Source organism: Cottoperca gobio, unplaced genomic scaffold (genome assembly GCF_900634415.1).
Source record: "Cottoperca gobio unplaced genomic scaffold, fCotGob3.1 fCotGob3_30arrow_ctg1, whole genome shotgun sequence".
Taxonomy (NCBI): Eukaryota; Metazoa; Chordata; class Actinopteri; order Perciformes; family Bovichtidae; genus Cottoperca; species Cottoperca gobio.
In genome coordinates, this window is record NW_021166920.1 from 230,235 (window position 1) to 301,946 (window position 71,712).

General features: G+C 41.4%; 4 protein-coding genes across 8 annotated transcripts; 3 read left to right on the plus strand and 1 right to left on the minus strand.

The window, feature by feature from the left end:
* The first annotated feature begins 709 nt into the window (after window positions 1-709).
* LOC115005483 (arf-GAP with dual PH domain-containing protein 1-like) lies at window positions 710-16,103 on the plus strand. Of its 3 annotated transcripts, XM_029427323.1 has the most exons (12): window positions 710-890; window positions 1,061-1,646; window positions 2,946-3,076; window positions 3,564-3,655; window positions 7,196-7,278; window positions 7,372-7,484; window positions 8,848-8,994; window positions 9,274-9,357; window positions 9,447-9,509; window positions 11,766-11,837; window positions 13,525-13,756; window positions 14,726-14,754. In XM_029427323.1, the coding sequence occupies exons 2-12, from the start codon at window positions 1,559-1,561 to the stop codon at window positions 14,752-14,754; spliced, it is 1,134 nt and encodes a 377-aa protein (XP_029283183.1). In that variant the 5' UTR covers window positions 710-890; window positions 1,061-1,558. The 3 variants fall into 3 exon arrangements, with proteins under 3 accessions (XP_029283183.1, XP_029283182.1, XP_029283184.1); XM_029427322.1 differs by lacking the exon at window positions 710-890 and having other exon boundaries at window positions 1,559-1,646; window positions 14,726-16,103; XM_029427324.1 differs by lacking the exon at window positions 710-890 and having other exon boundaries at window positions 1,611-1,749; window positions 14,726-16,103.
* Window positions 16,104-17,145: 1,042 nt separating this feature from the next.
* Window positions 17,146-18,216, plus strand: LOC115005503 (urotensin-2 receptor-like). The gene has a single exon (XM_029427352.1). The coding sequence runs from the start codon at window positions 17,146-17,148 to the stop codon at window positions 18,214-18,216; it is 1,071 nt and encodes a 356-aa protein (XP_029283212.1).
* Window positions 18,217-19,553: 1,337 nt separating this feature from the next.
* On the minus strand, window positions 19,554-56,694 carry LOC115005492 (beta-galactoside-binding lectin-like). Of its 2 annotated transcripts, none has more exons than XM_029427341.1 (4): window positions 56,594-56,694; window positions 22,298-22,371; window positions 21,979-22,150; window positions 19,554-19,813 (listed from the first exon to the last, which is right to left on the minus strand). In XM_029427341.1, the coding sequence occupies exons 2-4, from the start codon at window positions 22,357-22,359 to the stop codon at window positions 19,667-19,669; spliced, it is 381 nt and encodes a 126-aa protein (XP_029283201.1). In that variant the 5' UTR covers window positions 22,360-22,371; window positions 56,594-56,694; the 3' UTR covers window positions 19,554-19,666. The 2 variants fall into 2 exon arrangements, with proteins under 2 accessions (XP_029283201.1, XP_029283200.1); XM_029427340.1 differs by lacking the exon at window positions 56,594-56,694 and adding an exon at window positions 23,844-23,983.
* LOC115005491 (GTP-binding protein 1-like) lies at window positions 24,858-34,580 on the plus strand. 2 transcript variants are annotated; one of them, XM_029427337.1, is made up of 15 exons: window positions 24,858-24,991; window positions 25,274-25,464; window positions 25,857-25,968; window positions 27,170-27,350; window positions 27,865-28,048; window positions 28,462-28,626; window positions 29,729-29,852; window positions 29,967-30,081; window positions 30,557-30,701; window positions 30,885-31,067; window positions 31,242-31,377; window positions 31,495-31,673; window positions 31,756-31,902; window positions 32,314-32,358; window positions 32,944-34,580. In XM_029427337.1, the coding sequence occupies exons 2-15, from the start codon at window positions 25,276-25,278 to the stop codon at window positions 33,055-33,057; spliced, it is 2,019 nt and encodes a 672-aa protein (XP_029283197.1). In that variant the 5' UTR covers window positions 24,858-24,991; window positions 25,274-25,275; the 3' UTR covers window positions 33,058-34,580. The 2 variants fall into 2 exon arrangements, with proteins under 2 accessions (XP_029283197.1, XP_029283199.1); XM_029427339.1 differs by lacking the exon at window positions 32,314-32,358.
* Window positions 56,695-71,712: the final 15,018 nt, after the last annotated feature.

The following is a 71,712-nucleotide window of genomic DNA, read 5'->3' on the forward strand; positions in this document are numbered from 1 at the left end:
ACACTCAGACTTTAACCTCAATCAATGAGGCGTCGCCATCACACGGCTCGACGGGTGCTAGCATCCAACTCCTCCATCGTCAGCGAGAGAAGAGGAAGATCCCGGGGTGGCGGCGGAGGGGGGGATAGATAAACAACTATCTGGGATTGGTGTTGACAAATGAGTTTGGTAACGGAGCATTAGTCTTCTGCTGTCAGAGGGGAAATCCAGCACTGCAAAGAATGACATCAAATCCTGGTTTGACTGTCAAATCAGCCGAAGTGCCATCTGTCTCTGAGACGATCAGTCTGAGGTAGTGATCATTCAAGCACAGGGGAACTTACTTCAAAGTGAGAATGTTTGTGTTAGATTTCCACAGAATATCGTTTTCTTTGACTGGGAAGACTGTTGAGTTGCTCATGAGTATTCGTAGTATTAGTGAGCCTGTGTATCTGACGCTCTCCGTGGTGCTGAAAGGAGGGCAGTGATGTTTGGTTAAAGGACACACTTACTGTATACAGAGGTGCAGCACTGAGCCACACCTGTATCACACAGAACTGCACTCAACAGTCCCAGCAGGCAGGACAGTGGGGAACTGTTGCCACCTGCTGGCCAACCATGGAGCTCCAAGCTGCAGCTGTCCGGGACTCACTACATTTCCTCAAGTACTGTACTTAAGTACACTTTTGAGGGACTTGTACTTTCCATGTCCTGCTCCTTCATACTTCACTTCACTACATCTCAGAGATAGTGCTTTCTTGACTTCCTTCATAGTGTGTCGTTATATTTATCCAAAAATAACTTTAATCTAAATGAGCCCAACAAACGTATTGCAGCATGTGAATCACAAACTTCGATGAGGACACGTGATGATTCATCTGTCAGTATCAAACTCTCACGTGTTCCTAAAGGTCAGCATGATAATGTGACATGATACCTTATCACTGCGCTCTTCTGTCTGAACGCTGCACTCTGCACAGTGAGCAACCTAACCACCAATTATGCGGAAAAGCAAGTTGGAACAACCTCTGATTTTCACTTCCTTGTTTAATGTTTCATTCCTGTCCATGCACACCTCCAGACTGCGCAGGCAGCCCGGGCGTGAGGCCGTGATCTGGTTCCAGAGACTTCTGCAGGACTCCGCCTCAGGCTACCTGAAGGGTGTCACCTGCAGGGTGTCAGCAGGGCTTTAAGGGACGCAGTGGAAGAGGACAGCTCATGGATATTTCCCTAAAAACTTTGTGAAGAGATTTTTTTCGTCAATCGGAGGCAGAACCTCGCCTGTGCGGAGGACGCATACCTGTGCGGACTTGCCCGCAGCACGTTGGGACTCACGTGGAAGAGTCGAGGCCGAGGAGACACTCCTTACCTGCCCCCACTCCACCCTTCCTCTCTCTGTCCCTCTCTCCCTCCCTTTCTCTCTCTCTCTCCCTCCCTTTCTCTCTCTCTCTCTCTCTGTCTCTGTCTCTCTCTCTCTCCCTCCCTTTCTCTCTCTCTCTCTCTCTCTCTCTCTCTCTCTCTCTCTGTCTCTCTCTCTGTCTCTCTCTCTCTCTGATAGCGGAGGAATCTGAAAGCTGAAATGTCGGCAAATGAGAGAGCAACGCGAGCACTGAAGGAGATCCTCCAAAACCCTGGAAATGACGCTTGCGCAGACTGCGGCGCCCCCGGTAAGAAGATAAAACCTCTGAATTAGTTGTAAAAATGTTCCGGACAGGGAAGTCAAACTGCGTCGCATGTCTTGAATTGCTGAGATTTGACAACACGGTTGAGGTGATCACTAAAACACACCATGTTCACGCACTTTTCTTTTTAAAAGTCAACCCTCGCAGGCCAAATGTCACGCTGCTTGACTTGTAACGTAACACTAGGGTCTATCTATCTCTCTATGCCTCTATCATCTATCTATCATCTCTCTATCATCTATCTAAATGTAGCAGATACTTCACTTTGTTATTCTGATTTTAAATGTGAGTCAGGAACTCGCAGGGAAGAGCTCTCCAGGAGCACCTGAAGGCACCACCACAGGTGAGCCTCTCAGGAGTCAGTAGAGCTCTGCAGGTCTGCACATGCAGAGAGGGCTCGTGCCCTCCCTCACTGAGCCTCACTATGGAGCATTGAGGGATCATTATTTCTATAAAGGATCATCTTGCATCATGTTGCTGCAGTTAAAGTGCAAAGTACCATCAGTGCCAGGCTTTATCTGTGTATCTCTAAAGTGTGTTTATCTAAGGCAGGTAGACGACACACACGTCTAATAATACTCCCTCTGCTCCCGCTTCCTGTCATTTCTCTCTGTTCCTCATGATTGGACACAAAAAGAGAGTTACTTTGGCCAGTTGGCATGTGAGGACTATATATATAAATGATTATATATCATTCTAATCTGCTGTGAGCGACTGGAACATTAAGGAATGTTCTCCCTGCTCAGCCATCGGGGATCTCTCGTGATAAGAGCACGGTGAACACGGGCGGATTATGAGACAATGGGCCTCTGGGCACAAACGTGCAAAGCCCCCCCCCCCCTCTTTATATAGAAGGAAGACCACAGCGTGCGTGCGTGTGTGTGATTGATCAGTTTATCGGCAGAAATGTAATCAACAACAATTCTAATAATTAATGAGTAATATTTTCTTAAGGCAGAAACAGGATTCGATGCCTCTCTCTCCAACATTTATTAAATATCTTTGACTTTTTGCCAAATAAGTCTGATATTATATTTATGCCTGGCTGGTCCTCGGGGTCGCAGAACTTGTTATATTTCACAATTGTTTGGCCATTTATAAGATTAAAAGTTGAATTAATAAAAATAGATTGATCAATAGAATCAATAACAAGAATAATATATGCATCCCTTGCTCTTGTCCCCTCCATCCTTCCTCCCCACCCACCACCACCACACCATCACTTCTCTTGTGCATCTCATACATGTCGTACTCCATGTGTTCGCTCCACCTTCCTCTCTGCAGATCCTGATTGGGGCTCCTGCTCCTTGGGGGTGTTCATCTGCCTGGCCTGCTCCGGGATCCACCGCAACCTCCCCGACGTCAGCAAGGTCAAGTCCCTGAGCCTGTCGCACTGGGAGGACCACGAGGTGCAGGTGAGGCGGACACCAGGCCGAGATGCTCGCAGTATGTTTAGTAGAGGTTGAGGTATAGCACACGTTCGTCACATACTGTTATTATATTTCCTCCCTCATCAAAGTTATTCATTTGCTCGGACATAATGCTAGAAAAGGCACCTTTTAGATTTTAGGAGCATGGTGAAAGAAAAACGTTTCTATTTTTCATGTTGATGCCTTTTATGGGGAAATAAAAATGAAGTGCACTTCAATCATTTCACATTATTACCCAGAACATTTCCCCGGTTGCATGACGTCGTGCATTATTATCCACACACACCAGATAATAAAGGATGTTGCTCCTTTGAGCATCTTTATCTAAATATTTCTAACATTCATCATCTCAGTTCTCTGATTGTTAGCTTATTGTAACGTTGCTAAATGTTATACCTGTTGAGCAGGTCAAAGTAAAAGTGCCACGATGTCATTCATCCTTAAATAATCTCTTATTTCACGTGTTTGTTAGTTCATGTCTGAGAACGGCAACGAGCTGATGAAGATTAAATATGAGGCTGCTGTTCCGTTCTACTACTACAAACCAACCTACAAAGACTGCCAGTGAGTAACCTTTGAAACACACACACACATACATTCTTCATCATGTGAATGCATGTGCATTGTGTGCATTACCACCTGATTTTAGTTCAAATAAACTTTAAATGCTTTACCAGCCCAAATCTCTAAATTACATTTAAGTGTGAAGAAGGTGAACTGGGAAAGACAACACAGTTTTTCCACAAGTGTTTCTATTTAGTTTTCCGCTGTGGATTGTTCCCCCTCAGTGAAGACGGGTTGCTCAGCTGATGCTGCAGCAGAACGTCCACACCATGCAGGGGACATGCAGCATTATACAGTATATCCTTATGTCACTCATGTATTCTGATCTTGAAGAAAGGTTTCCTCCACACCTTGATAGTAAGCTCACTTTCTAACGATGTCATGTCCTCATTCACTTCTGAAGATGTATTTGAAATAATACGTTCAAGGTTGCAGGGCCTAAAGTTCTGTCCTTCTCTCACTCTGAGCAAGTAGTTGGAGATACATAAAGTACCTTTTATAAAGCATTCAGCTCTATTGTACTGTACTTACCTTTGAAATGTTCCACCGCTGGGGCAGCTCTCTGCCGGTGCAGCTTTTGGCAGCGATTCACTGTCTCTATCTGTCTCCATCTGTCTTTATATGTCTCTATCTGTCTCTATATGTCTCTATATGTCTCTATCTGTCTCTATCTGTCTCCATCTGTCTTTATATGTCTCTATCTGTCTCTATCTGTCTGTATCTGTCTTTATATGTCTCTATCTGTCTCTATCTGTCTCTATCTGTCTGTATCTGTCTTTATATGTCTCTATCTGTCTCTATCTGTCTCTATCTGTCTCTATCTGTCTCTATCTGTCTCTATCTGTCTCTAGCTGTCTTTATATGTCTCTATCTGTCTCTATCTGTCTCTATCTGTCTCTATCTGTCTCCATCTGTCTCCATCTGTCTTTATCTGTCTTTATCTGTCTCTATCTGTCTCTATCTGTCCCTATCTGTCTTTATGTCTTTATATGTCTTTATATGTCTCTATCTGTCTCTATCTGTCTCTATCTGTCTCTATCTGTCTATATCTGTCCCTATCTGTCTTTATATGTCTTTATATGTCTTTATATGTCTCTATCTGTCTATATCTGTCTATATCTGTCTCTATCTGTCTATATCTGTCTATATCTGTCTCTATCTGTCTCTATCTGTCTCTATCTGTCTCCATCTGTCTCCATCTGTCTTTATCTGTCTCTATCTGTCTCTATCTGTCTCCATCTGTCTCCATCTGTCTCCATCTGTCTCCATCTGTCTTTATCTGTCTTTATCTGTCTTTATCTGTCTTTATCTGTCTTTATATGTCTCTATCTGTCTCTATCTGTCTCTATCTGTCTATATCTGTCTATATCTGTCTCTATCTGTCTCTATCTGTCTTTATCTGTCTTTATCTGTCTCCATCTGTCTTTATCTGTCTCTATCTGTCTCCATCTGTCTCTATATGTCTCTATCTGTCTTTATCTGTCTCTATCTGTCTTTATCTGTCTTTATATGTCTTTATCTGTCTCTATCTGTCTCTATCTGTCTCTATCTGTCTTTATCTGTCTTTATCTGTCTCTATCTGTCTTTATCTGTCTTTATCTGTCTCTATCTGTCTCTATCTGTCTTTATATGTCTCTATCTGTCTCTATCTGTCTCCATCTGTCTCTATCTGTCTCCATCTGTCTCCATCTGTCTCTATCTGTCTCCATCTGTCTCTATATGTCTTTATCTGTCTCTATCTGTCTTTATCTGTCTCTATCTGTCTCTATCTGTCTCCATCTGTCTCCATCTGTCTCCATCTGTCTTTATCTGTCTTTATCTGTCTTTATATGTCTTTATTAGTCTCTATCTGTCTCTATCTGTCTCTATCTGTCTCTATCTGTCTCTATCTGTCTCTATCTGTCTCTATCTGTCTCTATCTGTCTTTATCTGTCTCCATCTGTCTTTATCTGTCTTTATTAGTCTATATCTGTCTCTATCTGTCTCTATCTGTCTATATCTGTCTCTATCTGTCTCTATCTGTCTTTATCTGTCTTTATCTGTCTCTATCTGTCTCTATCTGTCTCTATCTGTCTATATCTGTCTCTATCTGTCTCTATCTGTCTCTATCTGTCTCTATCTGTCTTTATCTGTCTCCATCTGTCTTTATATGTCTTTATTAGTCTCTATCTGTCTCTATCTGTCTCTATCTGTCTCTATCTGTCTATATCTGTCTATATCTGTCTCTATCTGTCTCTATCTGTCTTTATCTGTCTTTATCTGTCTCCATCTGTCTCTATCTGTCTCTATCTGTCTCTATCTGTCTCTATCTGTCTCCATCTGTCTCCATCTGTCTCCATCTGTCTTTATCTGTCTTTATCTGTCTCTATCTGTCTCTATCTGTCTCTATCTGTCTCTATATGTCTTTATCTGTCTCTATCTGTCTCTATCTGTCTTTATCTGTCTCTATCTGTCTTTATATGTCTCTGTCTGTCTTTATCTGTCTTTATCTGTCTCCATCTGTCTCTATCTGTCTCTATCTGTCTCTATCTGTCTCTATCTGTCTTTATCTGTCTCTATCTGTCTCTATCTGTCTCTATCTGTCTTTATCTGTCTTTATCTGTCTCTATCTGTCTCTATCTGTCTTTATCTGTCTTTATCTGTCTCTATCTGTCTCTATCTGTCTTTATCTGTCTCCATCTGTCTTTATCTGTCTCTATCTGTCTCTATCTGTCTCTATCTGTCTCTATCTGTCTTTATCTGTCTCCATCTGTCTCCATCTGTCTTTATCTGTCTTTATCTGTCTTTATCTGTCTCTATCTGTCTCCATCTGTCTCCATCTGTCTCCATCTGTCTCCATCTGTCTTTATCTGTCTCTATCTGTCTTTATCTGTCTCTATCTGTCTCTATCTGTCTCTATCTGTCTCTATCTGTCTTTATCTGTCTCTATCTGTCTCTATCTGTCTCTATCTGTCTCTATCTGTCTCCATCTGTCTCCATCTGTCTCCATCTGTCTCCATCTGTCTCCATCTGTCTCCATCTGTCTCCATCTGTCTTTATCTGTCTTTATCTGTCTCCATCTGTCTCCATCTGTCTCCATCTGTCTCCATCTGTCTCCATCTGTCTCCATCTGTCTCTATCTGTCTCTATCTGTCTCCATCTGTCTCCATCTGTCTCCATCTGTCTCCATCTGTCTCCATCTGTCTTTATCTGTCTCTATCTGTCTCTATCTGTCTCTATCTGTCTCTATATGTCTTTATCTGTCTCTATCTGTCTCTATCTGTCTTTATCTGTCTCTATCTGTCTTTATCTGTCTCTATCTGTCTTTATCTGTCTTTATCTGTCTCCATCTGTCTCCATCTGTCTCCATCTGTCTCTATCTGTCTCTATCTGTCTCCATCTGTCTCCATCTGTCTCCATCTGTCTCTATCTGTCTCTATCTGTCCCTATCTGTCTATTTGTCCAGGGTCTCTATTTGTCCATGTACACAAGACGTTGTTCAGTCTGCTTTATGTCTTTTCTTTACAAGCTGCTTCTGTTCACATGTGTCTGTGTGTTCAGGACTTTGAAGGAGCAGTGGATTAGAGCAAAGTACGAGAGGAAGGAGTTCTCTGAGCCTTGGAAGAACTTTACATATGAGGAAGGTGAGTGTGTGTGCACACACACACACACACACACTCTCATGCATGCACACAACGCCTTCATGCTGCTAAATGAGCTTTGCTGGTTTCCTGCAGGAATTAAAGATGGCTTGTTGATGAAGATGGGGCGGGACAACGGGCAGTTCCTCAGCAGGCGATTCGTCCTCTCGGAGAGGGAGGGGACCCTGAAGTATTTCACCAAATATGACGTAAGCAGCGGTTTTTAATTCGACTTTAAGTAGCCACATTTCAGCACGTCAACCACAACACACATACCTTCATTAGGGAGCGCGATAAAGACACAAACGTAGACCACACCCCACATTATGTGCTGCAGTATTTTTACACGCACTTTATAATCACACCTACAAAAGCCTGCAAAAGGTATGTGTACGTGCTCCCTGTGCTGCGTGTGAGCGTGCTCAGACAAGCTGCTTCACTAAACTCTGCACCACCCAAAACATTTACAAATACTAGAAAATATACGGCTCATTTAGGAATTTGGCATAAAAATGTCTTTTTATTGTGAGTATTTCTTCTGCTGACCTCCAGTTCTCCTGCCGGCTCTGCTATAGCAAAACAACAAAGCCAAAAGCCTCCTCATAGAGTCACAGCGGGGATGAAGGGGAAAGTGTCGCTCAGGTGCTTCAGGTTTTGAGCCTGAGGTGTGTAAAATATATAAGTTAGAGTCTGCAGGCTTCTGTTTACAAAGATCTGTCAAACGTTCACTGACAGGAAAGTGTCAAATCTAATCATTTGCCAAATCTTAGTAAAATCTGTTTTCTGATAAGGTCAAGGTACACACGCACACACACGCACACACGCACACACAGATTATGTTCCCATTTCAATTCAAGTCATGACAGATTAAAGCACACCTTGCACAAACAGGTTTTGTGGGATTAGTGTCTCAGACGTGATGTTCTCAGCGATGCAGGCTGATGTGCAGACGATCGCTCCAGATGTTATTGTCATGGTTACAAACAGCTCAACATGTGGCCCCAGGCCTGACACCCTGCACACACCTCGACTCCGTGACTTCTTCTGGTCAAACTGTGGCAGCAAAAACTGAGTTTTTCATCAAAACGTTTTTTCATGATGACATGAAACAATTGCATTTCATTCATAATTCAGAAGAGCGCAGTTCTCCACCAAGGCCAGTGGTGCATTCAGGTGCTCCTCGGATGGAACCATTTCCTTAGTTGCGAAGTCGTTCTTCAGACTTTGGTGTTTCATGAGCTTTAAGTCGTGATGTGGAAACAACATGGACGCTAAAGAGAAAATGTAGTTTATTGCTCAGAACGTCTAAATGACTTGTTGATTCCTCCTCTCTTCTTCTCCTCCTCTCCTCCTCTCTCTCCTCCTCTCCTCCTCCCCGTCCTCCTCTGCTCTCCTCCTTCCTCTAATCCTCTCCTCCCATCTCATCCCTCTCCTCCTCCCATCTCATCCCTCTCCTCCTCTCCTCCCCTCCTCCTTTCCTCTCCTCCTTTCTTCTCCTCCTTCCTCTCCTCCTCTCCTTTCCCTTCCTTCTTCTCTCTTCTCCTCCTCCCCTCTCCTCCCTCTGTCCTGCAGGCTAAGGAGCCCAAAGCAGTAATCAAAGTGGACACCATCAACGCAACCTTCCAGCCTAAGAAGATAGGAAACCCCAACGGCCTGCAGATCACCTACCTCAAAGACTACAGCACCCGCAACATCTTTGTCTACCATGACAACTGCAAGGTGTGCTCTGCCTCTAACACAACCTAGAGAGAGTTAACTGTTTCCAGTGATGCCGTGTACGACTGTAAGTTACAGCATAAGTTGCCATTCGAATCCGATTTCTCATCCATCACATGGAGGGTAAAACACTCTGGAAACAAGGAAGTCGTGTTGTATGAAGATGTTTTACCTGGAAACAAACGCAAAGTGCTTGAAGATCTGGGAAAAACTTTGATTATCGATCATAATCCTAATAAACATAATCAGGAATAACTCTAATAACCTCTGTGTCGTCATCAGGAGATCGTAGACTGGTTTAATACGATCCGTGCAGTTCAGCTTCACTATTTAAAGGTGGCCTTCCCTGGCTCTACTGATGCTGAGGTGAGCACACACACACACACACACACACACACACACACACACACACACACACACACACACTTTATCTCTGCTTGCCTTGTTGTTTTCAGCTGGTGCACAAACTTACTCGGAACTTTCTGAAGGAAGGACAGATGGAAAAGACCGGCCCCAAGGCAAGTTACACACACACACACACACACACACACACACACACACACACACACACACAGAAACACACGTTCTGTTTCTCAAAGCCCTTTGCAGGTCGGATCCTGGACTGCTGAGGTGAAATGTCTGAACCTTTTACTTCCTCAAAGGAACATTTAATTCCAAGGGTTTGGAGGTCTTCATTAGCATTAACCAGAACACATCGCAGCATATTCCAGTCCATATAAAACCTGTTCACGTGGTCAAACACTGTTTTATGATGTGTAGTAATTATAGAGATCAGCAGTAATTACAGAAATGTCCACGCTGAAATAGAAATGGCCCTCCATGTTTAGTTAAGATATGATTGTTCTCCTGCACTGAGAACTTTCAACAATAATTCAGTTTTATAATGTGACCTTAACTTCTACAGTTGTGAAGGAGCCAGCAGTGATTTAATTATCCTGCACAAATGTGTTTCACAAAGAGACGAGGGGGGGGGACATCAAGAACCTTGTGAGGTCCCGGGATAATAACAGTCTTAGTGAGCAGGGCTGTGTGGACCTTTCTATTATGGACTGCTCTCTGGTTTAATATTATACAGCAAAGGTTCCCAATTGTTTTACAGCCAAGGACCCAACGACATTGGACTTTGAGAAACTGGGATGGACCTTTTGTTTGACTATTTTCTGACATTTTTAGACCAAAAGATGAATCAATTAATCTATAAAACATTATATGAATAATATATTAAACTACATCTCAACAAAGAATACACAAAACAATGCAACTCAGTGAGCTGCAAGTCGCACTGCACCTAACTAAATATCTGAGGCACATCAAGAGACACACGACATCTACTGCACATCTGTCCATCCTGGGAGAGGGATCCCTCCTCAGTCTCTCCCTGAGGTTTCTAACATTGTTCCCCCTTTAATTATGGGGTTTCTTTTAGGACGTTTTTTCTTGTGAGATGCGAGGGTCTAAGGTTAAGAGGGTCTGAGGACAGAGGGTGTAAGGACAGAGGGTGTAAGGACAGAGGGTCTGAGGACAGAGGGTCTGAGGACAGAGGGTCTGAGGACAGAGGGTCTGAGGACAGAGGGTCTAAGGACAGAGGGTCTAAGGACAGAGGGTCTAAGGACAGAGGGTCTGAGGACAGAGGGTCTAAGGACAGAGGATCTAAGGACAGAGGGTGTTGTATCCTGTACAGTCTTTAAACACTGAGACAAATGTATAATTTGTGATATTGGGCTGTATAAATACATTTGATTTGAAGAGAATGTCACTCTTACTGCAAACATGAACTGAATAAAATGTTTAGAATCATTTACAATTTGTTAAAAAATGTAAACTAGGCTTAATTCTGAATTGAGTTTCAGACACTCTGCTGCAGCTGAAGGGAGCTCGGCTGTACGACAGGCGGCCTCATCGTCCGTCTGTCTGAGAGCCAATAAAAGGCTTGAAGATAAACTTAATCTTAATTAGTGTCAATCACAGACGCACACAAAGAAGATGAAAGAACTTGCTGCTCGGGCCGATTTGCTAAACGGACGTCATCGTTCATTTTCGCCATGCACGTCTGAGACACGTGAAGGAGTCATTGAGAAGGACAAACGGTTGGTTGAAAACGAGACAGTGTGGCAGCAGACGGTGACATGAGCAGCCTCATTATCCAGAGCTTAAGTTTGAGCTTAAACTCTCAGAGGATGTTGTGTATCGATCATTGCTTTCAGCGTGGATCTGGATGTGACGTAAACTTTCAACCGCGTTCAACAAGTTTGACTTTTCAAATCCCGGATCTGGGTGATAGGGTTGTGTAACGGGGAATGCTTCACAGCATTCTTGACAAAGTGGTTGAATTGCACTGCAAAGAGATTCAGCATCAGTCCAGCAAAACATACATGAAACACCAGAAACACCCCCCCCCCCCCACCCCCCTGTTCTCAACGTCTCCATTCATTGTCTATGTTAGTATCACCAGTGATGCAAAATGGACTTTGACTTTTAGTGCTGAACCTATTTGTCTCCACCGACCAATGAATTGACAACAATTAACACGATTGATTTCATTGTTTTAAGAAGTTAGAGGTTAAATGATGAATGTATGATCATTAGTTGCAGCTCTACACACTTTAATAATCGACAGTCTTACATAAAGTATCAGGAAACTCCGATGCATGACTTGCTAATACAGTGTATGAATCACAGACTCCACCTTCAGTACGATGCTGCTTTGTGTGTCTCTCACTTCATGTCTGTCTCTGTAACTTCTGTCTTTACAGCACACAGAAGGCTTCAAGAAACGCTGGTTCACTCTCGACCAGAGGCGCCTCATGTACTTCAAAGATCCTCTGGTATGGCATCTTTACACACGCCTGCACACGTCACACAGACTTCAATAAATCATCAGTTTATCTTTAGTCTTTAGTACCTGAGGGACAATGGTTCCAACAATAATGCCTTGATGGTGGCAGTGGGTGTTTCAAAGTCAAAAAGCTCATTTCCAAGTAAAGTCCAAGTCGATTTGCAAATGTGTTTTTAATTTTGTCGAGTCTAAAGTCATCAAATGTATGACTTGAGTCCACACCTCTGCTTTACGGTATTCTTGAGCTCTAAAAAGATCTAAAGGAGCACCATGGCGAGTGGAAGGAGGAGGGTTTAATTAGTTTAAGTACTCAGTGGGGGGAGGCTGATATAAAGTACTGTCATCCATACTTAACGTTATTATACAGTCCTCACAGTATGGACGGGCTCAAAGTGAAGTGCAATGCTAACCTGCAGAGCAGCTTTACCCTGTGAGCTACGCTGGACCCTGCGTGTGTAAACCTTCATCTGATATCAGTGTTTGGAAGGTGGAGACGTTGTGAAAGTAAGATTCTGAATCATTGAATGATTAAGAGACTTGCTTTGAGAGGGGGCGGCTCAGGTTGCCCAAGACTTGGCTAAATACACATCAGATAGCCCGGCCAGATTAGCTCGGCAGTGCTGCTGATGTAATAGCTCAATGGAGAGGTGCAATGATTATAGGTGCAAGACAAGATAAACTAGTAGATGAAAGGAAGAGGAAGTCTAGTGAAGTTGAGTGTCGACTGGGAATATGTGGAGGAATGTCAGTGTCATTTGATCCTTTAGACTCAAATATGTATGTTAGGTGTTGGGTGCACAATGCGGTGGTGCACTGTGTAGGCTATTTGTTCAGACTAGTGGGAACAGAGAGTGAGATTTATTTCAGACAATTAAGTAGTGTCACCTGTATTAGCAGAACAGACTTGTTTGTTTTAAAGGATATCATGCAACAGTAACGCAGTAAGTGCTGAGGTTTTTGAGCAAAAAGAATGTGCACGAGTAAATATTTGTCAATGTCATTTTGACATTGAGACACCCTATAAACTCCCAGAAGGTATCAGAATGCGTGTTGTGAACACATGTGCTGGTAAGAAGTTGAGCATTAGCAGTGGAGCTAATGGATATGTCAGGTTTATGTTTAACTTCCTTACTTCCTTATAGTACTATTGTGTCTCTGTGTGAGGCTGTACTTACATGTAGCCACAGCTTTGACCTAAATGCTAATGTCAACATGCTAGCTTTCTCATAATGACAATGCTAACATGCTAATGTTTACCATCTTTGTTTAGCTTGTTAGCATGCTCACATTTGCTAATTAGTAGCTGAGGCTGAAGGAATGTCAGAGAATGGCAGATTTATCGTTTTGATAATAATTGTTAGTTGCTTCCCTAAATGTCTGTACTAAATGTCATGGCAATCCATCCAATAGCTGAAGAGACATTTCACAAAAAAAGTCAAATGTCACTACCATGGGGCTAGAGCAAACGTCAGGGGGTCACCACAGTCCATTGTTGCCATCAACGTGTGTTCACAATCTGATGGCAGTCCGGACCAAAGAGGTGGAACGACCAACTGTCCAACAGAAACCCAAGAGCCACGCAGCTAGCATGGCTAATGTTGTTTGTGAGCCGAGAGCATTAAACTTCAGAAATATTCCGTTGACTTATGTTCCTTTCATTCTCCATCTTTTTGAAGGACGCCTTTGCGAAAGGTGAAGTGTTCTTGGGAAACAAGGGCCACGGTTACAGCGCCTCCCCTGGCTTGCCTGCTGGCACCCACTGCAACGGCGCCTGGCAACACGGTATCACCATAGTAACACCTGAGCGTGGCTTCCTGTTTACCTGCGAGTCCGAGGCCGACCAGCAGGATTGGCTGAAACACTTCAATAATGTCATGAATGCTGTGATGTCCCCTCAGGAGTATACAAGTAAGAATTCATTAAATAGTCATTAATTATGTATTAGCTATTAGTATTTATAATGAGCTGCTGATTACGCCTTTTATTAGTGGCTGTAGCTGTTTGTTTTTTTAAAAGCTTCACATCAAATAGCTACTCCGCTCCACAGGGCGCCACTGAATAAGACATTCAAATAAAAATACTTCTTGGTCCTCAGTGGTTGTGGTGAAATAAATGTTCAGTAAAACAGTCAGCGGTTGCAATGCTAAATCGCTCCCATTGAAATTGTTAGCATGCTAAAGCGTAGCAGGTGATGTATGGCAGAAACGTATGCTTGCGCATATGAAAATTAGCATATACAACGTAAATGAACGTATACAGAGCCTATTGATAGCGAATTACGTACTTATACAAAACGTATCAGAGTGAATGGCCAACGTATTCGACAAATGTCCAACAGATACATAACGCATTTTTTAACATGCTCAAAAAATGTTTCACGTCTCAGCGTTCAACAACGTACACCAGCGTATTGCCGATTTCATATGCGCTAGCATACGTTTCTGCCATACGGACCTGTGTTACAGGGCCTTGAACACAAAGAACGACTGAGGTTGATGGGAGTTGTTGAGGCATTTCTCTCTGAAACAATAATATCAAACTTGTGGCGCTATGAGAAAAGTAATCACCAACAGCATTATGATACATCGTCTAGGAACCATGAGTTCTTTGTTAATTCATCCAATAGTGTTCAAGATATGTCACTATCAACCCTAGAGCTGTGCCACTAGCTTAAATTTCGCTGTAAATGAATCCAATGATGGATCATTTTAGTGTGAACCAATATATTTCTCATGTACTGCAGTGAAGAACTACACGTGTTTCTATATAAGAATAGGAAGAATGAACGGTACACCAGGACATACAACATACAACATGATTAGTCTGTTTGGGTAAAAGAGCATTTTTTCTAACTTTGGACTTTGATTTGTATTCAAGTGGAAGCGTTGTTCAAGCACAAACATTGATGGACCAGAGGCCCGTGGGACCGTCTCCTCGCACCCATCACCGATCTGACACAGGACACGCATCACTTCTGCCTCTGAGCATGTATCACTATATGTCCCAATGCTGCTCTTTGGGGTTAGAATACAAACAAGAGGACCAAGGCAATATTCTTTGGTAAATTAAAAACATTATCTGACAAAAGAAATAGTAATACTGAACCGAAAAAGTTGGTTCCGATCAGATACCAAGTAATTCAGGGCCAGAATGTTAATTTCCAGGCAAATTTAAAGGCAAATATCAAATACAATATTATTTTATTATTGTAAATGGAATGTGCAAACATGAGAAAACGTTTTTCTTTTTGAATAAACAAAATGCAAACGTTTATTTGTCGAGAACAATGAATATTTCAAACTTCTTTTAGTGCAAATAACTAAACAAAAGCACAAACTGCCCCTGACCATCGTTCACAGCTGGGACACGATGCTCCTCTTTCGTTCAGCCATCATGTGCTGGTAGGAGTAACTGGTCAGGGTGTGCGCTGCGGCAAAGAGAGGAGTCAGGCACTATTTTCTTGCCCATTCTTACTAATTCTAGGAATGTAAAACTATTTCTGTGCCAGTGGATTTATTTTTAATATAGTAAAATATTGTCTTTGGATTTTCTAGGTTTATTAAATATTCAAAGTAAGATTAAAGAAAAGGGCATTGAAGGTGAGAAGTGCCTTGGTCCTCTTGTATTAAGTGTTGTGATTATTGGGTAATACTAATAAGATACAGGGAGGGAAAGTTTCATCTGTGGAGGATTCACACTTCCTTTTGATAAAATCCTTTTTATAAAAATACAATTGTAGTCGTTGGTTGTTTTATGTAAACGTTGTAACTACTGTCATGACTTTGAGCATTTATATTCAGCAAAAGTATTGCAGTCCAGTTGATGGGCTGCTTATTGTGCTGGTTCAGTATCTTTGGACACACTACCTGTACAGTTTGCATCACGAATTAAACATTTATGATTGTGTATTTTATTTTAAGTCTACTGTTGATTTTGAGACATGCGAGTGTGTCTGTTTGTAAAGGCAGTGTGAGCCATTACATGGTGTCACAGCGCCTCCCTGTGGCAGACGGTTCATATAAGTCTTTGTTCAAACAATCAACAATTCCAGTTAAAGGTTCTTTCTTTCTTCTTTTTTTAAATTGATATGTTTTATTGTCATTTTATGTTTTCCTTTCCTGTTCTTTGGTTAAAGAGGTACTCTCATTACGTATTGACTTGGTGTCTTTTTTTTCTTCTTTAAAGGCATTTCTATGCTTGAGCATGGCTGACTGACATACCACTTCTAAATATGGATGATCTCAAATAAAAAATATTTCATCTGGAAGTTGTCAAGGAATCTCTTTATAGATTTTTGAGCAAATTCAGTTGTATTAAATCAAAGATAATGGATCCAAAGGTAGGTTCCATTCAGATCTCATCTTATTCCTCTAAAACGTTATTCTGTAATTATAATATCAGATTTCCTGCACCATATAGATTTAAAGTAGAAAGTTGGATTCTTTAACACTCCTTATATAAACAGAGAGAGCAGGTGTATTCAGTTTTAAGTCGTGAAGATAAGGTTTTCAGCAAAACAAAACAAAAAGACAAGTAATCCCTCCTTAGAAAACGAGCTAAATACACTCCTCTTATGTCTTTATATGTAGGATGTGTTTGGCTGTTGTACATAGATATGTGTGTGTGGTTGTGGACAATTTCCCCTGCCAGTGATTTCTGGGTGTTTAAAACTACAGAGGCCCGAGAGGAATACCTCATAAATCTATAGGTCTATGCTAGTTTTTCACCCTGGTGAGAAAGAGGGAGGAAAGAGGACAGAAGAGGAGGGAGAGTGACCACGAAAACCCTAAAGAACACAGACCCAACAGTCTTCTGTCAAACCAGGGAGTCTCATGGAGCCGAGGCTCATCTGCCAAGCATCAAGTGGTTAATGGAGGGAAAGAGGACCAGTGAGCCGTTAAAATGGATCTTTTGGAGGAAGCAAAGGATCTCTACCACATAGGTGGAAATCTGGAAAAATTAAGAGATGGATTTTGACTGAGGATTCGACCCTACTCCAATCAAGACAAAAACAGCTCCTACTGTGGAGACAAATCTGCTTCATGTATTGGAAGTGACATTATAATCCCCACGAGGAGACTCTCTGGAAATGTGAGCAACTGAAGTCTTGTTCAAGTACACCTTGGCGCTGCAGGAGTTTGCCATCAGAGATTTTGAACACAGTTTGAAAGGTGATATCTTGTTTACGCTGATCCTGGTTTTGGAGAAATATGGTACTATGGCTGTGTGGAGGACCTTCTTTCTGGGTATAGTACGCCACGGGAAAACTCCTCTGACCTGGGATCTGTGAACCTGCAATGAACTGCACTCCTAATGCCACCATCACGCCACACCTGGGACTTGTCCTGAGCCCGGGGGCTGGAGATGGAGGGACCCAGGAGAGTGGTGGTGGTGGAGGCAGTGGAGGCCTTTGGGTGACATCTGTACTCGGTGCCACACTGATGATCATGTGTGCTATGGGTGTGGCGGGCAACACGTACACACTCATCATCACGCGTTCAGCCGCTTTGCGCCGGACAGGTTCCATGTACGTTTACATCGTCAATCTGGCTCTGGCAGACCTGCTGTATCTCTCCACCATCCCCTTCGTGGTCTGCACCTACTTCGCCCATGACTGGCTGTTTGGTGAGGCTGGCTGTCGCATCCTGCTGAGTCTCGACCTCCTCACCATGCATGCCAGCGTCTTCATTTTGGTTGCCATGAGCCTGGAACGCTACCGTGCCGTGGCAAGGCCCTTCAGCGCACACAGGTCCTCGTCCCGTAAACGGAGGCTTGCGGCAGGGATTATCTGGGGGTTGGCTTTCGTGCTGACGCTTCCCATGATGGTGATGATCCGCCTCAGGGAGGGCAAACCAAACAATGCTGGTTTGGTCAAGAGGATCTGCTTCCCTACCTGGACCCATGAGGCCTTCAAAGCTTATATCACCGTCCTGTTTCTGACAAGTGTTTTAGTGCCTGGATTGGTTATCGTTGGGCTGTATGTGGGGCTAGCCAGCCGCTACTGGGCAGTGCAGGCTAGTTTGGGAGGAAGCAGCCGCTCTGCTCGGAAGCGAGGACTCAAACAAAAGGTGGTTTCGATGATCTTTAGCATCATAGTGGCCTACTGGGCTTGTTTCTTGCCTTTCTGGGGATGGCAGCTAGCCAAACTGTTCTCTCCAGAGTCCCTCAACGCTTTGTCTCCCGCTGCTCATAATTATGTGAATTTCTTTGTCACCTGTCTGACCTACGGGAACAGCTGCATCAATCCATTTCTTTACACTCTTCTGACCCGGAACTATAAAGATTACTTGGCCCAGAAAGGTCAGTCTGTGGGTTCAAGCAGGGCTGACCCCGGGTCAGCTGTGACTACACCACTGCAGGAACTTTAGTGGATGAATAAATGATCACTGAGCATAGACACTCAAGCAACACATTGTTTATGCCCAGTCATTCGCCTGAGGGAGGACATTTATGTTCTAGTGATTTTGTAAAAAACTGGAAAACGTCATATTTGTGAGACTTGTAATGTGATGTAGAACTTTCTACAAACTTTGTAAATGCTGCGAACACATATTTTTTCCCAGCTCTGTTGAGAAGTTTAAGCAGAGCTGTTAGGACAAATGACAGCATTTGATTTTGTGTTCTTTATTATAGAACCTAACATCCTCACATGTACAGATGATCGTCTACAAATCTGCCTTCTTGATTGATTGATTATTGATTATATCCTTCTGACAAATACACATTTGATAGAATCTCTAAGCTACTGACATTTGGGTTCAAATGTGAATTATTTCCCAAGTGAATTTTTTTTTAATTATCATTGTAAAAGTTACAAAATGGGAATTTCCAATAGTTTGGAAGAAATGCTGGAATTCATCACATCTCTTGGTTACTTTGCAATTGCTCTAGAATTTCTAATGGCTGGTCAATGGAGTGAAATGTAAAGATGTTTCCTTTACTCTCCTATTTGCCATCCACATGTAAAGGATATTTCATCTCCTTGCAGGGAATGTGGTTGCGTCGTGCCACATTCCTCAGCCCCGAGCCACGGCTTCTTTGAGTGCTCCTGCAAATTGTCTCTGTAAAAATGTCCATCTCACCTCCTTCGTATCTGCTCTGTCCCTTTGCATTATCCTGTTTAATTCTCTGTTACCTGCTTATAGTGCTGTATATTGGCCAACAAACTCTATGTTCTTGTTCACATTACATTCTTCAATGTGTTCGATGTCTAATACCATATTTAACATGTCACCCTTTTGTACAAACTGCAGAATAACACAATAATAAAATGGAGTTTATTAAGTCGTCACTTACGGACATCATGCAGCTTCAGTGGCTCTTATGTGGTTTTAATATCATTGAATGTATGTCCACATCTCTTTTTACTGGCTTTAAAACATGCACTGGTTTCATTTTCTCACGTACAATCTAAAACGTGACCTGAACTAGAAACAACTCTTCAAGTAAAATACAGATTTTAATTAGCTGATTCAGGTACAAGTGTAAAAAGTACCTTTAGATTCATGAGTTTGATGAATGTTGCATGTAGAGATAAAAGAACGTAAATCAATTGTCGATTAGGACTCATCGTTGGAGATCGCTGTGTTGTATTAGTGTGTCAGTGAGAGAAATATAGAGACACTTTTCTTTTTGTCCATCAGCATTTATTAACAAACCCAGTGACTGATGATTGTAAAGCAGACACGATGAGCTGTGTCTCCCTCTGTAGGCCGGTTTCTCTTATTACAACAGGAGGCCTGGGCCTGCCTTCACTGTTGGAGAACACACCATTAAAGCGACACATAAAAAGGTGGAGGGCTCAGAAGAGTTGAACTTCTACTTGAGCTTGATGCCGATGATCCTTGCTTCTCCGCTGACGTCGAAGTAGCTGTACTTAACGTCTCCCAGTCGGTTGGGGAAGTTCAGCATGGAGCCATCGGGGAGCTTGATGTAGAACTGCTCATTGTTGAAGTTGATGTGAAACTGAGGAGCGGAGGACAAAGAGATAAAACATGATTTATCTTTCAGCGTCAAGTTCATTTCATACAACAAAAAAGACGAGGACATGCAGGTATAAAGAATGACTCTCCCTCGCAGTGGATATTAAGTTTTATGAGCCTATAAAGTCCTTCATGATTGGACAGCTCAGTGTCTGTTGACTTAATGTTTCAGCGCAGATACAAAGCCCACTAATAACCTCCTTATGGCGAAAGACATCCTGACATTTGAGCTTGAGCTACAATAAATACAAAACATATTCCATCAGATACATCAGAGGTGTGTGTGTGTGAACGGTTTTCTATTAAAAAGAATACTTAAACTGATTAATCGATTATTTATATAGAACTATATACATAACTATATATATAACATATATATAACTATATATATAACATATATATAACTATATATATAACATATATATAACATATATAACTATATATATAACATATATATAACTATATATATAACATATAACATATATATAACTATATATATAACATATATATAACATATATATAACTATATATATATAACATATATATAACTATATATATAACATATATATAACTATATAACATATATATAACATATATATAACTATATATATAACATATATATATATAACATATATATGTATAGATATATTATATATATATATATATGTATATAACATATTTATATATATCTATATACATATATAGATATATATCTATATATATATATATATATATATATATATCTATATATATATAACATATTTATATATATATATATATATAGATATATATATATATATAGTTAGATATATATATAGATATATATCTATATATAACATATATATCTATATATATGTTATACATATAGTTATATATAGATAATTATATATAGTTAGATATAATATATAAATATATAACTATATCTATATATAACTATATATATATATAGATATATTATGTTTATATATATATATATCTATATATTATATATACACATATAGATAGATATATCTATATATCTATATATATATATATATATATATGTATAGATATATATAGTTACTATATATATTTATATATATATATATTTATATATAGTTTATATATATATATAACATATATAAATATATAGAATGAGAGATCTATAGAGAGAATCTATAAGAGATAGATCGAGATAAGAGATAAGAGATATAATATAGATTATATATATAAATATTATATAGATAATATATAGATAGATATATCTATATAAATATATATATGATATATATATAGTAGATAGATTATAATATAGAGAATAGATCTATAGTATAGAGAGATCGAGAAATAGAATATAGATATTATAAGATAATATAGATATAAGAGAGTATATAATATATAGTATATATATATATATATAATATATATATATATATATCTATATATATATATATATTAGATATATATATATATATTATATATATATATATATATATATATATTATATATATATATATAATATATAATAATACCTATATAGATATCTATCTATCTTTATATCTAAATAGATAGATAGTTGGTGATTAATTTAATAGTTGAAAACCAATCCATAAATACTCAGCTCTAATGTAAAATAATTAAAGTAATTAGGGTGAAACATTTGTAGGAATACTAAGAAATGATTGTGTGAACTTTGTTTTACTCTTGAATTCAACAGAAGAAGGTTAAAGTGAGAATGTGTAACTTCTGAGAGCAGTAAAACACACCCTGCACACACACACACTCGCGTTTTGCTGATTCAGCTTTTCTTCGTCAAAAATGTAAAAAGACATTAATGTACAACTGACTTTACTGAGTCAGGGATTATTCTCTTCATGTGCTGCTGCACCGAGTGTGAGCATTCAGCATCATATTGTAAGTGAGTGCACTGTGTGTGTGTGTGTGTGTGTGTGTGTGTGTGTGTGTGTGTGTGCGCGCTTACTTTCTCTGGTTTACATTTACACCTTCCAGTTTACACACAATTCAATCATGCTTCCTCAAATATTATCAGAATATAAATACTCGATCATATTTTATGTGCAGTGGAAATGAAGCTGACCATTGGCTCTGTACATCCTTATATCTCAATGTATAAACGTTTTCAGACACTCTTGTCCTCTCCCAGCTCACCTTGCATTCCTCCCCACGTACGAATGGGAAGTTTCCCTCGCGGTGCTCATCCCCCCAGCATCCCCCGGACAGGGAATTGAAGACGATGGTGTTGACGTCGCCGCAGTGGTCGAAGCGGGCGTTGAAGTGCATGGCGATGTTGTCCGAGTCATGGCCGATGTTGATGGCGAAGCTGGAACACAACGCAGGAACACAGAGGTCATAGAAGGTGCATTGAAAAGAGGAAGAAGTGGATGAAACAGATCTCACAGTACGCTGTGTGACTTCCACTTCATTCACTGGAACTGAATCTAATTGCTCTCTTATGAGGGGAACTCACGAGTTGCAGTCGTCCTTGGGTTTGATGCGGACCTTGAACTCTTTCCCCTCCTTGATTGACATTTCCTTTACTTTCTGTAAAGGGAAATGACAAAGAGGGATATGGATGGATGAATTAACTAAAATACATTTAAATTCAGAATAAAAGTGTTTCTATTGAGGAAACAAGAGAACGAACGTCTTTTACGTGAGAACATTTGTACAACTAGTCGCCTGTTTAATTGTAGAACAACTAAAGTTTGGATCAGACCACCAGTGTGAAGTACAGAAGAGATACTTCACAAGAACCAGGGCTCAATATGAACTGTTGACTGCTCTGTTCCTCATGTTCTTCCTACCACATAACATTTATTTCTATCTTCTCAGTGAAACTAAAGTGCGCAGACACACAGGAAATCAATTTCAGTCAGAAAATATTTCATTTTAGAAGAAGTCCATCCACAAGATTTAAAAAATGCTTTGGCATATCATTGACACCCTTTAGAGAGACAAAGGAACGACTGTGTGGCCGGTGTCCTGTGGGAGAATTCATGATAATGTGTTCTTGTTTCAGCTGTTGATGATCAACCAGATGAACGGTGTGCCCTCGGCTGTAAAAGCACCGAAACAGGAAGGCGCTTTATTTGTTCCTTGATATGTGGTCGTCATATACAGACAATAAAACCATATAAAAACTCTCACTACCACGGTGTATCTGCACACACACACACACACACACACACACACACACACACACACACACACACACGTGCAAAAAGCAAAAAATACAAAACTAGTAAACCTGAGTGAACACTTAAGATTGATTCTAGAAGGTTGCACATCATCATGGCACAGATTGTTCTTTAACGTCGGTGAACCTGTAATCAATACAGCACAAACATTCCACCTGTCCTTCCCGGCCCCTATACATGTACCTGCACCACACCCATAGATACCTCCGTCTACACCACCCACAACATCCCTTATCTCAGATCAATACTGATTTATCAGTGACTGCACAAGCAGGATGTTGGAGAAGAATTAAGGTAAATGACACTTTATTAATCCCTGTGAGGGTTTGTCGTTTACATCCCAGCACCTGTCGTCTGTTATCGTACCGTACAACATGTCTCACAGGGATGAAAACAGGCTCAAGACTGACACACTTAAGCACTTATTTAGATTTTGAGAAGTGACACTTAATCTACATGAGGAGAAGCACTTTCTTGGCAGAAATACATTTTAGATTTGTTGCTGAGCTTTGGTTTTGATCTACACAATCTGTATCACACTGTAAACGTGAGAAGTGACCCTGGAAAGAATGTTAATGATTGACAAGATACTAAAAACAATGATATCTATTTATAACCTTTGCTCTCCTTTCTGAGAATCAGAGTTAAAAATGCAAAGATTATTAACACAAACCTCTTTAAAATTGACCACAAAGAGAGTGTATTTAGAAATGTGATGTGGCACATAGGACCATAACTAAGACAAGGACTAACAAGATAATCAATGCAGACATTCGTCCATGTGGAGAATGAAGAAATATCCTTTGAACCACTTACCATCTTGGCTGTCTTCAGTGGGTTGTGCCTCCAGTGACAAAGTTCTGCAGGCAGGTGAGGGGTTTATATAACACTAGTGACGCTCACTGGGGGCAGCAAGCAACCAACGGGAAGAGGGTTGTAAATAAAATGGCCAATCGCACATGACTTCAACTTTCAATTGGTTTTACAGCCAGGAATATTACAATACATGGACGAACATACTGTAGACTTACTGCACAGTAAGGGGTCAGGAGTCACTGGTGTCTGACTTTCAATGACATCTAAAGCAATTCCAAGGCAGATAGAATTAATAGCTGAGTATGACCATATAACAATGTATAAATAAAGGCAAATAATAAATACTGACACGATATATGTCAATATTTACTCTATTATATTCTTTATAATTACAATTAAGTAGTATTGTACACATACCCTCACATAATGGTCCACTTCCATAAGGAAAGTCAAACTGTCCTCAGCATAAAGCACAATATGCTTATTTACTTATGACAAGTTTGTCAATGTTCTACATGTGTGGGTTACTGAGAATAATGCACTGCTTTTATATAATGCAATAGGTGTGTACTGATTTCTGGTGGCTGAACTCGAGCTAACTGCTAACTGAAGCTACGTCAATTAGCAATTAGCCTTTATTGCAGCAAAGAGCCATGGGTCGGATTTGAAACTGTGCTGCCGCCACCAAACTCAATCATACTTTTGATATTAAGATTTAGCAGATATATGAATGTAGAATTAGTGGGCATCATATTGACATTAATAAGCCTATGAGAGGGTTAATAATCAGAATGCAGAACATGAAGTGTTTGGCAGATTAGGCGTTTAATAAAAAAACTTGGTTTGAATAGTTTTTGTTGTCATAATTTCAAAGCATGACGGTTTTATACATGTATGTTGATATGATGCACATGTATGCTAATTGGTATTAGTGTTATTGTTGTCTAAGTGCGTGTGTGCTTGTGTCTGAAAGTAGGTCACGGTTTCACGGAGCAACCAAACATCATTCCTGTGGGCGTGGCTTTGAGTGCCGTAGCCAATCCCCTGTCTCCATTCTATGATGGGCGTGTCAGACGTTCTGTGCCCAGAAGTCGAAGCTAACTCGAGTAAACATCTAAGTTAGCTTGTCAGCTAGCTAGCAACTTCTGGTACGTCTTCATCTCTTAATTGTTATACTATCTAATTCAGCTTCTTTAACCATTCAGATGTCGAAAAGTTCGAACATGTAGTTTACAATTTACGGCTTTGGTGATTCATTATTATTATTATTTCCTATTTTAAGAGTGTTAAATATTATCACAGCAAGTTCGATGTTTGGTTAGCATTAGCTAGCTGTAATCAACCTAACTTTCGGTTAGCTCGTTAGCCAAGAAAAAGGGGGTATGTTTGTTTATTTATATTTGCTGTGTCTGCATGATTTCTCCCTCTAGAAATGGCGTCGTTAACGGCGACAGAACCAGCGACATGCCCGAGTGCAATACCAGCAGCAGAGTCCATAGTGCCCGCTTGTATGTTTGCACCGGACCGGGGGTGTGCCGACGATCCATCCGGCGAAGAGGGCTTTGAAGACGGCGACGATATAAACGGCGACGCCGCGGATCATTTAGACTTAAGCAGCAAGGTGGGCCTCGCTGTAAATGTATCTAGTAACGCTATGTTAAAACATGTTGCAGTCAAGCAGCTGTTTGTTTTGATTCGTTAAACGAGATGTGCAGTAACATTACGAAATGCATGTTGCATAAAAGCTGCATTAAGCGCATTTTGTTCTGGCTAAAACACCAAAAAGTGACACGTATGTTGCACTACGTGTGTACGGTGTGTCCACACGTTGCAGTCATTTGTATATTGGTATAAGGAGCAGCCTGGATGTACACAACCACACTTTATGGACTGTTTAGGAGAGCACATTGCATTAAAATATAAGCTATCATTGTGATGACTTGAAGACGCTCATAAAACACCTGTTTGCATTTGTTTGACCTTTCCATATCTCTGTTGTCTCTCACTTTTCAGCTGGTCCTAGTGAGTCCAACAGGGCAACAGTATGATTCATTACTACGACACATGAGGCAGCAGATTGATGAGGGCTGTGGAGAGACGATCTATGTGGTTGGGATGGGCTCAGGTAAGGGAACTAACCTTTAGAGCAACTTAAGGATGAAGTCTTCAATTGTGCATACACTTGGGTCCACCGGACATCATGTAATAGAATGTCAGCTCAGCTTTACACCTTGATCTATAGAGGGATATGATTTGTTATATATATATATATATATATATATATATGTGTGTGTGTGTGTGTGACAAATTAAACATATGTGCTGTGTGTCTGGAGCAATGACATATTCCTGCATGTAGTTGTATTTTGTCTTCCGTACAATAAGATAAGGGAAGTGCATGTGTTACGTGTAGGTTAAAGATAAAAGCTTCCGTTTGATGATTCAGAAGGTAAAGTAAAGTGTGTCGTCTTGGAGGGACCTCTTCCTCAGCCCTCAGCTCTTTGCTGACGCTGTACTGGCCTCTGTAGGCTTTCATGTACGTACACATTATCTGTGGGTGCTTCTACACAGATAATCAGATTCAATATTTAAAAATCTTATCAAGTTAATTAATTACATCAAATATGAATGTTGAAAGATAAATATGACCTAAATCTGATTTTAACTCGCATCCAAAGAGAGCACTATGAAAATGATCTGCCAGCACCCGGGGGAGGGAGAAGCCAAAGCCACCTGTGTGTAGCAGTAGAGCCGTTTGTTTGTTATTTAGTTTTCATTCTGAAAGCCTACACACACACACACACACACACACACAAAACCATGAGGTCTTTTGTTGGCTACCTCACTTATTTGTGTCTGTTACAGCAACATATGTGGCCTGTTGGTAGGTCAAAGTGCATGTGTGAAAGGGTGTCATTTACCCTTAGTCAGCACAGGGAGTGTCACTACTACACCGGTTCATGCCTGTCTGTCTGACTGCTTGGATGAACAGCTGTCTGTCTGGCCCTCTGACCTGCTGCTTGTTTCTGTTTCTCCGTCTGGTATAAACTGACTGCTCTGAGATCAGTGTGAAGGTTGGCAACTTATTCTGCAGACCTAACCCAGTCCGGATTAGTTAATGTTCAGAGTTTTGGATTGAACTGAGCTGAAAGCCCCTTTTCTCTAACTAATTCCTTTGGAAATATAGTCAACAGTCTCTGAGTGAAACTTTATATATGCAAACTTGTTGAGCTTCCAAACTAACTTTATGCATAATCTGAGCAAGGACACTGTTATACACTCGTTCTCCCTCCTCGTTAATCGTCCTGCTTTCTCCTCCCTGTTTAGATGGGGGTGACTACGGTTTGGATGAAAAGGACATGGATGCGTCGGTGGCCACGGTGCGGTCGCTGTGCGAGCAGATCGAGGCTGACCTGATCTTTCTGAGAGAGAGGATGGAAACGGGCGGAAAGATTCGTGACTACCTCATTCGCCGGCGTGTGGGCGAGGAGGATTTCCTGGAAGTCAGGTAACATGAAGAGAAAAGGTTCTCGCAAGGGGAATTAAAATAATGTTTACAGTTGAGTACCCCATGGCGCTATATAGTCCATGTTGACATGTGTGTGTTATGTGGGTTTCATTTATGTTGACGTGGATGTTTGAGAGTTTATAGTTCTGCTGAGGATGCATGTTCAGTTACATCCTCTTGAAATAAAATGGAACAGAAAGAGTCATTAGACCGACAGACGATAAACAAGGTTAATGCTTACTGCTCAATTAAAGCTTTTACAGGCAGACGGATGATGTGTACCCACAAGCACGATAGTGCTGCTTGGGTCAGACGCTTTATGCAACGTCCACCCTGCAAAAATGACTTTTTAGAAAAGTGCACCAGATTGACGCATCTAAAAGAATTCAGGCTGTAGTTTTTTCATATGTATCGCAGACAATGTGTCCGTTTTTCCCGACTTCACTAGCAACATATTTATCTCTGTACTGACTGTAGTTCTCACTCTTCATATTCTCCCTCATCTTGTCTGCAGAGTGGCGGTGGTAGGGAATGTGGACGCGGGGAAGAGCACTCTGCTCGGGGTTTTGACCCATGGTGAGCTGGACAATGGCAGAGGCTTTGCTCGCCAGAAGCTCTTTAGACACAAACATGAAATGGAGAGTGGCAGGACCAGCAGTGTGGGCAATGATATCCTGGGGTTTGACCAGGAGGGAGAGGTGAGCTTCTGCCAATGCTCAGGACTTACTGTATGAGCAATGGATGGCCATGGCAAGTGCACAATGTACAAATGCATAGCCCTTATCCTACGTGTTCCAGTTCTCTCCTTTAATGTAAAGATGTTTTGGACTAATAACCGTTTATCCAAATCAGTGCTTGGAGAGAAGCCAGTGTTTTGAGAGTAACATCTTATTTAATGTTAACGACATAATGAGTTGGCTTTGTTGATTCCTCAACAAGGTCAATAGAACTCCTAAACTTGAACTCTATCTGCAGCGGACATGTTTCCATTCAGATTAGATACCAGCACATTTAACTTTTTAAAAAGCATTTATTTCTCTCTTGGAGTTTCTTTCTTTCACATACTGAGTAAGTCATCTTCTATTCTCTGTGTCTCCTTCTGCGCCTTCAGGTGGTAAACAAGCCAGACAGCCACGGTGGCGGCCTCGACTGGACTAAGATCTGTGAGAAATCCTCAAAGGTCATCACCTTCATTGACCTGGCCGGCCATGAGAAGTACCTCAAGACCACCGTCTTCGGCATGACGGGACACCTGCCGGATTTCTGCATGCTCATGGTAAGAGAGGCGAGAGGGTTGTGTGTGTGTGCAGGTTCACCAGAAACTTATTTCTGATGTAAACATGTTTATTCTGCTTTAAACGTGTTTATTCTGCTTTAAACGTGTTTATTCTGCTGTAAACGTGTTTATTCTGCTTTAAACATGTTTATTCTGCTGTAAACGTGTTTATTCTGCTTTAAACATGTTTATTCTGCTTTAAACGTGTTTATTCTGCTTTAAACATGTTTATTCTGCTGTAACGTGTTTATTCTGCTTTAAATGTGTTTATTCTGCTTTAAACGTGTTTATTCTGCTGTAAACGTGTTTATTCTGCTGTAAATGTGTTTATTCTGCTTTAAACATGTTTATTCTGCTTTAAACATGTTTATTCTGCTGTAAACGTGTTTATTCTGCTGTAAACGTGTTTATTCTGCTTTAAATGTGTTTATTCTGATGTAAACGTGTTTATTCTGCTGTAAACGTGTTATTCTGCTGTAAACGTGTTTATTCTGCTTTAAATGTGTTTATTCTGATGTAAACATGTTATTCCGCTGTAAACGTGTTTATTCTGCTGTAAACGTGTTTATTCCGCTGTAAACATGTTTATTCTGCTTTAAACGTGTTTATTCTGCTGTAAACGTGTTTATTCTGCTGTAAACATGTTTAATCTGCTTTAAACGTGTTTATTCTGCTGTAAACGTGTTTATTCTGCTGTAAACATGTTTATTCTGCTTTAAACGTGTTTATTCTGCTGTAAACGTGTTTATTCTGCTGTAAACATGTTTAATCTGCTTTAAACGTGTTTATTCTGTTGTAAACGTGTTTAATCTGCTTTAAACGTGTTTATTCTGCTGTAAACGTGTTTATTCTGCTTTAAACGTGTTTATTCTGCTTTAAACATGTTTATTCTGATGTAAACGTGTTTATTCCGATGTAAACGTGTTTATTCTGATGTAAAGGTCTTTTAACATGGGTGTCTATGGAGATTGACTCGCTTTTGGAGCCTCAAGTGGACATTCGAGGAACTGCATCTTTTTGGCTCTATCGTGTTGGCTTAATTTTTCAGCACTAGAGTTTGCCGCTTGTTTTAAAGTCAACTCTTCTGCTCCTCCTGTCTCAGGTTGGCAGTAACGCCGGCATCGTTGGCATGACCAAAGAGCACCTGGGTCTGGCTCTAGCCCTGAATGTGCCCGTGTTTGTTGTGGTCACTAAGATAGACATGTGTCCCGCCAACATCCTGCAAGGTAAAGAGACCAACTTAACTATATGTTTAATAACTAGCATCACATAAGAAGTATGTTATTAGTGAGAATAATAAAGGTGTGTGTGTGTGTGTGCGTGTGCGTGTGCGTGTGCAGAGACGCTAAAATTATTGCAGAGGTTATTAAAGTCACCAGGCTGCAGGAAAATCCCTGTGCTGGTCCAGAACAAGGATGATGTCATCGTCACAGCCTCCAACTTCAGCTCTGAGCGGTAAGGCAGAGGGAGAACACACACACAGTTCCATGAGTTTCACATTAAGAGAAGCAGGATTGGGAGTCTTTAAACATCAGTTGAACCCAGTTCTCCCAAACTCAGTTCAAACACGTGAAAAATATATTTTATCCACAGTTAAAATATGTCCACAATGTTTTTCATGATACTGCTGAACAACACCACTGACTGTTGCAGCCTCAGTTTGTATTTCAAGTCCATAATAATGTTGCATTTCTACTTAAACTTTCCTCCTAAGTTTTCAAAATGTCTTATCTTAAGTCTCGCATGGGTTTAGTCCCCATGGGGAACCTGCAGACCCGCCCTCAGGGAGGTCAGGGGTCAGGGCTGTACAACAGCATCCCTTGACGGTCGTGCTCAACGAAGCTTTAGGCTCCGGTCCCAAGTTGTCATTTCTGTAATACCCGCGTTAGAGGGTCATGCTCTTCTCCTCTGACTTCCTCCATCTCTGCAGGATGTGTCCCATTTTCCAAATCTCCAACGTGACGGGCGAGAACATGGACCTTCTGAAGATGTTCCTCAACCTCCTCTCCTCGAGAACCAACTTCAACAACGACGAGCCTGCGGAGTTCCAAATAGACGACACGTACTCCGTACCGGTATGGACTAAAATGCACTGTTTCCCTTTTAGCTTCTGGTTCCTGAAAGTGGCTTCCAACAGGGACAACCGGGCCACAACATTCTGCACTCTCACGTTTAGAATCTTAATGTACAAACATGATTCGTAGACACCTCTACACTCTGAATACAGAAGTATGTGAGCGTTGATCGTCTCTCTGCAGGGCGTGGGCACAGTAGTTTCAGGGACTACGTTACGTGGAATGATACGACTCAACGACACACTGCTGTTGGGCCCAGACCCGCTGGGAACTTTCATCCCCATCGCGGTGAAATCCATCCACCGCAAGAGGATGCCTGTGAAAGAGGTGCGCGGTGGACAGACGGCGTCCTTTGCCCTCAAAAAGGTTTGTGTGGAGAACAAACGACTGCAGTCAGGAAACACGTGGATGCTTTTCACATCTTGTAGAATATGTAATATGCGTATGGATCAGTTTTATAATGCAAATGTTTGTTTAGGTCGTGTTCTGTCTCAGCTTCGTCGCTTCCCAGACTGACGTCTCCTCTTTGTGTGTCCTCAGATCAAACGTTCGTCTATAAGGAAAGGCATGGTGATGGTTTCCCCGAAGTTGATGCCGCAGGCCACCTGGGAGTTTGAGGCTGAGATTTTGGTTCTTCACCACCCGACCACGATATCCCCGAGATACCAGGCCATGGGTTGGTTCCCCTTGCACCAGTGTCTGCAGCTTCTGTGTTGTCTTTGCTTTGATTGGCCTTCACGGTCACCCTGAAACACTGAAGAGTAACTGGGTCCCTCTCTCTCTCCATCACCAGTCCACTGTGGCAGCATCAGGCAGACGGCCACCATCCTCACCATGAACAAAGACTGTCTGCGGACGGGGGACAAGGCCACCGTCCACTTCCGCTTCATTAAGACTCCGGAGTACCTGCACTGTGACCACAAACTGGTGTTCAGGGAAGGGCGCACCAAAGCGGTCGGCACCATCACTAAGGTACGGGGGCTCACGGCACCCGCTGTGTTTCAGTGCAGACATGGGAGCTCATAAGTGAACCTTTACAAACTGCTCATTCCAGCTTCTCCAAGCCGTGAACACCCAGGCAGCTAAAGCCCAGCAGTCCAAGATGCTGGCCAGTAAGAAGACTTTTAAAGAGGGCATAGGAGCCAATGAGGAGGCTGGATCCACCGCGCGACCGCCGAGTCCCAACGCAGCGCAGCTACCAGTGAGTAGATCCTGACTGAGCCTTTAGACTGTGCAATGTGTCCAGGGCGGCGTTTTCCAATCCAGTCGTCAGCATCATTATGAATGCAGGATTACCCATGATTCAAAGTGTTGTTGATTACTACAACACCTCTAGAGTTGAGTTGCCCTACGCTGCTCCTGTTGGGATATTTCTTTGCAACAAACTTTAAACTTTAAAGCGTTTACTCGTTTCCTTTTCTTCCTGCTTTTGACTCTGTAATGTCTCTCTTCCCTTTCTGCGGCCCATAATGTTCTGCGTTCATCTCCCCGCATCTCATTAACTCCTCATTTCCCTCCTCTCTGCCCTTCTTGACTTTTCCTTCAACTTTAACACTTTGCTGTTGTGCTTCCATCTCTCTTGCGTTCCCTCTCCCTGTCTTGGCTGCGTCAGACAGAGGAGGAGGCTCTGTGTAAAGATGGCAACAAAGAGAACAAGGTAAAGATGTTCGGGGGTCCGGATGACGCCTTCGTCTTCTTAAGCTTTGGATGTTGTTGTGTTGTTGGTTTCACTTTCTACACCTGAGCATGCATACTTCAGTGTTGGGTTAGGGTTAGTGCTGGACTAGCAGGGTTTCTGCGAGCGTATTGTAAACCTGACGGCCGTGTCGTCGTCACATAAACTGTACCAACAAGTTCTCTGGTAGAAACCCTGAGAAGTTACTGAGCGGAAACCGTTGAACTTTGTGCTCCGTTGTTGTTCCCTGTTGGCGCTTAGATCTTACTCTACACTAACGAAGTGTTCTCCCCGGTCACGTGTTTAGCAATTCAAAGCTAACACGCATTTTAAACAAAAAGGTATCAGGACCTGCGATCAATTACAAGAACAATTTTCCATATGACAACCAAACCTTCTATTGAAGGCAACACTTGTACAAGACACAGGACAAAAGGTGTAGTAGTATAATAATGATTATATGATGTCTTGTAAACTCTTTACCTGTTTTAAATTCCAAAACACGCATGAGACACTTCCTGTTCCTGTTAACATCTGGCTGACGGTGGTGTTCCTGTCTGTCTGCAGCTCAAGTCGGGAGGTGGAGGACGCCGGAGAGGCGGTCAGAGACACCGAGGGAAAGGCCTGAACGCTGCAACAATCTCTACAGCGGTGCCTGCAGGAGCAGCGGGCACCGCCTAAAGCACGTCATCTCATCTCTCTCCGCTCCTCCTCGGGGAGGGGAAGCGACTACACGCCCCTCAACGCACATTTTCTTTACTATAAAAAGAGAATTCAAAGATTTTCATCATGAAAGAGTGATTTTTTCCCCCCTCCACATTAAGACCTTTTAAATCTTTATTGGTGTCATCTGTGGGCTGCTGAAGATGTTGAGGTTTTATTTAGTTTGAGTTGTTTTGCAGTCGTCAACAATATCTAACCTTTTCTATTTTAAGAGACGTTTTGGGCGCGTCCATCTCGTTTGTAATCGTAACTTATTTCATAGCATTAACTGTTTTCCTCGGCCAGCAGAGGCGTCGGTCACTTTCCCTTCCTCCACTGTCTCCACCCTCAATTTAAATGTTCTCATGTTCTCCTCTTGTGTTCACCTCCAGCTGACTTTCATTAACGCACCAGGGTGGATCCTCCACTCAGTGGACTGTGTTCAGTAGTTTTACATTGAGCCTGAGTTTGAGTTCACATTAAGAGTTGATCATCAAACATCTGGCATCTTCATGGCCTACGTTTAATCCTGCCAGAGAAGAAGTCACGTTATCAGTTCGCTTCCTTTTTACAACCAACGTTGCAGTTGAGCCGAGAGGGAAGCCACACCTTGTCCCCCCCCCCCCCCCAAAGTAATGTCAAGTGTCAAAGCGGCGTCACATGTGACGATGACACACTTGTGAGCTCACCTACTTAGTTTGTCTTTCTTCCATGTTGATGCACAGCAACGACTCGTTCAGTGGTGCTTCACACCTTAAATGTCAAAAGCCAAGGAAGAACATATTTAATCCACTCACGAAGAGATGCGACGCGAACGCCACATCATGTCTTTGTTCTGCAGCCGCATTCTGATCCATATGGACCATATTTCAAAGCGTCAAGGGTCAAACCCGTGTGTGTGTGTGTGTGTGTGTGTGTGTGTGAGAGTGTGTGTGAGAGAGAGAGACGCAGGAAGTCAATGTTTTCATGTGACCCGAGAAAACTAAATAAAGTTTTGGTCCATACTGTATGAATAACTTACAGATGTTTTTATATGATGAGTCTGCAGCAGTCAATCATCCAGATAAACGGAGTGATGGTTTGTGTTATTCCTCTCGGATTAACACAAACCATCGAGGACGTCAAGCTAAACTCTCTTTGTTGTAACGGACGACTTCAACCTTTTGTTTGCGTTTCCCCGCTGGTTTTCTAAAGCTGTTCGATGGTCCTCCTCCCAGTTGTGAGTTTTTGTAGTGAAGGTAACTAAACGGCGGTGTTGGGTCTCTGTCCACTTCCATACTGTGATGGTCACTCTGCTCCCAGAGCGTCATCTGATCAAAGATCACAATCCTGCTGAACTGCCAGGATGTTAGACCTTAACAATTGTTTTATGACGTTTGTTTGTACAGAAATACAACGTTGTGCAGAAGAAGTAAGGATTAAAAAAAAGAAAAAGATGCCATTTAAATTAAGTGGTGCCAGTTTGTGTTGTAAATCCTTTTAAATAAAGATGTTATAAACAAGTGACGTGTGGGTTTAACTTTTTACATTTAAGCTTGATTCTGTGTCAAAGATAATTACCAGACAAACTGGAGGAAGTTTAAGCTTTATTATGCAGATGACATCATAATGTTTACATGAGGCTGCTTTGGACTGTTATACAATATACAGGTATACAATACACAATATACAATACACAATATACAATACACAATATACAATATACAGGTATAAAAACAATCTAAACAAAATGTCATGAAGTCATTCGGAACAAATTGATTGACTAAGAAAAACTGATAGATTTCATAAAACTTAACAAACGGGTTTGTTGATGAAACGGGAAGACTCTGAAGAATGTGTAGCAAAGGGAGTAAACCAGCTGAAGGGCCACAGGGGCCCCTTGTAGATCTCATGCTTTCAACTCTGAGAGTTTAAAACAAGAGTGGTGATGAACGTGGTTTCAGGGGGTCGTTAAGTACGGCACAGATACAGATACGAGGCATGATCTCCAATGTTATTTATACTATTTTAATTCTGCTATTTTTGTAATGTTAAAGCCTCACATTGGCAGCGTATTGACAGTTTTGTGGATTATCACCAGCAGGAAGTCGCCGAGTGAGATTTTAAATGGCTTTTACAACAACGCTCACACAACCACTGCGGGACACCCCGCACGGCGGCCCGCTATTAATGGCGAGGCTTTTCAATCAAATTGGTTCAATAGTTCAGAAAGAGTCACCCTTCCAGTCATAATTGTTTTTCAAACGCCCGATGGCCTTAATATGGTCGTCTGTAACAACTGATTGCTTTGGTAGCATTTCAATCAAAGTCTCCGTCTGCCGTCAGCTCACAAAGAGTTCGCTCGCAGAACAATGGAAATAGGAATGTTCCTCGATGCAGAGCCGGAGATCAATGAGTGACTTGATGAATGTAAGTCGGGGCGTTTTAAGGTTCCACTCTTAACAATTCATGAACGTATTAGAAACAATCCCTTTCAAAAGCAGTCATAGCGAACACACAACGGGAAACGGGCAATAAACAAACGCAAACGAGATCATCACGAGATCATCACCAGGTCAGCCGAGCGAACGCTGTGAAGACGCGCAGAGTCAGTGTTTCATCTGAAGCTTGACGTGAAGGGATCCATTATCACTTTACTGGGGATTCAGAGAGGGGGGGATGCAATCCAACCTGTGCGGGAGAACCGTTTTATTGGATGGGTCCAATGCCACCCGTCTCTCAGTTTAGTAGCCGAGCACTTACTCTTCCCCGGATCACCTCGTGTCGATCACCCTTCAGTCTGTTGCCCACTAACGGGCCTTTGTGTGAGAGAGCTAGCATGCTAATGTTAGCCTATTCCCCGGGTACCTGTCCGATCCATTCCACGCTCCATACGCGAGCTCAATAAAATGGATCAGCACACATTTTGTCCAAGACACTATTTGTTCAACTCTGACTTCAAGGTGTACAGCGTCACGAAGAAGCCAATTAGCTGGTGCGGAGGAGAGCGTTGATGAGCGTTGATGAGCGTTGATGAGCGTTGAGCGTTGATGAGCGTTGATGAGCGTTGATGAGCGTTGAGCGTTGATGAGCGTTGATGAGCGTTGATGAGCTGAAATGTTTTCATCAGCTTTGCAGGAAAAGCACGACAAGAAGGAAGACTCCACATACCTGCACTGTCTTTGGCAAAAACGGTGAAATATTGATTTCTACTGTATCATAATAATGGATCATTTTCCTTGAAGTTGTCCGCACGATGTTTGCAGCTGCATATCAGCAGAACAATTACATTTGGATGCATTTAACCCAAAATCCAAACGTAGACGACTTCAACCAATCAACCCCTGTGTTTGAATATAACGATATAAATCAATGAGACTTTACAGATATCAGTGGAAACTAAGTATGTGATTAGTTGCCAGAGCGATGAGCTGCACATATAAAGCAACAAACTTACTTTTGCATTAATAAAACAAAGAATATTATTATTGATCTCATCTCTAAACTGAGTAACGGTTTTTGTTTTAGCTGCAGGAACTTTGCAGCAGATTAAACTTTGTGGCAACTTTCTATTAAATGGCCTCGACGTTTTATTGATTTTTAAAAACCTTTTTTAAAAATCATGTACGAGGGAAACATTTAAATAAAAACATATTCTGCTGTGACTTTGTGTCTTTTTTATGAAATGCTATAATATAAAGTGTTTCATGACTTCATCTACTTCTTGATATTTAATGAATGTGTTTACGACACAAGACATACGATGACTTTATTTGGACATTTTATGACATTTTTATAACATACTGTGACTTTTTCTCTTTTTAAGAATGAATTTTTTTCTGCGCTCTTGTTCCTAATGACAGACAGGAAAGGGGACCCCCCCCCGTGTTTTTGACGTACTATACTATGTAGTAATACGCAGTTATTATTGGCCTACGACCAGAAAACCAAGTGAAATTTCCTCAATAGTTTGACCCATAAATGAAACCTGCAGATTTGTAAACAGTTCTGTATTTATTACATGCTTAAATATTGTTGTCTCTCAAACTCGTTCATACTCCATCACTGAAACAGCACGCAGAACGCTTTGTGTGTAATTACTCACCGTTAAATGTCAGTAACTGTAGTAAGTTCATTGGAAATAAAACGACTCTTAGCTCATAACCAGAAGATCACTTTTACTTTGACGTGATGTGGAGAAGAGAAGCCGTCTGAGTGTTGAGTGCTGGCTCTTTCAGTTCTCTGTAGATATATGAATGTTTGTGGGATATTGTCTCATTAGCTTGTTTAATCTAAGAGAATATCAAATCTTAAACAGACTGAGCATTGATCGATTGTCTCATATCAGCTGTGGTTGTCGATCCATCTGTTCCATAATGGGGTCACTTTTTATGTGAGTTACTAGATTGTCAGATAGTAAATATATTACTTAAATATAGTAAAAACAACACATCCTCAGGCCTAATCTGACAAAACGACTTATGTGGCCGTTTTATTATCGTTGTGAAGGTCTTGATTAGGTTTAAGCAGTAAAACTACTCGGTTAGTTTCAGGAAAAGATTGTGTTTTGGGTTCAAATACAGTAAAAACAGGACGTGTACTTACTAACGTAGTAACATAGTTATGTACTGTAACTTTAAACAAGTGGTAATTACGTTATATTGGTAACAACAGATACAGAAGACGTTGGATTAGGACCCCTGGTGACTCCGAGCACAGCTAAAGTAAGCTAGCTCCTTCAACACATTGATACTTATTACTTGATTATTCACTTGACTCCATCTATGGAGGATTAAGTTCTGGCTCGTAGTCTTTATATGACAAACAATCTGCCGGGGGAAGAGCAGGAGGGAAGAGGAGCCAACTGTGGTCTGCACGTTACGGAGAGGAAGAGGAGACGGACAGATGGAGAGAAACAGGCTGGCAGGAGAACAGGTTGAGGAAATACTGTCAGCATCCAACACATGGAGAACAATTATCTCAGGCGGTTCAGGAGAAGCTCTGGTGTTAGTTTCAACACTTTCAGTAAGTGATTCATCTGTAAGTGATTCATCTGTAAGTGATTCATCTGTAAGTGATTCATCTGTAAGTGATTCATCTGTTGTAAATATCCGTTAGTTTCTCCAGAGAAGACAAAGGCTACCTGTACACATTTAGTTAGTATTAATAGTGACATGTTCAAATCTCAGCAAAATATTATCACAACTGAAATGACATTTTGTTTAAAACTGCAGCACTTATATATTCAACACATTAATATACACTCCACCAGGTTAATTATTACGATTCTTATTTTACCCTTGAAAATCAAGGGAAAGAAAAAGGTTTTGAAGATGCGTTTAGGGACCTTTATCAAGCTCCGTTGACAATCAATGAAATCGTATTGTGTGATCCCTGAACACATCGTGACGACACAAAGAACTCTTCTTCTTTGTTCTTTAAAAGAAAAGGAGAGAAACTTTTCAGATGTGTTTTATGTTGGCTAATAGTGCTAAGACTTTAGGGATTATGCTTTTCAATCTCTGAGAAATATATCCTTTAATGTTAAGCCGATGCTTCGCGTCAGTCGATAAAGCTAAATTTGCTGATTTGGGAGGAACGGCCAATGAAAGGGATAAAGCTGGTGAAGTGAGCGGCTCAGCACAAAAAGCCCGTCAGAGTCACATTCACACAGTCAAGGACAGAAACTTTACCAGAGAAGCATTTATTCACTTTCAGCAGATTTATTGTGAAGTCGAGTCGTCCGGACTTGAAAAGCTGCTAAATTTAAGATGAATTTCATGCTTGGATTTCACTTAGTGACCCGAGACAGATTACATGTTAAGTTTTGCCACAAAATAGCAACACTTTCTAAACAAAGCTTGGAGACAGACGGAGCAGGAAGTGGAAGTTAAATCAGGATTGTATCAACATCTCTGTCATGTGACGATTGTGCCTTTACATCTATACCTTCCCTTTGTCTTTAAGACAATTTGCAACATCCTGGTTCTTCACTTTATATACGCCTTAAAGACACGGCCTGTCATACTTTAAATAATCCACGCTGCTCTGAGCTGTTGGCCTGACTGTCTGACATCTTTGTCCTCATGAAGACTCCTGCGTATGTCTGCTGTGTGTGTCGTCCTCTAGTTGTGTTTGTAGTCTTGATATTTACGTTTAACTGACTGATGATCTTAAAAGACTGGAGCTGCAGAGTTTCTTCATTTGCATCCATTTAAATTCTAAATGATGTTCAAACATTTTGACGCAAAGAGATTCAGGATTAAACTGTCAGGTGCTTTATCTTAATAAATAAAGATTCAAGTATTTCCCCCGCAGCTCTTTTGGCTGTTAACCAAAACTGTGTAACTCGAGTGGATCGAGTACATCCTCCTAATATAACCCTTAACAATGTGCACTCTTAATGTCTCTCGACCACGAGCCTGAAAGCAAACACACATTTTATTCTTGTGCCAATCAGGTGTCGCTTGGCCAGCAGGTGTCAGCGTTGCGTAAGGATGCGTTCAGGCGCAGCTGCATGAGAACGCAGCCGCTCACATCTCATCAGTATTTGCCAGAGTGCTCGAGCGTCCCGGCACCAGACTGGCATGTTGCCATGGAATAGTATTATATGCAGTAAAGCTGATACTGTAAAGGCAGCTGCTGAATATAGAACTTTGTAAATGTGTGTGCTGTTTCCAAAACAGAGAGTCACGGGGGAGGGAGGTAGAAAGGGAAGTTGTCTGTTGTATTTATGGTGCTTCATTAGGTGAGGGCGGCTCCTACTTTTGGCCGTATTTCTCCCTGATTCAGCTGTTATCGTCCCCGCCGGCTGCACACACACACACACACACACACACACACACACACACACACACACACACACACACACACACACATACACACACACACACACACACACACACACACACACACACACACACACACACACACACACACACACACACACATACACACACACACACACACACACACACACACACACACACACACACACACACACACACACACACACTCTCTCCTCTGTTTTTCCGCTCCAGCCTGCTGTCTGTCTCCTCTCATCCACAGAGAGGGCCAAGAGGAGCTGGACACACCAGCCAAGATGTGACTCTGCATCCAACTCTCAGTAAATCTGAGCCAAAGTCTGAATCTCTTACTTTCTGTCTCTTCTTCTGCCGCATCTGTCAGCGTGTGTGTCCCTTCTTGCCAAGATGTCAAGTGTTCTGTACTTTCTTCCAGGACCACTGCACAGTTTATCTTAACGTCCACTGAATCTGACCACAAGCATTTGATATTTCACACTCATGGTCTCAGAGGAAGCAGAACCCTACTTTCCTGCACTGTTAGTCAATTTAATGAAATATTTTGAAGGTGTTGGATGTATTTCCACGAGCTCTGGTGCAGATATCCATGGTGGTATGAACCCGAATGTCTTGAGTGATTCCTTGACATCCATATGTACAACAATCTACATGGCTTCACATTTCGAATGAGCCAATGCAAATATTATTCACTATATTCAGAATATAGTGATCTGAAGAAGCACAGCACTGCTAATAATTCAGTCTCTTTCTCTTGGATGGAGAAGCAACGGGTTGACATCCAGAGCTCCTGCTGTGTCTCCAACACACTTAAGTTCTCACTGCAGCTTCTAAGATGGCGGCAGGTGTCTGTTGAGCGCTGGCAGCAGCGTTAGTCGATGTTAACAGCCTTTAGTCAACATCCTTTTATTACATATGTGTTGTATTATGAGTATTGAATATATATTAAAACTTAGGGCTTATAATACAGGACTGTTGGTCCACACACAGATGCATGTCATGATATTATTGGGTGGAATTGGTTGGTAGTAGCTCATTGGATTTTAATATAAATATATGAATACGTTGATTTCTTTGTTGTTATTTCTGGCTGTCAAAGTTAACGTGCTAATAACACAGATTCACCACCTTGACCCGATGAACAGAGGCTGATCTCTGCAGAACATCCTGCAGCAGCTCTCAGCTCACATGGATGAAGGTAAAGATAAGTGTTGGGCAAAGATAAATGATTCAATCATGCAATTAATCTTGATTAGATATTTTAACCGATTAACAGCCCTAATTATTTTGAGCGTATATTGTTAAATATGTTTATAATATGAGCAGGGATATGATGTAATGAGGTTCATGTCTCTGTTAGACTCACATGTACAGAACATGAGAGAGCTCAGATGTTTGAACATGAAGTGAGAATTGATCACATGTTTTGAGTTTTTTATTGCTGCACTTGATGAAGTTGCTCCAATGAAGGACACTCTAATTTAAGAGAAGTGCACACAGGATGACCTCTGAGATTTTAGTGCTTATTAGAGAAGATTAACATTTTAGAAAGTTTAAGAATGTTTCAATTGACTATAATTTAAAAGAGAAATGAAGGACAAAGGAAAGTAGAGCACAAATAGAGAGAGAGAGAGAGAGAGAGAGAGAGAGAGAGAGAGAGAGAGAGAGAGAGAGAGACAGGAGGAGAGAGACAAGAGGAGAGAGACAAGAGGAGAGAGAGACAAGAGGAGAGAGACAAGAGGAGAGAGAGACATGAGGAGAGAGACATGAGGAGAGAGACAAGAGGAGAGAGAGACATGAGGAGAGAGACAAGTGAAGAGAGACATGAGGAGGGAGACAAGAGGAGAGAGACAAGAGGAGAGAGACAAGAGGAGAGAGACAAGAGGAGAGAGAGACAAGAGGAGAGAGAGACAAGAGGAGAGAGACAAGAGGAGAGAGACAAGAGGAGAGAGAGACATGAGGAGAGAGAGACATGAGGAGAGAGACAAGAGGAGAGAGACAAGTGAAGAGAGACAAGAGGAGAGAGAGACAAGAGGAGAGAGAGACATGAGGAGAGGGACGTGAGGAGAGAGACAAGAGGAGAGAGACAAGAGGAGAGAGACAAGAGGAGAGAGACAAGAGGAGAGAGACAAGAGGAGAGAGACAAGAGGAGAGAGAGACAAGAGGAGAGAGACCAAGAGGAGAGAGACAAGTGAAGAGAGACAAGAGGAGAGAGAGACATGAGGAGAGAGACAAGAGGAGAGAGACAAGAGGAGAGAGACAAGAGGAGAGAGAGACAAGAGGAGAGAGACAAGAGGAGAGAGACAAGTGAAGAGAGACAAGAGGAGAGAGAGACATGAGGAGAGAGACAAGAGGAGAGAGACGTGAGGAGAGAGACAAGAGGAAAGAGACAAGAGGAGAGAGAGACATGAGGAGAGAGACAAGAGGAGAGAGATAAGAGGAGAGACAAGAGGAGAGAGAGACATGAGGAGAGAGAGACATGAGGAGAGAGACAAGAGGAGAGAGACATGGGGAGAGAGATAAGAGGAGAGAGACAAGAGGAGAGAGAGACATGAGGAGAGAGACAAGAGGAGAGAGATAAGAGGAGAGAGACAAGAGGAGAGAGAGACATGAGGAGAGAGACAAGAGGAGAGAGATAAGAGGAGAGACAAGAGGAGAGAGAGACATGAGGAGAGAGACAAGAGGAGAGAGATAAGAGGAGAGAGACAAGATGAGAGAGACAAGAGGAGAGAGAGACATGAGGAGAGAGACAAGAGGAGAGAAACAAGAGGAGAGAGAGACATGAGGAGAGAGACAAGAGGAGAGAGACAAGAGGAGAGAGACACGAGGAGAGAGACAAGAGGAGAGAGACAAGAGGAGAGAGACAAGAGGAGAGAGACACGAGGAGAGAGACAAGAGGAGAGAGACACGAGGAGAGAGACAAGAGGAGAGAGACAAGAGGAGAGAGACAAGAGGAGAGAGACAAGAGGAGAGAGACAAGAGGAGAGAGACAAGAGGAGAGAGACAAGAGGAGAGAGACACGAGGAGAGAGACATGAGGAGAGAGACAAGAGGAGAGAGATAAGAGGAGAGAGACATGGGGAGAGAGATAAGAGGAGAGAGACAAGAGGAGAGAGAGACATGAGGAGAGAGACAAGAGGAGAGAGATAAGAGGAGAGAGACAAGAGGAGAGAGACAAGAGGAGAGAGAGACAAGAGGAGAGAGAGACAAGAGGAGAGAGACAAGAGGAGAGAGACAAGAGGAGAGAGAGACATGAGGAGAGAGAGACATGAGGAGAGAGACATGGGGAGAGAGATAAGAGGAGAGAGACATGGGGAGAGAGATAAGAGGAGAGAGACAAGAGGAGAGAGAGACATGAGGAGAGAGACAAGAGGAGAGAGATAAGAGGAGAGAGACAAGACGAGAGAGACAAGAGGAGAGAGACATGAGGAGAGAAACAAGAGGAGAGAGAGACAAGAGGAGAGAGATAAGAGGAGAGAGACAAGACGAGAGAGACAAGAGGAGAGAGAGAGACAAGAGGAGAGAGACAAGAGGAGAGAGAGAGACATGAGGAGAGAGACAAGAGGAGAGAGAGACAAGAGGAGAGAGACAAGCGGAGAGAGAGAAGAGGAGAGAGACAAGAGGAGAGAGAGACAAGAGGAGAGAGACAAGAGGAGAGAGAGAGACACGAGGAGAGAGACAAGAGGAGAGAGAGAGACAAGAAGAGAGAGACAAAAGGAGACAGAGAGACAAGAGAAGATAGACACAAGAGGAGAGAGAGACAAGAGGAGAGAGAAAAGAGGAGAGAGACATGAGGAGAGAGACAAGAGGAGAGAGACACAAGAAGAGAGCGACACAAGAGGAGAGAGACATGAGGAGAGAGACAAGAGGAGAGAGATAAGAGGAGAGAGACAAGAGGAGAGAGACAAGAGGAGAGAGACAAGAGGAGAGAGACAAGAGGAGAGAGACAAGAGGAGAGAGATAAGAGGAGAGAGACAAGAGGAGAGAGACATGAGGAGAGAGACAAGAAGAGAGAGACAAAAGGAGACAGAGAGACAAGAGAAGATAGACACAAGAGGAGAGAGAGACAAGAGGAGAGAGAAAAGAGGAGAGAGACATGAGGAGAGAGACAAGAGGAGAGAGACACAAGAAGAGAGCGACACAAGAGGAGAGAGACATGAGGAGAGAGACAAGAGGAGAGAGATAAGAGGAGAGAGACAAGACGAGAGAGACAAGAGGAGAGAGACAAAAGGAGACAGAGAGACAAGAGAAGATAGACACAAGAGGAGAGAGAGACAAGAGGAGAGAGAAAAGAGGAGAGAGAGACAAAGGAGAGAGACAAAAGGAGAGAGAGACAAGAGGAGAGAGAGAGACAAAAGGAGAGAGAGACAAGAGGAGAGAGAGAGACAAGAGGAGATAGAGAGAGACAAGAGGAGAGAAAGACAAGAGGAGATAGAGAGAGACAAGAGGAGAGAGAGACAAGAGGAGAGAGAGAGACAAGAGGAGATAGAGAGAGACAAGAGGAGAGAGAGAGACAAGAGGAGAGAGAGACAAGAGGAGCTAGAGAGAGACAAGAGGAGAGAGAGACAAGAGGAGATAGAGAGAGACAAGAGGAGAGAGAGAGACAAGAGGAGAGAGAGACAAGAGGAGCTAGAGAGAGACAAGAGGAGAGAGAGACAAGAGGAGATAGAGAGAGACAAGAGGAGAGAGAGACAAGAGGAGAGAGAGAGACAAGAGGAGATAGAGAGAGACAAGAGGAGAGAGAGAGACAAGAGGAGATAGAGAGAGACAAGAGGAGAGAGAGAGAGAGACAAGAGGAGATAGAGAGAGACAAGAGGAGAGAGAGACAAGAGGAGAGAGAGAGAGACAAGAGGAGAGAGAGAGAGAGACAAGAGGAGATAGAGAGAGACAAGAGGAGAGAGAGACAAGAGGAGAGAGAGAGACAAGAGGAGATAGAGAGAGACAAGAGGAGAGAGAGAGACAAGAGGAGAGAGAGAGACACAAGAGGAGAGAGAAAGGAGAGAGAGACAAGAGTAGGACGGCCGATGGTCCAGGACAAGGAGAAAACAGAGAGACAAAGAGAGATGGGCCCAGCTTGGTGCTTGTGGGACAGCAACACACAGAGAGTTAGAGAGATGGACGAGTACAAGACTCAACAGTTTACTGAGACGGACACCGACCGGCCGGATGGATAATAGTAACGGCTACAAGGCCTGAAGTAACCAAAGAATAAGCAACTGATGCAAAGTTAATGAGAAACAGTTTGGATTGTTATCTACTGTGTGACGTCAGCATTCAGAGGAAGGAGCTCTGCAGCCAGAGGACAGACATGAGTCGTCTGAGAGCACAGGATGGTGAGCAAGGTTTAAAAAGATCAGCAAAAGCACCATGAAGTGTGATCTGATATGATAGTGAGCCAATGAAGTGAAGCAAATACTACAAATATCAACATTTGAGTAATACAAGCGTTTTTGTTTCTTCCGTTACACATCCAGCTGTTTACAACAAGCCGACAGGTGTAGAAGTCCAATTTGTGTTTCTTATATTCATGGTGATTTTATGTTGGTTTCATTCTTTACTGGAGTTATTTGATTGTCTTTAACATCTTGAAAACAAGTGTTTTCACTTCATTCATAAATAATTCTCAGCACATGTTGACAAGGCTGCAGAGACGCCTACATTCAGTTTTGTCTTTTTCCTTCAGGTGATGCAGACTTGATGCTCTCATGAGTACAGTTTGTATCTGGACTAATCTAATCCTGTGTCTTGTACTGTGGGTATTCAAATGTGATTTCATCTGCATTAAGTGACAGCAGATAACTCTGCAATCATGATTTAATGATCTAATGTTGCTGCTCACAGCAGTTTTCTGAGCCTGGAGGAGACTGAGATAAAAGACTAACCGGCTCATACAGTGGCCTGACCTGTGCTCACTGCACATATACAAATATGTATTTGTTGCTCTTGTATATGTTCTGGACGGTCAGGTGCGGGGGAGCCAGGTTTATGACAGTGAGTGTAGCACTAACACAAATATTTAAGTGAAAAACTGTAGGTTTAAACTGGAACTCCAATGCCGTGGATATGTATCGCTCACAACATTGTGGTATGAAACAGAGAGGAATCAATAAAACACAAACACAGATATAGTTGATTAAATATTATTTTGTTGTACAACAAATAACATTAATGGTAACACTACCTGCTTTCCAAGCATACAGTCGTGTAGAGTCCTCTGACAAAGAGAATCTAAACCTTATATATATATCTGAGTCCTAAATGAACACACAAACCTTGTCATACATTAAAATACATGACATTGCCCCAGACTCATGGCCCAAAGGTTATCTATTCTAGATGTGGCGGTCACTTCCTCATGACCATTGAGGGGTCCCCTTAACTTCCTTAGGGCATGGATCTCATGTCATGTCAAAACATATTCTGTTATGCACATATGGTATGGATCATACAATAGGGCCCCTATTTGTAAACGTAATGAATAAGACATTGTTCATTATAGATTATTTTAACACCAACATGATAAAACAATTAAAAATACCTTTTTGTTTTGGGATCATTTGAAGAACTCCCAGACCTTCAAAGCGTTTGGTCTTTGGAAACTTTCAGCTGTGTAGCGTTGACTGACGTTCTGACAGCATTTAGGTGGTGATATGGAAGAAAAACGTTGCTTCTAAAGAAGCTTTTTAGAAAAGAAAACTATGGATGTTGATGCATTTTCGACTAAGGGTTAGGGTTAGAGTTAACCCCAAAGCCCTCGGGGGGGAACCAGACGTCAACAGACTTAACGTCCACTCAGAGCTGTGTGCAGTCAGCGCAGTATCAGTCTGTGATATGAACTGATGTACTGACACATATAGGCTTTCTGAAACAGTTTAAATCTGAACATTATAACCTTCATGAAGGTCTGGGTTTATTATTTCTGGCTGGTTTATTAATTTCATAATGCTAAAGTTAATTCTCCCTTCATTGGTCACAGCTATTGATCTGTTCTAAAGTAAATGTCATTCCAGTCCCGAGCAGGGCAGAAGGCCAGACCTCTGCACCGTCAGAAGAAGTGTGTGTATGTGTGTCTATTCAGTGACATCTGTTATTTTGAACCAGCAGATAGCAGCCCTGCAGGTCACATGGCTCATCCGGCCCTTCTGAAGGTCATCATAACTACTCATTAAAGAAATCATTGAGAGCAAAGGGCCAGCAGCTCTTATGGATGATCCACCCTGAACTACAAACCTAAACCTTCTGATGTTGTTGTGATGCAGGTATGTTCTGATGGTGAACAGTTCAGCACTAGTGATTTCTTTAATTAAATGAGACACTAGTGGAGTTCTAAGTCTGAATCATTCACAATTATTTCCTGTGATTTGCAGCTATTTCATGTTTAATCAATCCACCGACTAACGGCTTCATCCATCACTCGTGACTAAAGTGCTTTGTATGACCAGCATTATATTATATAGGTATTGTATCAGTGTAAATATGAATGAGTGGATAAAAGCTCAGCGTAAACTGCACACACGTTCTTTTCTGTGATGTGTAGAAAGTGCTGACTGGGAGAAGCTCTTCAGGACTCATTAATAATCTCACTAATACGAGCAGTCCACTCTGCAGCTCTGACTGCTCGCTACACTTTGTCTCCGGTTGATTCTAGATTAATAAATAAACTCATATTGAAGGTTAGATCTCTCCTTCGAAGATTCTCTCACTTCATAAACTATGAGATGAATAAGACATGAGCTGTTTGTAAAAGTGCTGTGTAACTGCTTGTTAGACGCCAGGATGAGTGACGGCACCAGAGGGACGTCTACATGTAGAAAGAGACAATGTGTGGAAGACACAAGTCTTCATCTTTGATCATATGGATGAGTTATTCAAACCTGCTTCTAAAAGTAATTTGCTGTATATTTTAGGCCGACTTGATCTGTATTTGACTGTTTGACTGTTTGTGAATCTTATATTATTTAACTGTCAATGTATCTGGGCATTTAAAAACAACAGGTCCAGATACACTATGTTTGTGTGTGCAGAAGTGATGTGCAAGATGACCTCGAGGGAGCAAACAACCAAACCAACAACTTCACTGAAGTTTCCCAGAGGTCAACAATTTCAAGAATGAAAATCAGTGCTGCTAAAAAAAAAGTATTAATGCACATTTCTGTTGGCAGTTTTTATTTTTATTTTCTATATTTTTCTCAACAGGTGTTTACCCTCCAGGAGCAAATGTCTGAAGCTGTCTCCGCCTCCTGCCTGGAATACAAGCGCTGCCTGGGGGCCCGGTGAACCTCTGAAGCCCTGTTGGCACGGAGGAGATGTGAGAGACAAGAGGTATCCTGCCAGCTACAGCACACCTGCTATGCCAAGGCAGGGGGGCTCATGGCAGAATGCAGTGGAGGCATCTGCATCTGCATCATCTCCAGCCTCCATTTTCTTACATTTTACATGAAGGCTGGTTTGGTTGCTTTCAGTCAGCACTAGTGACGAGTCCTTTGGACTTCTTTGGTGTCAAATGACACTGAAGTTTGTCTGTGGGTTCATTTAACATCTCGTTTCTTTTCCTGGTTTTATGCTTCAGCCGTGGCCGGAGGCATTATGTCACTCCGGCTCAAACATCCACTTGGTAGGAGAGATGAACTGGTCAAAGGTCAAGGCCTCTGTGACCTCACAAAGCCTGTTTTCAGCCGTAACTCAAGAATTCAAACGCTAATTATGACAATTTCACAGAAATGTATAACAGGATAAAATGATGAAGTGATGACATTTTTGACAGACATAGATGTAACTGCATCTTCACTCGTTGGCGGAGACAGAGCTTCTCAGTTCGCTACTTCTCTTGTAGAATACATGTCTAAAAAACAGAGCCTGGATTGGCTGATTATATCCTTTGTGCCTGTTTTTAAAATGAATGCTACCTAATCTGTGCACGTTATGTTAGCTTCTGCCCGCATCCCTAAAGCCAATCCATCCCTGGTTTTTTTCGTCTTTAAATATTAATGTCATTTTGACTTTCACATGTTCTATTTTGCCACCCAACTCCTCAACATCTCCATCTTCACCTCCAGGATGTCCCGTGAGATTTAACTGAAAGTTTCAATCCACCATCTGCTGGCTCTACTTCACCAAGACCATCGTCTAGACTCCAGAGGATTCATTCATAAGGTTCCTTCATCTGGTTCCTTCATAGGGTTCCTTCATAAGGTTCCTTCATCTGGTTCCTTCATAATGTTCGTTCATCTGGTTTCTTCATAAGGTTCCTTCATAGGGTTCCTTCATAAGGTTCCTTCATCTGGTTCCTTCATAATGTTCATTCATCTGGTTTCTTCATAAGGTTCCTTCATCTGGTTCCTTCATAATGTTCGTTCATCTGTTTTCTTCATAAGGTTCCTTCATCTGGTTCCTTCATAGGGTTCCTTCATAAGGTTCCTTCATCTGGTTCCTTCATAAGGTTCCTTCATCATCTGGTCCTAGGCTTAATGAAGACGCTTCACATCGATGGAGTTTGATTGGCAGAACTCTTCTCTGTTGCTAACCTCAATAGATATTGTTTTACATTTTATATGGATCTTGCCTTATTTAACAACTGTTAATAAAGTGATCCTTTTGATTTATTTTACTGCATTTAAACACTCAGAAAGGATAATAAAGGAAATATTTTAACAAGTTTTAAACAGCAGATAGCTCAATATATCACATGACTTAAAGCGAAACATTTTACTCATCACATCAGAGACAGAATAGGGTTTCTGTCTTTGTCCAATCTGTTTTCAATCTGGTTCCCTCGTCTTCAGGACACTATTGTTACGTTGGCATGACATTTGGAGGATATGTGCATTTACCAAATGAAAGGGTGTGATGAAGAGGAGCTGTTGCATTATGGGAAGAGTATCCAATCTATACTTCGTGGAGCTTGACCCAGGACAAAACAGCAATGCTGTCCTTCTTTTTTAGTGGCTCCATGGATGGAGTCAGTGCACCCAGCGCTTTGGTCCCGACTGAAATATCTCCTCAACTATGTGATAGATTGCTTTGAATTCTGGAACAGATGTTAATGTTCATCCCCTGGGGACCACCACGGTCTTTAGTGATCCCTTGACCTTCCCTCGAGCCCCACCGCGAGGTTAGCACGTCCCTCTCAGGATGAATTGTAAATACTTTAACTATCTAAACTAAACTAACTATTCCCTTCAACCTCAGCTGTAATTCTGGTTCAGCGCTAATTAACACATGTTAGCATGCTAACAGGTTAAACTAAGATGTGCCTGCCATTTCTAATTCCCAAACTTTAGTTAATACATTATTACTCTTTGTAACCCTTGGTTCAGGATCCCACTGAGGGTAGTCTTTCTATAGGACACTTTAACAAGACATCTTGAAGCAGTTTTGCACTCATTATTTCCTTCAGGGGATCAAACCTGTGACCTGATCAACGGAGTACTGCCTCTCGGTCCTGATCCACCTTCCCTGGGTTAAGTCTTTGTTGAGCTGTGTTCCAATATCTGGAAGAAGAAAGATAATGCCTCAACAGTTTGATAGAAATGAAACCTGCATTTAGAGTTCATCCCTCTTCTCTGATATTGACTGAGTGCCTAAAAAAAGCTACTTGGAACAGCAGAATTAAAATCCAGCCTTTGTATCAACTGAACATTAACGCCATCAATTAAAATGTTCTATAAAACTTTTTTCTTTCTCCATCTTGTAAGTGGAAGAAAATTGGTGTGGTTTTTCAAAAAGTATTGATGGCAAAATACCAAGAGACAAGAAACTGTGTGTGATTTACAGAATTAATTAATATTAATATTGCCTACAAACTTTGCCAGTTTTTATTCCTTTGGTATGTTTGGTGTACTTCTACATTTTGCTTCTTCCCCTTTTTGAATATTACACAATTATATTTTAAAATAGAATTTCAGCTTTGAGAATATGTTTGCCAAAAATATCAAATGTGTCTGGCATCAATATTGAAGTAAATATTTTGTAAATGTAAATAATCTGAGATACTCAGACACTAATGAACATCTTGCAGAACCTAGGAACAGTATGTTTGGGACAGTGTTCCCATGGTTACCATCAGGCCATGTTAACTGCAATTGACACATTTAATTTTTATTTATTTAATTCATTTTTATATATTTTTGTATTTGTATTTTATTTGTATTTTATTTGTATTTTATTTGTATTTTATTTGTATTTTATTTGTATTTATGTTTTAGTTATTATTATTATTCTTTTAAATCTAATTGTTTAAAAAAAATCTTTATTCTATTTATTTAATTCTATTTTTTTCATACGTTTATATATAAATATATAATATATACACTGTATATAGTATACATATATATATACTTTATAATATATAATATATATACACTGTATATATATATAATATATATATATATATATATTATATATTATACAGTGTATATATATATATATATATATATATATATAATATATTATACAGTGTATATATTATATATATAATATGTACATATAATATATTTGCCTCAAAGCACCACAATCAGTTCAGTTCATTAAATAAAATCTGTTTCTGGTGTGATGCTGTTAATTTCAGTCCTCAGATGTGTACAATACAAGGGAATCACATTGAATATTTTCTCAATCTTCTGCATAAGCTGATAACTAAATATGTGATGTTAAACTTTTATTAATGCAATATATCTGATATTTTTATTTCACAATATTTGCCTACAACATTTTACACATATTCTTTTCTAAAATGTGTAAATCTAATTGTGCTGCCAAACATACTAAAGATAAAACATTTCTAAGATCAGGTAATTTAAATATACAATTTAAGTAAAAGCCGTATTATTAATGGCATTTATGTTTAAATTATAAGTTTCTGATGTCTGAAAGTTCTTCTCTCTCTTCTTCATGTAACAGACCACAGAAAAGCCAGTTTTTGGTGAAACACCATTTTCAGCCTGTGTTTGTGTACATTATTCAGGGGTCAGATCTGAAATATGGATGGCCAAAATGACCCTGTGGTGTGCAAAATGGATTCTATGTTCATGTTTTTATAAGTGGGGAAGTACCTATTAAAAACCCAATGACACATTTCTTAAAGTGTGACCTATAATTAACTCCACTGAGGATATTTGTCTGTCTGTCAGCAGGATCACAGAAAAACTACCGGCCCGATTTACATGAAGCTGCTGGAAGGTGAAGCACGGAAGAAACCAAGGAAGACATTTTAGTGCGGATCCCAATCAGGGAGCGGATACACACATTATTTCTCTCTTACGGAAACGGCCTTGGTGAAGGTCTGCGGTCTCAGAGTACCATTTCACTTGTGTGAAGGATAGTTCCCTGGACTGTAATAACAGTCATTTGTTAGCTCCAGGAAATGAAGATCTTCGAGAACTGAGAAGACTTGTCACACGTTTTTGTCACCGTCTATGTGCAGAGACGAATTAGTGGCATAAAAACTTTACAATGAAATAACGTCAAACAAATCTATTGAGTTCCATGTCACTAGGGAAGATTGGAGACTTGTTGCTGCTGCCAGATTAGACGATAAAAGTATTTAATTGGCTTAATGTTCAACAGTGAAGAGTAGCTGTATGGATTTATGTATGCATGTCGTATATGCTCATAACCCATTCTTAACATTTTGACATCAACCCTCCCCAGCTCCCTTATTCCAGGAATTCAAAGCTATGTGTAACTTCCACCGGTGCAATCCAACCCACTAATAGAGCCGGAGGCAGAAGTAACAGTGTGCACTCAGTGTTAATAATGGGGCAGGGGAAGTTAAGGAGAGTTGTTGGCAGCGTGAACCCTTCAGTAAAGCAGAAATGCCATTCCAAAGCACCAAAAGGCACAATATGGAGTTCGGTACTTTTGAACATTTTAGATCGTATTGGATCACTTTGAAAGAGAATGAATTATTCAGGTAGAAGTATGAAAGCACTGACAAATGTGTTATTCTGAGCCAGAGGCCTGTCATACGAGCAGGACAGCATGTCTCTGCTCGGCCATGAATTCTATATTTAGCAGAAAAATGTGTCCAGAACCTGTAGTTCCACTTATTTGACACGATATTGAAACCTCAGAGATTTGTTTTCAGAAAGTTTTGACAGAGCCGTCAGCTTCATGGAGCATATGATCACATTGAAATGATATTCTTTCTTTATAAGTATACTGAAAAACCTATATGTATCTGCACCTGAGGAAAGATGTGGTGCAGGGAATTATATTACAGGTCATTCAGCAGACGCTCTTATCCAGAGCGACTTACATTGAACTAAGTACAGGGTCAGTCTCTCTGGAGCAGCTCAGGGTTAAGCACCTTGCTCAGGGGTACACTGGTGGCAGCCTGGTATTGAACTCCCGACCTTCTAGTGTTTTGTTTGGAAGGTGTACCACTAGACCACTAGGCCATCACCACCCTTATTCTCATATTGAAACTTCTACAGCACATGCTTTGCGTCCTGTGCTAATGTTCAATGCCAACATTGGCAGAAGAACTGAGCTCTTTGTGTAGCGAGGCAGGAAGTAAGCGCTGGTCAAGTAATGGGATGGTTGCTGGTTTGAGAGGCTCCTCCAGAGAAAGTGTCCTTGAGTCAAGATGCTGAACTCCTGGTTGCACTTTGATAGGTTTTCCATCAGTGCATGAATGTGTGTGAATAGGTGAAGGTTGGCTTGTGTTGTAAAACGCTTTGAGTATAAATACATTCCGTTCAGCATGCCTATTTTGTGTATTGAGAATGTGTTCTGTTCTCATTATTTGCAGACAGTCTCCCTTTAAAGGCGTTCATTGTGTTGAACTCAGCTGCACACAGTAATTCAATGAATAGAATGAAAGGTTGAAATCCCACGTACCTTCTCACCTCTGTAGCTAATCGCCGTCGGGCTTTTCTGAAAGTCGTTCTTGTTGCCCAACTTCACTGTATGTGCAGATATGCATTAAGAAATGTTATAGATATTAGAGTTTCAGATGGCACGTCCTAACCTGCTCATGTGGTTCAACATGTCGTCAACTGAGGGTGAACAAGGTCTATCTGCACTTTGACCAGTTTTGAGAAAAATGCATTTGAAAGTCGGCAGCAAAACGTTCTGAATAAGTTCTTCCTGTGCTTCAAATGATCACGTGATTCATTTCCCGCCCTGCTATTGGTCGTCAGCAGATAGACCTTTGTGATACTAACATGATGCTTGAACATGTGGAGATAGACCTTTGTAGATCTCACTGACTCAGCAAATATATACAAATTCTGTATAAAGTAGTGATGCAGATAGACCCTGTTCACTTTAAATCTGTCCAATGTGTCAGATAGACCTTGTTCACCCTCAGTTGATGATGTGCTGAAAAGTTAAACAAAACAGAAAACTGCACCTGATAATTGTTTTAAAACTCTTTTACCCACGTCTCCCCATCCAATAATTATTGTTTCATGTGCATACACTTTCTTTCCCACCACAAACAGGATTTCTTTTTTCAGATGTCCTGTCCTCTGTCCTGTGGAGTCCTGCAGCGTCACACAGTGATGACCTCACAGACTCATTATTGATGAGGTAATGAGTCACAGCAATACTGACAAGCCCACAGCTGTCTGCAGGAGTTAGTTAATAACGACAAAGTGCAAACTCACACAAGAAAACTTATTTCAAACGTTTTTTCTTGTGGAAACTATTTCATACAATTATTTTAAGTTCACAAATGCAAGTCGTGACGAGTTATTATTATTATTATTTTAATGGGTCTCACGCCACAAAGGTTGGAAACATCTGATCTTAATATTTGTTAATATACTTTTTGTTACTGTCAATCAAATTTAATTATGGTTTCCCACTCGAAATACACCCACACACACATCGACATGGGGTCTTACAAGTGAGCGCTGCCTCTAGCATCAGCTTATAATGTTTCTATATCAGATACAGTATATTACTATTCTCACAGGCCCATAAATAAAGGTAAATATTCAACTCCCGGGGGGAAGTGATTTCCATTTCCTCCCAATATGACACTAATATATCTGCAGCCCGAGGCATCGGTGGGAATCATTAAGGGCCAATGACTTCTCACTGTCATGTCAACGTGGGCTTGATAGTATGAACTAGTGTGTGGCAATGAAGCTCAGCGTCAGCTCAACCAGGAAGACTACTTACGAGACCCCGGGGGTTCCTATTTCTACTTGCAGCTTCCCCTAAAGTACATGTTGTCATGATGGGGTCTAATCGCCAAAGACTTGTGCACATGTCAAGACAGTTTACTTCACTCCGAAAATAATTCTCTCCTGATTGAAATTTATTTGCTGTATCGTGTGTGTGTGTGCACCGCTGAATTATTAACAATCACAGTAACAAGTTTGAGAAGAGGGAAGACTTCAAGGAAACATAACTTTCTATCATCAGCTGCAGATACATATTAATCCCTCTGCTTCGCCTGCAGGTCTCCCGAGCAGGTGCGTGTTTTTAAACCCTCATTAAATGCTGCAGCCTTCTATGGAGCCAAATCAGAACTCCTTGTAGCGACTGCTGCCAGGCTCCCAGAGACAACCTTCCTCTTCAATCAAGAGCAATATAGAATTTACCCACGCGTGTGCATATTATAGACCATGCTTATAACAATATCGCTGTTTTTTTATGGCACTCTGCAACCAGCAAACCAATCGAACATTGATTAAGTATTAAAATGTCCAACTAACGTTACACTATACGCTTTGGAGTCCTACACAAAGCATGTAATAACTAGCAAAGTAAGACACAGTTATTGTTCTGTGTGTTGCTCAGCCATAAATAGGGTGTGTCTGTCATATGAAAAATAAAATGACATATTTTCATGCCTTATCAAAGTTAGGGACACAATTTCACAACATCCAAACAAAACCACTTGGATTCTGCTAAGTTAGAGCCTCCAGGAGTCCATTTCACTCAATGTAAACACTAGTGGACCCCCATCAGCAACATGACTCCGCATGTCCAAACAAACAATGAATTCCCTTTCTATCAACCGGTTACTAGAAATCACCAAAATACATAAATCCAATAACTGCGACTTCTAATAGAATCCACAGCAGAATAAAACCTCACCAAGGCAGAACACACATCTCTGTCTACACACTTTAAACCTCTCGTCTGTCTGGACGTCATGTGCATCCTCTTCGAACTGCTCCAGCTCATCTGTGCTCGTTCCTTCAGAGTTTTGCAGAATGAGGCTGTGTAGAAAGCTCTCAGACACCTCACTGAAGGCAAAACATCCTCAGAGAACGCAGACATCACCGCCATGAGCACACCCAGCATGCACCTGGGTCACGCAACATCGTAGCTGTGTTGGACTTGGGCCACTTAGCGGAGAAGAAAGTTCAACACACATGAGCTTCCTTTGCATTGTTCAAATAATCCAAAATGTAGAGAATGGAACTACTGCACTGCGAGATTCAAGATAGAAGCTCCTTCATGGGTGACTGCTTGGCAAATGTGAAGGAGAGGATGTGGCAGATTTAAAGAGAGGAGACAATATTAATGGGATGCTTCCTTCACCTAACGACGGTACATTAGTGAGGCTGTGTAAATCAGAGATGGCTGAGTTAAGCTGCCCACGCCTACTTGGTGACAAGGATAATATTGGGCTTTCTGGATGGCTGGGCTGAGCACAGATTGAGGCACACACACACACACACACACACACACACACACACACACACACACACACACAGACACAATCCTACAAAGGATTTAGAAGATTTACATTACCAGTAGCCTTCACATCTGATCCATTAGCCGAATGGTATTCTTAAATCCAAGTCTGCAGCCTAAAACAACACCTTAAGAAGACAGGCCTGACAGTCTTCATAAAAACATCCTCTCAAAGAAGGTTTGGACGTCTCGTGACATCAACAATATATTCATTTATAGCCACTTGCATATCTGCGCCGTCTGTATTTAGTGCATTTCAAAGTTTCAAACATTGATTCATCTCCCTTGTCATCATTCCTGCTCCCCTGCACCTCTGCAATCTCTCTGTGTCTCTGGCTCTCTCGTGTTTAATCAGTCTACCGGGCCGTTGTCTCTACAGGGGACTGTGAATTATTGATGCAAGGGCCACAAGCAAAGGGAGGGGAAACTGCGGGAAGAAGGATGGAGGGAAAAATGAGCGAAGGAACAATGCAGAATATTTCCCTTAGTCGGCCTGTGCTGATGTAGATGGACAGATACGGAGATAAGAAGAGAGAAAGACAAGAGAATGGGTAGAGAAAGAAAGAAAGAAAGAGAGAAACAGTGGAAGTGAGGCTGACAGGAGATTTCAGATTTAATGAGCTTAACAGGGGATCTCAGCGTAGACATGAAGAACCCTGCTGTTAGGCAATACAGATGGAACTTCACAATACAGCCTGAACTTTCAAAATAACAAAATCCTGGTGAAGAGTCTCAACACGATATATCTATATATTAATATTTAGCTATCGCAAAGTGTTGTGATGAATTCATTTCCACTGTCTTCAAAACCACATTTAAAAACATATCCAAAGCTTCACTGTTTACATCCATGTTTCAGTGTAAGTAAGCTTCTTCTTCACTGCCTTCGTTTGAACTATTTGAGATGCTAATTTGTGCCCTGCGGCGTGAATGATTGATCCAAACTCCATTCAGAAAACAAGCATTTTAAAAGTTGTTTGTTTGTGGTTTTGCAGACAGACCTGACAGAGCTTGAGTTTATACCTTTTCCAAGTCAACATGGTTATGTAGTTATTTCGGCATCATTTTTTATCTATTTATTACAATTCAATTTCAGCAGAATTTTCTTGTAATCTGTAGTAAACCAGATTAATTCAGCCAACGTGGGACTTGCTAGAGACTCCGAATGGTGTTATGAACCCAGCCATGAAGGCATTTGGTTCTCCCACGTATCTGAAACTTCCACAACATGTACAGACAATCAATTATGGATATTCCGGCCATTGATGCTAATAAGTCTCCACGTGGAGGTAAGCCCTGCCTCCTCTCTAGCGTGTCTCGTGATAAACACAAACCATGCAACCTTCACTTTGCGTTTGTTGTGAGCACCTCATATCTGTCTCATATTATCTGTAAGAGAGAGATTTCTAAGATCAACATATTTTACAGTCTCCTCTTTCTATGTTCGGAGAATGTAAGCTCTTACCCTCCACACTGAGTTCTAGACTTCTAAAAGCCAGGACAGTCTGAAGAATTAAATTATCTCTCAACTGTAAAATCTCACCATGAACCAACTGATCATAAGTTTTCATTGAACTAACTGGGGTTTGCTGTTGTCACTGGATGCATTTTACTGTTTGTTGTACTTGAGTCTATATACCTACATCTCTCTGTACCTTTAAGTAATCATTAAGAATTAATTGACAATTGAAAATTCCCCCTTGACCAAAGCTTTGGTCTGTGACAGAGTATTGCAAAGACTAAAGCCAGTCGTGCACAACAACTACACACATCTAATTGACAGATTGCAACTAAATATACAACAGGAATTGATTTATGGACATTGGACTCCAACACTAGATGGATGTGTTGAGCTTTATCAGCCTATAGTAATTGTAATAAAGAGTCTTGTTGGGACTGTTTGCCATCGTCCCGCTGCTGCATAGAAGACTCTTATAACACATTTACACATATTTAAACGTGTGAACTCAACATCACATGTCTGCAGAGCATCATTTGTTCATGTGTCATGTTTACATTCATATTTACCAGTTTAAATACATATAAACCAGGTCTGAAGACACAACACAAGTAACTCTGTGCTGCTCAATGGAAACGTTCTATGTTGAGATAACTCCCACTATTCTCACATTAACTGTAACCATTTATTGTTTTTGGTTAAAAGCTTCCATTCAGGGTTTTGTCCATATAATCGTAGAAGACTTTGTCTATTTTATTGATCTACTCTCCAAGCTGGAAGCCAGAGAGTCTCTGTGAGACTCCTAATTAAAGAAATGTAACCTGGAGCTTTTCTTCTTTTAATAAATGCAGCTTTTTAGGACACATAATGAGACCTGGGATGATTTTAATGTGGAAACAATCACATTGTTTGACTCCAACTATGAGAATTACGCCATTAAATTGCTCGTTTAAAAGAACAGACGGCACGGAGGGACGTGGTTATTGGAAAGATAGGATTACACGGCGAGAAATAGCAGGAGATACAGAAACCAGGACAATTAATGGCCAAAACAAAAATACATGATGGTCCTTTATTAGAATCGTATACAAACTGACTTGGTTGAGAGTAACAGAAGATTAATTTAGATGTTTTTTTCTTAATAGGAGGAAAATACTAATTAAAATCTAAATAATACGAGCAGCAGATAACAGCTTGGGACAAACAGACAATATATCCGTTATCCCCCGGCAGGAGCAACACACAAGCTAAAAAGGCGAATAAAACAAAGTGAGGGACAAAGAGAGTTGTTAGTGTACTTATTGAGCTGGAAACTAACCGTGTGTGTTGGAGGGAACGTCTGAGATCAAGGCCTCGAGGGGAGAAGGAGAGATAACAGTTGGACGATATCAGCGACGGCTGCCAAATCACCTAATCTGGTGACAAATGCAATATGGGGCCACGACAATAACTGTCATATGTAAGAGAGTAATGGAGGTAATCCCTTTCAGTTTTGAGGTTGCTTTTGTCCCGGACGGAGCAATCGATCACTATCAAAGAGAATCTGATGATAACAGGAAAAACAGATTAATCCCTTAACTTTAGTTTGTGTGTGTTTCAGTAGAAGGATGGGTGGTGATGCACCCCCTATATTGGTCTAGTTGTACGCCTTCCAAACAAAACACTAGAAGGTCGGGAGTTCAATACCAGGCTGCCACCTTTGTACCCCTGAGCAAGTTACTTAACCCTGAGTTGCTCCAGGGAGACTGTCCTTAGAGACCTGTACTTAGTTCAATGTAAGTCGCTCTGGATAAGAGAATGACCTGTAATAGAAGCACATGAGGTCGGACTTCAGGAGAAGGTTCAAACCTACAGCTTGTTACGTGTGATCTCCTCCATATTGAATGTTCATACACAATGTCCTGTAGAGCAGTGGTCCCCAACCACCGGTACCGGTCCATGGGTAATTTGGTACCGGGTCGCACAGAAAGAATGAATACAAGAATATTTTATTGATTATCAGTCTGAAAGATGTTTTATTTTGAAAAATGACCCGATACATCAGTCTCTGCGTCTGTGTCTCTTGACACATGTCAAGACCAGAAGTCAAGACGCTCGTCTCAGTCACGTGATACTTTACTTCAAAATTTAAGAATTTATCCCCCTATATTGGACCGGCTCGTTGCAGAGACACAAGCTCAGGGCTCCCACTAATTCAGCGTAATGGTGAGTTTTTTATGCACTTTGTATTTGTTTTTATGCCCCCCACACACTTTGAAGGCCGGTCCGTGAAAATATTGTCTTACATGAAACCGGTCCGTGGCGCAAAAAAGGTTGGAGACCGCTGCTGTAGAACACCCAGTAATATATGATCTTTGTACGAGTAGCATATCACATTGTTAACGTTTGAGTTTTAGGACTGCTTTAATGCCATAAATGCAACAATATAATCAAGCTTTTTTTCTGGATTACTCATTAATCAAGTGTGTTGTTGTCCTATTGTATGTGTATTAATGCCAACATGTATTTTATCGTACCATACAGGCGCCACACGTCGGCCACACTTGAAGTACCGTATGAGAACCGTGTAAGTCTCTGAACCTGCTGTTTCACAATAAAAGCCTTGTTAGGAAATGAAAGCATTCTGTACCCTGAAATGCTACAGAGCTTTTAATTTGAAAGGTAAGTGTTGCGCTTGTATTAACACCATAACACCACAAACCTTTAAGAGGAAAGGGTGCAGATTGTAGAAGAAGGAAGCTTCATTCCAGAATATGAGCAACTGTACTTATCAAACAGTGAGTTGAACATGAAGGCCTGTCTCTAATACAAGCCTGCTTCATGAAACATCACACGCATAAATATATATATTTATATTATTATTTTGGCTAGTTGCCTGGCCTAGTTATTTTTTCAGAATATTTCTTGCCAACTCTCAAACACCTTTCATAGACTTTTATTTTGAAAGGGTACCCTGTTAACTTTTCTTTTATACTTCTAATTGTAAGCATTGTATGGATCCTTGAGATGTCTTTCCCCATATTGCCCATGACTTGCGAAGACAATTAAACATTTTAAACCTTGCATTGTTGACGTCCATATTCTCTCTCGTTGCTGAGCTTCTTTGACACCAACCTGTCAGGGTGTAAATCACGCCTCTCACGTGCATGATACAAACACAAAGGTTAGCCACCATTAGTGCTACAACTCTACAGGGCTCCTCTAACTCTTACGTACTTTATGCTCTTTGGGGCGAGTATTGCTGTCTGCCACAGCGTCTTATTTTATACTATCACTAAGGTAGTACCTCTGAATATTTACCAAGTCTCTGCATTACAACCGACGCACCTGGTTTATTGATCAAAGGTGTTTCCTTTGTGTCTTCTGCAGCTGGTGCACGGTCTTTACTCATCCAGGATCAGACAGGTCGTCTTCCTGCTGCTTCGCTCTTTAGATGTTCAGCCACAGAACTCTTAACACTAAACAGGATATGACCACTGATGGAAACATCAGTCAGGCGACACACGAGCATCTGACACCCTGCAGTGTCTCCCTGCTGATGTGCTCGTACATCAGTGGGAGCTACTTGTTAAATATGTTCACATTACTCATTTATAATCAATATCCTCATTGTGCAACAACACATTTTGCGTCCGTGTGCACACATGTAGCCGTGAGTGCATTTTGTGTATGTGTGTGTACACGTGTGTGCCTTAGTTACTACTCAATTCCCTAAGGTATGGTCATTAAAGCACCCTGGTGTAGATCGGGATCGATGGGGTTCTAATGAGTGAGTAAGGGGAGAGCGCAGAACTCCTCGACAGGCAACTGGGAATTGTTGCACTGATAAATCATTCGTGCTGGTTAAAGCTCCGTCGCCTGAGTGGAAACAAAGCGAGGCCATGATGAAGGAGGGACAGCGGAGGGGTGGAAGAAAGATGGATGGACAATCAGGTGATCAGAAAAGCCTTATTGAACATTTGTTGCATCGATCTGCTTGTTAGCTTCCTCTCAAGCATGCAGTGTTTTAAACTGCACATTCATCAGCATCACGTGTAATGTGTACATTTGGTCACACAGAAGAAAGCCCTCTCCTAACATGTCTTCTACGCACACGCTGGGTAAATTGTTGACGATCCGTCTGGAACTCTGGCAGCTCCATGTCCCGGTGGACCTCGTCGAAGTGCGTCCTCCAGATGAAGGATGTGTGTGGCTGCTCCCCAGGATTTCCCCGGCTTGTTACGTTGATTAATTCTCCGTAGCTAATCAGTCAAGTGAATTCCCTCGGGGTGAGAAATGAAACCAGTCACATGAAGAAGAACAGCCACATACCGCACGTAAGCATATGCACGGCTCCGTGTGCCCACATGCTTACAGTTACACTCCAACACTCATGAATCTACTGCAGGAGTCATGCAGAGACTGTTTCTAGAAATAATACAATTGTGGATTTATATTAACATTTTAAGGATTAAATTGGTTTGGTTTATTTGAAGTTAATCATTGGAATTGTTAATCCTATAGTTTCTGTATGTTCAAATCTAATTTATTTATACAGCCCAATATCACAAATTATACATTTGTCTCAGTGTGCTTTACAGACTGTACAGGATACGACACCCTCTGTCCTTAGACCCTCTGTCCTTAGACCCTCTGTCCTCAGACCCTCTGTCCTTAGACCCTCTGTCCTCAGACCCTCTGTCCTCAGACCCTCTGCCCTTAGACCCTCTGTCTTTAGACCCTCTGTCTTTAGACCCTCTGTCCTCAGACCCTCTGCCCTTAGACCCTCTGTCCTTAGACCCTCTGTCCTCAGACCCTCTGTCCTCAGACCCTCTGTCCTCAGACCCTCTGTCCTTAGACCCTCTGTCCTTAGACCCTCTGTCCTCAGACCCTCTGTCCTCAGACCCTCTGTCCTTAGACCCTCTGTCCTTAGACCTTCTGTCCTTAGACCCTCTGTCCTCAGACCCTCTGTCCTTAGACCCTCTGTCCTCAGACCCTCTGTCCTTACACCCTGTCCTCAGACCCTCTGTCCTCAGACCCTCTGTCCTCAGACCCTCTGTCCTCAGAGCCTCTGTCCTTACACCCTCTGTCCTTAGACCCTCGCATCTCACAAGGAAAAACTTCCTAAAAGAAACCCCATAATTAAAGGGGGAAAAATGTTAGAAACCTCAGAGAGAGACTGAGGAGGGATCCCCTCTCCCAGGACGGACAGACGTGCAAGTAGATGTCGTGTGTACAGGATAAACAACATAGTACAAATACAACATTTGACAGAAATGATGTTGTGTTGAAAAAGAGAAAGTTTGGATGAATCCAGGAAAATGTCAATAAGGCTTCCCGGTGTCCAGCAGGACCAGGGCAGCAGGCGTATGTTGCCCTTTAAACCGGTTTGAAGCTAAATTACTGGTAAGATTGTTGCTGTTCAGAGTTTGTATCCTCATGATTGTTTGCACGTATTGTAAGTCGCTTTGGACAAAGCTAATAAAATGTAATATTTACCCTTTTTATGGCGTTCAATCCTGCTTCATATTCCACACTCCTCTCACATTCTTGTTTTCTTTGCACTTCAAGTGTTTGAATATTTCACTTATTTTTATATTTGACTATACTGAAAACATTTGTATGTATGCATAAACCTTGAATACATGCATACATATCATATACAGTCAATATAAGTGTTATTTTATATAATGTATGACATAGCTGACAATAATTGTGCATATTTTTCTCACTAAAATGAAAGTTATGTTGGTAGAAATATGACTTTCTTGACATCCTTTAACATGACAATTAGAGATAGAAGCTCTAAATCAATGATTATTTTTTGTGGAGTTTGAATAATATAAAGTATACTTTTAGTGCAAATACATATTTCATATTTCATACATCTGGCCTGCAGGTCTCAGATCCTCCAGGGTGCTAATTAACCAGACTTACGAAGCATAGTGAGTAAAGTAGATCCTCTGAGTATCAGTTTCCATCATGGTGAATATTCTCTGCACTCTTCACATAAAGTTATTCTTTATCCTAATGAGTAGTATTTTTACACACGATGTAAAGCACTTTCTAAGTGAACTTTATTTAATGACACTGTTGTGAGTGCAGCAGAAGTTCTTCCAGTGTATCTAAGCCTGAAGAAGAAACTTCTCCAATATGAACTTTGTGTTTTAATAATCCTTTATTAGCCACACTGCTTTTGCTCTAATCATCCAGATGTATAAACAGCGAGACTAAGCAGTGCCTTGTTCACTTTTTTTTAATTAAAGCTATGGATGGGTGTTCAGAATTAACAAACCACATGCGAATCACCTTAGAGGACAAATGTACAGCTGAGGAAATCCATTTAAATTAACGCTACAGTTGATAATATGGAATTATAGATTTAACCTATGGCTGGGAACCCCAGGGGAATGCAATTAAGTGTATGCATTTCTATATAAAATCCTTATTCCTTTATTGTATGTGAGCTGTAATTTGGTGTAATTACTTCTGGATATTCTCTCACCTTCAGGAATTTACTTTATCATGATTTGAATTATTTCCATCTCATGTGAAAGATTAAAGAGATTAATGCGTTTCTGTGTGTGTCCCTTTCTTCCTCATCGGCTTAACATGTAATTATGATCACGTTCGGTGTTTTGTATATTACCTTCTGCACGGGGATTTTCTCGTTCCAGGGTAGTATCAGCGTTTTGATGATACTAATATCAGTATAGATGACCCTATATGCACGCGAGCTTCAACGTGTCTGACTCTATTTGCACTCCAGTTTGGATACTCAGCAAAATAACATCTTATTACATTAGCCATGCGACCACCCTCTCATCCTCTCTGCTTTGCTTTTATTTTCAAAGTTAGGGCGTCACACTCGTTCTGAGTCTTTAAGAGATTACAAAAAAAGACTTTGGAGATTAAACTGTTTCCTGTTTTTCTCGCAGAACACGTGGTCGAGAGAGCATATGATGAAGTCTGCATTACACATGGTACTCGTATTATATACAGTACAGTTCCATAACAAGCTGTGGAGCCCTGAGAACCACGGCACACATGATGGATGGCTTCCTGCTGGGAACTGCAGCCTCTCTCTCACATCCATCACCTTCCTCTTGTTTCCATCGCTCCCTTTCTTTGACTTGCTTCCGTTTTCCAGCAAATGTACCTGGACCGTCTTTTATTCCCATGTTTTCTATTTGTCATTTCCACTTTTCCTCTGACTGATTCTGTTTTGTCCTTCATCTCGCTCTCTATCTCACCCCTCTTTACGGTCACTTTCCTCCAGCCGTCACTATACGCACCGCCATCAACAGCTCATCCTTCGTTTCCTTTTCCTCTGATCGTCTCACCCTCCCTGCTCTCTCTTCTTCTTCTCTCTCATCCTCCTCCAGTGAGCCCTGCATACTGTACGTTACCATCATTATCTCTCCCGCACTAGTCTCTATTTGAGTAATTAAAACCACGAATGAGCCGATGATTACTGTACGGTAGAAACCATTCCAAATCTAATGACATTTTTCTTTTTCATGCACTAACTTTGTCTCTCTCATGCACATAGTTAGAATAGTGAGACATCACAGCTTGTGTTTCTTTAGAGATGCTCAAACAGAATATAAAGTGGACTTTAAGATGCAGTCGGACACAAACAAATGTGGATGTGCTGCTGTCGGTGGCACCCACATATTTCATCTTCACTGGAAAATACTGCTTATTCAGAGGCCTTATGACTACTTAATGAATGTAGAGAAACACACAAATAAATCAAGCTCAGCTGACACACAAACAGTTACTAAGTCGCTACAGTTAATGTCTGTTCAGTCTGTTGTTTGTGTAATAAACACAGACTGTTCGGGGGTCAAATTTACCCACAATTCACTCAAATAATGGAAGTCAAAACTCAAACAAAGTGGGACAGTCAATCACATTGTAGACGACTCTACACAGTGTAACCGTCAAACCTTTAGGATGCACTGAAACAGTTTGTGCATCTCGTCTGAACGTTCTTTCCTGTGCTCAAAAAACAGCTCAGGAGACTTTGAGCTCAGTTTTTTGGACTTTCTCAGTTGCATCACGCAGGAAACTAAACTGACACTCGTTCGATTTCGCTTCAACCATCACGAGAGAACAACGTGTTTGCCTGAATCTACTGGCATTGAAAGTCAAGTTGACTGATGGAAATGAAGTGTAACAAATTATGATTTCAAACAAAGAGCGGAGCCAAGTAAAAACAAACTACAATGTCGGCGATATTGAGAAAGACGCGCCATCTACGGCCCACAGCTCGGTGCAGAGTTTGGACAAATCCATCAGCACACTGATTAATGCAACGGTCAGTTGTGGTTAGTTAGAATTAATCATTTGATCCGTGAAACTGAATGAACTCAAGAGTCTCTACATTCTTCAAAGACCCTCATCTTGAAAAGGCCACATGTGTTCACCTTTGTTTTCCTCTTTCATCTCTCTGTCTTTGAGGCCAGACTGTTCTCCAAGGTGTCTGTCAACAAGATCAAACGCTGATCGTCCACAATCGACTCACTAACCAGCTTACAATGCACACAAGACAAGACAAGGACTTTCTTTTGTGCTGAGGCAAGTCTTGCAGCCACTTCTGTAAAGAGTGACAGTCTGGGTCAATGAGCGCTGACCTTCTGTTCTGACCTCCATGCATGTATGTTTTCAATGATTGTGTCGTGGCTGCTGATCCTCGGACCTTCAGGGGACTGGTGGTGTTGGTGTTGCTCAACAAAACCAGTGTGCATCCTTCAGGTTTAGCAGAATACATTTTCCTCAGCATAAAACGTTAGCTAAGCTGATTGTTATTATTGTTTTTTGGGTGTCGATTAGCGGAATCGTGTGGAACCAAAGCAACCCATGTAAATACTATAATCGTAATATAATCATTCCGTCACCAGGATTTTAACTTGTGTTTGCCAGCGATGTGTTGATCCTCCTTTCAATGCAACACCACACGAACATCATTTAAAGTGAGAACACATTCTCATCCATCACTATGACTTCTGAATCAGTTTATTGATGGCCCACTTTTCTTTTGTTTGTTAGCCTTTATATAGTTAAAGAGCAGTTTGATGAACCAGCATGTGTTTTTTCAGCATCACTATGTTTCACAGCAATGTTCTTACGTACATGAGGGAACTGGCGAGGTGCAACCACTCTGCTGCTCCTGTGCTGTCAGACAGAGCTTTCCAGTCGAACAACATTGTTTTAAATATAAATGTGACAATACATTTTGGAAGTGAAAAGACTGATCTCTCCAGCTCAGGTAGCTGTCGAGGCTGCTGAGTTGTTGTTTCTTCACTGGAGGGAGGAAAACAAAACCCTAAACCTGAGAAGAGACAGGTATCTTCCGTAAGTGCTTTGCTCAAAGCAAAGTATCCTGTGATATATTACAAAAACTAATTTTGTGTGAATGTCCAGAAGCTTGAGCGATCAGTGCGCCTGCAGTCCAGAACATGCTTAGGGAGCAAAACTACTTGGTAAGGTTTAAGAAAAGATTGTGTTTAAATAAGTACGTAAGTTACGTTACAAAAGAACGTTAAAACAAGTCAAAGTTGACGTTTGGTTTCACACTGGCTCACGGTTATATGGCTTCATCCGTATAGGAGTTATAGTGCAGTACTTTCCGTAGGTATAATTACAGAACAGCTTGTTGGTGCTTATGGACAAAGAGAAGTGTGTGTATTATTCAGACTGTCCACCCAAAACGTTCTCAGCACATCTCAGGTTTAACTTTCAGCTTTATTTATTCCCAGTGCACATTTTAATGTGCAGCGTAAAGTATTAAAAGGAGACATGGAAAGCAATCAAACGAAAAAGATGTTTGCACATAAACAATCCTGTAAATGTCCAGTGGAACTTTAAGTGAAACTACTTCCTGACTGTGTATGTTACTTATTTACCTTTCCTCTGATACCTTTGTGGTGCTACCTGTAAACACACTGTGTACCTTTGCAGGGTAAAACAACAACATGTTAATAATTGAGTACAAGTTCAGTAAACCAGATACTGTAGAATACTCAGGCACCCAGCACATCTAGAATTATACTACATGATAAAATAAGATAATGTTAGTCCCACAGCGGGGACATTTGCAATGTTCAGCAGCAAAGGGGATCGTGCAACAACAAGAAGCACAAGTAAAAGACAATAAATAATAAATAAGGAAACAGTAAAGATAGAATGAGTAAGTCAACAGTACAAAATATTATAGTAGACAGACTAAATAGTTGAATTCCAATTTAAGCACATATGAAAAATGAAATATTAGTATTGCACAGCATATATTTAATGCACAGGGGTAAACATTGATATTGCACATGCATGCATTGTTAGTGTTGGTTGTTGGGTCTGACAGCAGCAGGCAGGAAGGACTGCCGTATCTCCTGCACACAGTGAAGCAGTATGTCACTGGAGGAGCGGCCCGGTGCTGTCAGAGTGTCCTGCATGAGGTTAGACATTATTCTCCTCTCTCCCACCACCTCCACTGGATCAAGCGGGCATCCCAGGACAGAGCTGGCCTTCTTAAGTGTCTTCCTGTCAGAAGTAGAGATACAGCTGTCCCAGGAGACCACTCCAGAGAAGACGGCTGATGCCACCACAGAGTCTAGAAAGGTCCTCAGATGGAACCTGCTCTGTTCTTTATTGTACAGTACTTCTGTGTCGTCCCTCCAGTCCAGGTACTTTCCTGGTGCAGGAGGAGAGTATGTGTTCCACCAGCAGCTCTTTGGTTTCCCCTGCATTGATCTGCAGGTGGTTTGCTGGCACCAACCCACACAACGATTGCAGATATTTGCAGTTGTCCGTGACGTCTGCAGTGTAGAGCACAAAGATGGAGGGAGGGTTAGAGTTAGGGTTAGTGTTGGTGTTAGGGTTAGGCTGGTGTTTGGGTTAGGTTTGGGTTGGGGTTATGGTTAGTAGTCCAGGTTATGGTTAGTTTGCACTGGCCAACTGATCTGTGGGTGGGTGTTGCAGATGTATGTTTAGTGTGAGGTGAGTGAGTACCAGGGGAGGATCAGGGCCCCAGGCAGAGTTCCTGTTGTGGACAGGAGGGCAAAGGAAGGGGCGGTTCTGTAGGGGGCTGTCCGTTTAAACGTCATTCAGCCCCCTAGGCGTCGTTGTGCCGAGTCTTTCGATCCAGATTTTTTCCGCCCTCTTCCTCTGCCCCACGGTCCACCGGTCATTGGCTTCAAGGCCTGAAATAATAAGTTTATTGGTGAGGTGTTGCTGAAAGTGAGTGACCAGGGGGGTTGGGAGTCGACCTTCCCCAATGTTATAAAGGTGCTGTTTGAGACGGGTGAGTATGGTATGTTTGGTCTCTCCTATGTAGTGTTTGTAGCAAGTGGTGCATGTGATAATGTATACTATGTTGCTGCTATTAAGTGAAAATGTACCAAGGGTGGGATGTGCTGCATTACTATGTCTGTTATGTATGAATTTCCTATTGCTGTAATGTTTGTGGTGTTGTGTTTGCGGTGGGGCTATGTGACTGGTGAATTTAGAATGTATGAGAATGTTCTGTAGACTCTTGTTTTTCCGGTAAGCTGATATGGTTCTGTGGTTCTGAAAATGTGGGTGTTGTGATTGTGTGGTCATAAAGTTGTGTTTAACTGTGTGGTGGAGTCTGGTGATGGTGTGTGAAAAGGAGGATACAAACGGTATGAGGTGTGGAGGGTCTGTCGGGTCAAGGTAAGTGTCAGGTAAGTTTGGTAAGTATGATCGGTTGTTGTGGGAATTAGGGCGGTCTCCACCTCCAGAGGGGGGCTGGTTGGGGTTAGGTGAAGGGTAGGGATACAGACCCTGGTTAGGGTAGGGGAAGGGGGGATCAAGTGCTGAGTTAGGTGCTGGAAGTGGAGGCCGCCCCAAGTTGGAGACCTGGGAAGGGTTAGGGTTAGGGTTAGTGTTGGTGTTAGGGTTAGGCTGGTGTTTGGGTTAGGGTTAGGGTTAGGGTTAGGCTGGCGTTTGGGTTAGGGTTAGGGTTAGGGTTAGGCTGGCGTTTGACTCACAGTCCTGTATCCTCACATACTGCGTTGAGATGATGACTCCACAAAAAGACCCTAGACAAAGTGTTTAACATGCTGGGATACCAACTAAGTTTGGTTTCAAAGTCAGTGCTCACTGGTGGATGAACTTTAAATCATCCCAAATGTATCTTTAGCATTTGTGCAGTGAAGTTTGTAACTACAGTAAAAGGCATCAGTCAGTTCTCCTGTAGAAATGCTTATTATTACACACCCTGTTCTGTGAGCTTTGTTTGTAGGTGAGGAAGTTTTGTGTATTAACAATGTACATTATTATGTCTATTTCTGTATGACACATTATGTCAGTGAAGAAGAGTGTTGCAAACAAAGGAAGGAGAATAAAAACAGGTATTCATTACAGAGCTGGCATTATTTCTGATCACTGGCTCAGGAACAAATATTCTGTGTCTTCATCACGCGATGAGATCCGCAGTCGTGAATCTCTACGGCTGATAAATGCAAACTCTACGGGACTGTGAGCACGGAGCAGAACCATGTTAATGAACAACTGGAGCGATTACAGATGGCTGCGCCTACTGCCACCTACATGTCTGCAGCGGGCCATATGTATGTGTGGGTATTGTTCTATCACAGAAGATAGTTTAATATACTTAAGAGCTTTAAATCTGACACACTCTGACACAAATTACATTCTTTATACCAACCAGCCGTGATTGTTATTTATTTTCCTTTCACTCTTACGCACAGAGATCGCCTGTGATTTTATTGCTTTACATGAAATATAACAATAAATCTTCCCACACAGACTAAGCACATACACACATTACTGACACAGCTGGGGCCTGCTGGGGGGTTTCAACCACACTGTTGCTGCCATGTGCAGTAAAACTATAATAATATATAAGTTCTGTCTGGAGACAGTGTTCTGTGATATGTGTTAACAAGACATGTATATGTAAAGATCATATCTGGTATTTAGTCTCTGACCTCAAAATCTGCCTGAATTGCTTCCTTACATATAAAAACTGTGTGTAGATAAGACACATCTTCAGCCTCTGCATGTGGTTTACATCAAAACAGGAACATCACAAAATCAATTTTACTTAAATAGTTTGAAGAAAGTATGTGACAGGAGGAAGAAACTTGCATTTCAAAGCACTTCCTTGTCACACACACACACACACACACACACACACACACACACACACACACACACACACACACACACACACACACACACACACGGATTTCAAAGAGCTAATGAGCATCCGAACACCACACTTTACCTTTAATGAGAAAGCTACTCGCCAAATTAAAAATAGCCTCAAAGATTGTCAAACGTCTGAGTTTTAGGCCACGTGAGTCTAATGATTAGATCCGTACAGTTTGATTTGACTTTGTTCTGGATTCAAAACTTAGACTGTATACTGTTGAGGAAAAAGTTGAAGAAAACGGAACTTGAATGTCGAATCAAAACAGAACACTTGTAGTTAAATTGATATATTTATTCAAGTCAAACATGGAAAATATTCCATGTACACTTATTACCTCCCCGTTTCCACAGACTGAATTACTAAGAAACCCAGGTGACTGTCTGGTGGGTCAGCAAGAAGTGTTAACAAAGACTCGTAAACATATGGCTAATACTACACAGAACGGATGTAACTTTCTCCTCATTGGTCCACGTTGGCGCGGTCACGCCCCTTGGAGAGCAGCGTCAGGAAGAGATGGTTGTAGACCCGTTTACC

What these genes read in the sequence shown, in the direction of transcription:
- LOC115005503 (XM_029427352.1), top strand. Translation starts at nt 17,146, where the DNA reads ATGAACTGCACTCCTAATGCCACCATCACGCCACACCTGGGACTTGTC.
- LOC115005491 (XM_029427337.1), top strand. Translation starts at nt 25,276, where the DNA reads ATGGCGTCGTTAACGGCGACAGAACCAGCGACATGCCCGAGTGCAATA. An exon ending in GGTTTGACCAGGAGGGAGAG is followed by an intron (nt 28,049 to 28,461) that starts GTGAGCTTCTGC and finishes CTGCGCCTTCAG; the next exon opens with GTGGTAAACAAGCCAGACAG. An exon ending in CGTCCTTTGCCCTCAAAAAG is followed by an intron (nt 31,068 to 31,241) that starts GTTTGTGTGGAG and finishes GTGTGTCCTCAG; the next exon opens with ATCAAACGTTCGTCTATAAG.
- LOC115005483 (XM_029427323.1), top strand. Translation starts at nt 1,559, where the DNA reads ATGTCGGCAAATGAGAGAGCAACGCGAGCACTGAAGGAGATCCTCCAA. An exon ending in AGTATTTCACCAAATATGAC is followed by an intron (nt 7,485 to 8,847) that starts GTAAGCAGCGGT and finishes TCTGTCCTGCAG; the next exon opens with GCTAAGGAGCCCAAAGCAGT. An exon ending in GTCCCCTCAGGAGTATACAA is followed by an intron (nt 13,757 to 14,725) that starts GTAAGAATTCAT and finishes TTTGTATTCAAG; the next exon opens with TGGAAGCGTTGTTCAAGCAC.
- LOC115005492 (XM_029427340.1), bottom strand. An exon ending in CCCAAGGACGACTGCAACTC is followed by an intron (nt 22,151 to 22,297) that starts GTGAGTTCCCCT and finishes GTTGTGTTCCAG; the next exon opens with CTTCGCCATCAACATCGGCC. An exon ending in TACGTGGGGAGGAATGCAAG is followed by an intron (nt 19,814 to 21,978) that starts GTGAGCTGGGAG and finishes TCCGCTCCTCAG; the next exon opens with TTTCACATCAACTTCAACAA.